Source organism: Sarcophilus harrisii, chromosome 3, assembly GCF_902635505.1.
Source record: "Sarcophilus harrisii chromosome 3, mSarHar1.11, whole genome shotgun sequence".
Taxonomy (NCBI): Eukaryota; Metazoa; Chordata; class Mammalia; order Dasyuromorphia; family Dasyuridae; genus Sarcophilus; species Sarcophilus harrisii.
Window position 1 is genome coordinate 444,109,801 of NC_045428.1, and position 72,089 is coordinate 444,181,889.

A 72,089-nucleotide genomic window follows, 5' to 3' on the forward strand; every position below is an offset into this window, starting at 1 on the left:
GTAGATAGAGCTCTCTTCTTGTGTCACTTCTTTGAGGTCAATTTTGGCTATTTTAATTTTGTAGTCTTCAATTTTTTTTATTATAGCCTTTTTATTTACAAAATATATGCATGGTTAATTTTTCAGCATTGATAGTTGCAAAACCTTTTGTTCCAATTTTTCCTTCCTTTCCCCCATCCTCTCCCCCAGATGGCAGGTAGACCAATACATGTTAAATATGTTAAAGTATATGTTAAATAGAATATATGTATACATGTCCATATAGTTATTTTGCTTACAAAAAGAATCGGACTTTGAAATAGTGTACAATTAACCTGTGAAGGAAATCAAAAATGCAGGTGGACAAAAATAGAGGGATTGGGGATTCTATGTGGTGGTTCACACTCATTTCCCCCAGTTCTTTCACTGGGTGTAGTTGGTTCAATTCATTACTATTCTATTGGAACTTATTTGTTTTATCTCATTGTTGAAGAGGGCCACGTCCATCAGAATTGATCATCATATAGTGTTTTTGTTGAAGTATATAATGATCTCCTGGTCCTGCTCATTTCACTCAACATCAGTTCATGTAAGTCTCTCCAGGCCTTTCTGAAATCATCCTGTGCAGCCTTCAATTTACATTGTTTTGCTGATCATCTTCTTTCCATTTAAATTGGTGTAGTCACTGTATTATTTTCTTTGTTTTGTTTACTTCACTTTGCATCATGATTTTCTGTAATCATCATGATCATTTTTATAACACAATAATATTCCATTTCATTCATGTATTACACCTAGTTTATAATTCCCCAATCCATGGGCATAAATTTTGTTTCTAGATTGTTGTTTCTACAAAAAGCATTGCTATAAATATTGTATTATGAATGGGACCTTTCTTTCTATCTCCTCTTTTTTACCTCCTTGAGAAGTATGTCCAGTAGAGAAATATTGAAAGAATGTGAATGTTTTAATCACTTTCTTCACAAAATTGCAAAATACATTCTAGAATGTCTGACCAATTCAGTTTTACAAAGTACCTATGCCTATCTGTCCACACTCATCAAACTAACTATGCACACCCCAAAGATTTTTATTTTTGTCAATTGACTGGGTGTAAGATAAAACCCACAGGTTGTTTTCATTTGCATGCCTCATTATTATTTGTAATATTCTTCCAAATTTTTGTTAATATTTGCAATTCTTGTGAGAATTTTTTTATATCATTTGGCTACTTACATACTGAATCATAGATTTTGGTCTTATTTATGTATCTTGGAAATTACATCCTATCAGAGGCATTTGTACAAAGAATATTTCTCCTTCAATCACTTCTTTTCCTATCCTAGTCATATTCATTTTCTTTATACATAGACTTTTCAATTTAAGTAATCAGTATTGTCTTTTTTATCTTTTATAATTGCATCTATACTTTCCTCACTCTATTTTTTTTTTTTTGGTTAAGAATTCACAGCCTAATGAAGACAGAGAGGCTTGGAGAGACTTACATGAACTGATGCTAAGTGAAATGAGCAAAGCCAGGAGATCATTATATACTTCAACAATGATACTGTATAAGGATGTATTCTGACAGAAGTGGATTTCTTCAACAAAGAGAAGATCTAACTCAGTTTCAATTGATCAATGATAGACAGAAGCAGCTACACCCAAAGAAAGAACACTGGGAAATGAATGTAAACTGTTTGCATTTTTGTTTTTCTTCCTGGGTTATTTTTACCTTCTGAATCCAATTCTTCCTGTGCAACAAGAGAACTGTTCGGTTCTGCACACATATATTGTATCTAGGATACACTGTGACATATTTAACATGTATAGGACTGCTTGCCATCTGAGGGAGGGGATGGAGGGAGGGAGGAAAAAAGTCAGAACAGAAGTGAATGATAGGGATAATGTTGTAAAGAAATTTTTTTCAAAAAAAAAGGAATTCACTCCCTAGCCAGAACTATGAAAGATTTGCTTCTCTTCTATTTTTTTTAGAATTTTAAAATCAGTGTTTTTTACTATGATTAGTTTTGCTTAATCTATTTTGATGAAGCCCTATCTCACTGGCTCTCCTCTTCCCTTCACAACTCAATCTTACTTGTTAAAACATTCCCTAGTATAACCTGGGCTTCTCTGAGCATGCCCAGTTCGCCTAAGATCAAGGTATCCTTTGTTTGGAGCATTGTTCAGTTTCCTAACATAAAGTCCTGTGTTTCCTACCATGTAGATAGAGGTAGCCTCCTTTGATTGGCTCCTTGCATCTTTATAACTGGCTTAATCCTGCCAAATATGAGGTACTATTTGGGTAGCTAGATGGTGTTATGGATAGAGCATGGGATCAGGAAGAACTAATTCAAATCTGACTTCAGACTAGTTGTATAACTCTGGACAAATCATTTAACTGTGTTTGCCTCAATTTCTTCATTTGGAAAATGATCTGGAGAAGGAAATGGCAAACTATTCCAGTATCTGGCAAGAAAATCCCAAATAGAATCAGGCACAGTCAGACACAACTGAACCAGAAGATTGAATTAACACTGAGCCAATCACTTTTTCAGCTGCTTTTATCCTCCATTCTTTCTGCTATTCTTTTCATTATTTTTATCTTCTGGGTCCAGAGAATGAAAATCATAGTTCATCCACATAATAGGCAGCTTTATCTGAAGTTATAAGAAGGAAAAGACTTCCCTTGTTTCCTCTCTTTTATCCCTGCTACAAGAAATGATTTTGAGGGAGGAGGAAGAAATTGTTTCTCTTCTATTTTGGTTGTCCCCCTCAGTTTCAGTTTCAGAGGCCAGCAGTGGTCCCCACTGACCAGGAAGTAGAACCATTTGGACCATGAAGCACACTGGTAGAGCCAACCAGCCCAACAGGGAATTTCTGAGAAGTTTAGGGTTCCTAGGACTCAATCCTAGGAGAGGGGAGGGGTTGGGAATGGATTTAGGACTTGGACCTTGGACTGTACTCTATGAGAATAAAGCTAAATTATTAATTTACTCCCTTTTGCCTTCCCAAGGATTGAGTTTATCCAAAGGGAAAGGAGATTCTGCCTCTCTTGCACTGGGGAAATAAGTTTATGTTTATGATTACACTTTCTGAAGTAAATATTTCTTTGTAAAAACTAATTTATTAGTGGCAAATGTAATCATTAGTCATTAAGAAGGGGGCATAATTTGGGGACTTTTTACTTTAGGGTACAATATTGAGGGATGATGGAACAAATAGCAAAGAGCCTAGAAACTCTCAAACATCCTTAAGTGTACAGAGAATACTGAGGAAGAAAGGGAAATGTCATATAGTTGGTGTTTAGGCAAGTGGCCTGAGTTATACTAATTTGAAGGTTTAGTTATTGGTATATTTTCCTTTCATCTGTTCAATTATGTGTTTCTTCGCTCTTTTTAAATAGGTTCTTAGATGAGCAAGGTTAAGTCCGAAGGAAACCATTAAATATTTTAGAGCAGGACTGTGATATAATGAAAGCATCTTAAAAAAAAAAAAATTAAGCACTGAAATTGATACAATGAGTACTATGAAACATTTCTACCATGCTGTAGTATATAGAGAACTTTGATCAAAATAAACTTTTTTAAAGAGGATTCTCTTCTTTCAAGATCTTATGACACAGTTCTATGCAAATACAACATTAACAGAGTCATTTAAAAGGCCAAGAGGTCAATGACACATCTGCAAAGTTGAAGAAAAAACCCATAGGAAGTAGCATCTGCTTCTACATAAGTCAGAGTGTATAAAGGTGATATGTGATTGGGAACTGTAGATGAAAGTATCAGAATGCTCATAAATATTCACATCCCAGGGGGAAAAAAGTGTGATAGCAATTAGATAAACTATTTTAAGTAACAGTGTTCACACTCGTAGAAAGTGGATGAAAGTTTATAGAATTCACAACACTATAGAACTGGAAAAGGCAGCCAACTATAATGGAGAGTGAGCCCTGGATTTCAGTTAGAAGATTTTGTTTTCAGTCCTGCTGTCACCAATCACTTCTAATATGACTTTGCCTAGTTCCTTGCCTTTTCTGAATCTCAGTTACTCTTACTTTGTGAGCGGTAACATATGAAACAGTTAAGTAAAATTAATACTAGTTTCCTCATCTGAAAGGGGGTGTAACAATTGACATCCCTAAAGCCCTCCACCTTTTTATTTTTTTTATTTAATTAATCAATCAATATTTATTAGGCACTTACTACTTGTCAAGCACTGTGCTAAACAAATGATTTTTTTAAGACAAATTCTGCCCTCAAGGAATATACTTTTACTGAGAAGATAATACACAAAAGAAAGTTGAAAAGCTAGCTAAAGGCGAAAGAGGACACCTGAAGGTAAACAGACCTGGGGCATGATGGTTTTGGAGCTGAAGCTAAACTGAGAAAGTGTTGGAAAATGAATAGTTAATTAGCAAATTCAGTCTTCTATAGTGAAAGACTTTGGAAGGAGTTTACTGCTCTACCTCCCAGCCCTTTAATCTAAGGAAAGAGGCAACAAAGGGTACTAAGTAAGCATAGAATATCAAAATCTAACTCTTATCTACATAGTAATGTGATTTCAGGTGATGAGGTTATCCAAGGAACAACAATTTTCAGGAACTAGAATCCAAGCAGAACAGTTAATGGAAAATGAAATTACTTGGACACTTAATAGAAATCTTATACTCTTCTCACCCTACTCCAGCCTCATCATTCAGGAAAAACAAGGGAAAACAAATTTCTATAACAAGCCTACAAAGTCAAGTAAAACAAATTTCCCCAATGGCAGGTCGGTATCTCTGTCTGTCCCCTAAATTCATCACATTTTTAACATGGCCAGCATGTTTCATCACTGATCCTCTGGAACCATAATTGATCATTATATTGATCAAAGCTTTTACAGCTTTCAAAGTGATTTTTCTTTAAAATGTTATTGATATTTTATAAGTTGTTCTTCTGGTTCGGCTCATTTCTTTCTTCATCAGGATGTTAAAGTCCTCCAAATTGTTCATTTCTATAATAATATAAATCGTTCCTCTGGCTCTGTTCATTTCTCTCTGCATCTTCTTTCCAAAAGTCTTTTCAAGTCTCTTCAAAACCATCTCTTTTCTCATTTCTTATAGCACAATGATACTTACTCCAACATTCCTCAATTTATGTGTATCTACTGATGTACAGAGAGATTTAAATTGCAACACTTTTTTACCAGGATTGTGAAATAAATGAAATAATGTGTATAAATGTACTTTGTAAACTCATATGCATATGATAAACCCGAGAGGCAATTGTGACATAATGGATAGAGATATGACTTAAAAGGTGAGAAAATGTCATCCACTCAATAAACATTCCTTAAATGCCTACTGTGTGCCACATATTGTGCTAAGAGCCAGCCGATCAGGGTTGAAACCCTATCTCTGACATTTACTGACTGTGACTCTCAGAAAGATTACACAAAAAGGGCTCTGGGAAACTAAGATTATAACTTATAAAGTGTTAATATATACTAGCATATACTGCCTTCTCCTTGCAGGAAAAAAAAAACACAATCCTAAGGAGAAAAATATGTTTGAGTTTTTAAAAGGATAATTTAATCTAGTCATCTCAATGGTATACTAGATAGAAAGTCAATCTGCCTTTACCACGTACTAGTTGTGTGAACTAGACAAGTTATTTAATTTCTCTGTATTCTAACCAACAATAAAAGACTATGAATTGTTTGCAAAGGTACCTTTGTGCATTGGGAGAAGTTTTCTTACCTGGGAGTTCCCAATACCAATAAAATCACAGATCTAACCCTGTATATTTGTATATTCCTGTATATCTGCTAGCTTTTGATTATAAGAAAATAAAATCAAGTGGCTCATTAAGAGACTGAATCTGTGATGTCCTATTGATTATATTCTTACCAATGCCAATTAATAACTGGTCTCTTATGCATAGTATCACCATTCTGCTCATATCTTCCTGTGCCCAATATCTTTATATACATAACAATAGCAGCAACAAAGTTACTGGCATGCACGCCATTTCTCAAGCTTCAGAACACCCAGTAAATCAAGAATTTTCATAAGCCTATTATTTCCCTCTTTTTAAAATACTTGAAGAAGAATTCTATCAGTGCCCTAAGGGTCTCTAGAAGCATAGCATAGCAAAAAGAACCTTGGATTGGAATTTAGATGGCTTGAATGAATCCTAAATCTGCCTATGCTATTAGGTTTAATTGGCTATTTCTATATTTAGGATTTAGGAAGGATTTACATAGTATTCTAAATTATCTGACTACTTTATACACATGAGGAATATTGGAGCTCCAAAACAACCTCTAGACATAGCTATACTGCAACTGTTAACCATGTTTTATAAATAAATAAACTATGGCACACTGAAGAAAATGACTTGATCTCATCACAAGATTATTGTGTCTCAGAGAGATTTGAAATTCAATTGGTTGAAATTCAAAATATCTTTGCATTAGCTAACCTCACATGCCTATAATATACTCCTTCTTACTAACGTTTTTAGCAGCCCTTCAAAATGTCACTTCTGCATGAAGCTTTTCTTGATCTTTGCCATTCTCCACTCACAGGACATCCAAACACAAATGACCTATCTATTTTCTCTTATTTGGATGCATGTTGTCTCCTGAGCCTAGACTGAAAGTTGCTGGAGGGTAGAGACTGTTTCCCTCTTGTCACTAAATGCAGTTTCTGGCTCCTAGCAACAACTCAATTAGTGCTTACTGATGGATTTATTGATTTCTGAGGCCAAGTACAGTATTCATTGTGCTGTACCACTCTGGCTCTCTCCATTCCAATTACTTTATCTTTGAAAGCATTGGAATATATCCCTAAGATTATTTCAATCTCTTTTCTGATTTTTTAAATAACTGCACCAAGAGCAGAGATTCCCAAATTTAATTATTTACATTTCTTACACCAGCTACCCCCATTCTAATCAGTAGACTAAGCTTTTAGTCAGCAAAAAGGCTGTGCCACTTATAAATTCCTGCTGGGATATGAACCAAAGGGACTTGATTCTGTCGGCAGATATGACATTTCTGCTCTTCAAAATCTTCTCCACTTCCCTGGGGAAGAAAACTACTGGACCAAAGACTCTGGAGAAGCTAAAAGTGATTCCCAATCTGATGACTATTCAGTGACCTGAAGGGAATGAATCTGATTATCTCTCAAAGGAAAATCATCCATTATTCTACACAAATCAGGCTCAGCAAATGTTCCTGTCATCATAAGAGTTGTGAGACTAATTAATTAGACTGAATCTCCTTTTCATTCCAATGTTACAATAACTCTGTGATCTAAAGGAAACAGGATCTAAAAATCAAAACCCTGGAATGGGTCTATGGGTCCTCAGATCCAACCTTTTGATTTCAGGCCAGATTGCAACTATTGCATTCTAGGATGATGCCAATTGGCTTTTAACGATCCCAAGAGGAAACTGACAGCTTCATTTAGTAACCTGCCTCCAATAGTCATCTGGTGGAAAGTTCTTTTTCACATCCAAGTTAAACCAGAACTTAAAGTTGTTTCCTCTTGTTCTGGGACTGCCCATGCATTTCAACTAATTTTAATGGAAAAAGAAAAGATACCTCTACTGAAATTTGCCATAAATAGGAGCTTTCGGACCACAGACCCAGTGTTCTAATTCCAACTATGATCATCTTACTTAGAACTTAAAACTCACTGGATCTCACTGGAACTCAGATTCAAAACCTCTTTTCTGGTTCTCTGGAATGAGAAGATCGTTGTCTAAAATTGTCATTTTTTGGTCTAAGATGAGCTTTTTAGCAGAAGAGGCAAAGAGTTTTTCAAATTATTTTTACAGTTACAGGCAGCAATCAAATTATCAAAAACAGACTTAAAATGATCTGTACCTGAAAACGGTCAATAGCAAGTTACTTTTCTCTCTTCCACCCAACTAAGGTCCCTCCCTCACAAAGTATCTCTGCCTTAATATTTCTTAACTCCCTTTATTCAGCTTTAAAGGCATCACAAAGGTATCAGGCTCTCCTACTTTTGTGTGACTTTCCCTACTCAGGTAAATGTCTACCTTATAGAGTATGACTCTTTCAACTAGGAGCAAATGAAATAATATATTTAAAGTATTTTACAAACCTTGAATTAATAATATACATATATTACATATATACATATACATCTGCACATATACATACATATATGACAGCCATTATTAAGTTCATTTCAGGAAATCTATTTGTCATATCTATACACAGTACCCAAATCCTCTTTGACCACCTCCTCTTCTCTTTCTTTTTTCTAAATCTGGTTCTCTTTATGCCTCCCATCTTATTTGAATCTTTCTGCTTTTGATTCTCACCCTCTCTCTCTCCTCTCTGTCTCCCTTACCCTCATTTCTCTTTCCTCTTTCTCTCTGCCTCTGACTGTCTCTGTCTCTCTTTGTCTCTGTCTGTGTCTTTCTCTATTTCTGTCTGTCTGACTCTCTCTTTATCTCTGTTTTTCTCTCTCTCCCTCTTCCTTTCCTTTTCCCTTTGGAATACTAATAATACATAGATATTAAAGGAAGTGAAATTTTATAACAATAAAGAAATGGTATCACAATGTCTAAAGTCTTTGAAAATACCCAGTCTCTGCAGAAGTATTTATGAGCCATTTTAATTTCCACTAATAAATTTGCATTTCCTCAAGCATCAATATGCAAGATTACAAATAAACTTCCTATTAATGTTTTTCTGTTTCATTTAATTATTATTAAATATTTGCTGTTTGTGCATTTGTTGTTTTTTCATTGCAGATGAAATACACCACTAGTTAAATGGTCTTTTGTGAGTTACTTTGGTAATGCTGTTATCTGCCCTGTTTAGATATGGCCACTTCCTCCAAGCACATGTTGCCCAAGGGAACAGAGTAACTTCCAGTTGCTGATCACTTAAGGGAAGCAGGAAGACAAAATCAGCTTCACAAGCTTGGACATAAAAACTGACAGACATCCACAGAAAACTGATGTTGCGAAGTGACTTAGATTATGTTTAACTCCAACCTAACATCTTTTCCCATTTCTAGGCCTTTCTGTCTAATTGAATCTAGGTCTTTACACATTCTTTCCAACCTATTAATTCTGAAAACTACTGGAACTTCTGGTTTCCATATTCTTTAAACATTATATCTCCAAAAATTGACCCTCAACAGAATGTAAATTCTTTGAGGGCAGATACTGAGTTGTTGTTAGGTTTTGTTTTTAATTCTTTTTTATTCCTCTTGCCTAGCCAAGTACCTTGCTAAGCTACTTGCTTAAATGAGATACTTGCTTAAACTAAGGTACTTGCTAAGAAGGCATTAGTAAACACTTGTTGAATTTCACTCCTAGCTACTTTTCCTGCAGGTCTCTCTTAATCAGTCTTCCATGCATACCTAATTCAGAAGCTTTAGTCCACATCATGGAACATCCTCAATTCAAGGACCTAGTCAGATTCAATGCTGGACCCTGTTTCCCTGGCTCTAAGCACAGCAAGAAGTGACAGTACACCAGCACTGTTCACTATAATAAATATCTTCCTATAGCAAAATGTGTTATGAGTTCCAAACAATTCACCTGCAAAGCACTGGAAACCTACCTCGTTTATGTTAGAGTAATTGCCTGAATCATCTCCAAGCTTGACTATAGAGAAGTCCTTTCACTACCTAATCTATTTAGTGTGGAAAAAAGTAATTTACTTCCTAGTACCAGTTTCTAGAGATTTTGAAGAAATTGATTTTTTCATCAGAAGTTATAGGTTTGGTGTTTTGTATTTTCTCCTTCAATTGAAATTTGTTTAACTACTTATCTTTCAGATTTTGTTGTTTTCTAATGAATGAGAATACAAAATACACAATCCTGAAGCTGTTGTTACTTCTTGTTCTAGAACACTTCACAGGGTATTTGCTCAGACCTCTTTTGTCCAAGATGCCCCTCAATGGAACACTCCAACTAACGAATTGGCAAAAGATGGACTGCAAGAGCAGTCCCATTGTGACTAGATGTTTCTGAAAGGTTACCATGGGATAGGAAGAAGCAATGGGGTAATTTGCAGTGGGGGGAAAAAGTGTTGGAAGTACAGAGTGATCAATAGAAAGCTATCTCATTAGAAGATGCTAAACTACGAGTTCTTAAAGGTACTTAAAGGCTGGGAACCAAAGGCATACAGAGAAAATGCTCTGGTGAGTGCCTACCTCCCAGTTTGGGCTACTTGAGTCTGGAGTATGCTGAATCCTTCTTTCTATTTAATACTCACTGCCCCTCCTATCTCCAATTTATGACTGTTGCCCTCTGGGAAGCCTTGATTAAGAAATTAGTATCATTTCCTAATGATGGTAGTAATTTAAAACCAAATATTAGGACTAATGATGAGAAGAAATCTAACCTAGATCAAGAGAATGGGGTGATAAACAGGGAGATGAGAAAAGGAGTGACTGAGAAGAGACTGGGAAAAGAAATGTTCTTAAAGGAAAATTTATATTTTCACACTTCTTTTGCTAAGTTAGCAGGCTGTAGGAGGACCGTATTGCCACTTCTAGTCTCTTCCCATAGACAGACTCAAATGCTAAACGATTCATTTGTAATGAAGTGTAATTCCCAGTTCAATGTGAGTTGATAAATAACAACACTTCAGCATAAGGTTATCTTGCTTCTTTGTCAGAAATCTGAATCACATTTGCTGATTCCCCAAATAAAAATAGTTCAAAAGGCTTCTATTGGGCTTGATTTTCTAATTAGGCTGGGAGTCTTGGAGAAAGCTGTGAATTTGAAATCTCAGGACCTAGTTTAGAGTACCAGCTCAGTGATTTACTAGTTCTATGATATTAATTAATTCTCTTACTATTTCTTGGCTTGGAATTTCCTCATATGAAAATTGAAGAAATCAGGCTGCTTGATCTTTAAGCTCCCTTCCAGCTCTATATTTCTGATGCTATCCCTAAATCTTGAATAGTTTAAAGTTTATGGTTTGAAGTTATCTTGACATTTTGTCCAACCCTCTCTGAACTAGTGCTAGTTTGTTTGGGTATCTTCTAAAATATTTTGCTCTAAGTGTAATTCTAAATCATCATCATCATTGACAACAACAACATATCATCAGCATCATCAAACAGCTGAGTCACATCAATCATATTCATAGAATTCATAGAAACCAGATTTAATTCATTAAAACCAAGAATTACCCAGGGGTTATTCATAAGGAACCCAGATTTATTAATTATTGTAACTTATTGAAAGATATAATAGAAAATGTAATATGTTAGTGCAGGTTGCAAAAATTTAAAACCTACACAATACATACAATATCTTCAACAATGAGTTAATTAAAGGCAATTCCAATAGAGGTGTGATGGGAAGTGCCATCTGCATCTAGAGTGAGAACTATGGAGACTGAATATGGTTCAAAGAACAGTACTTTCATCTTTTTTGTTGTTGTTTGTATGCTTGCTTTTTTTTTTCTTTCTTGTGTTTTTTTTGTTTTGATTTGATTTTTCTCGTGGGGAATGATGAATGTGTAAATGGGTTTAGAAGAATTGCACATGTTTAACCTTAAAAAAAAAGATATGATCTAGTAGCTAGAATTAATATACCAGAAGATTGTTATCTTTCATAAATGAACAAGTGATAAATCTCCCTATTACATATAGAAATTCCAAAATATCCTTGAAAATCAAACAAGCACACTGGAAGAAGAATATTATCAAAGACACAACTATTGATCACAATCACTGGGATACAACATTAATCCATAATGATTTTAAAATGAACTCTTTAACAGATATCATCTTGTCAAATAATGCCATACTTAATAGTATGCAAAACTATATGGACTTCATATATGAAAACAGCAAATTACTTTTGCTCTCTCTCATTGGCTAACTTTAGTCAAGATGTTTTAATCCTCTCAGTCTCAGTTTTCTCAAATATAGGCATGCCTCAGAGATATTGAGGATTCAGTTCCAAACTACTGCAATAAAGTGAATATCATAGTAAAGTGAGTCACACAAATTTTTGCTTTCCCAGTACATATAAAAGTTACATTTACACTATTAGTCTATTAAGTGTGCAATAATATTATGTTGTTTTAAAAAAAAACCTAATTTATATACCTTAATGTAAAAATGTTACTAAAAAAATACTAACCATCATTTGAGCCTTTCACCAAGAGGTAATCTTTTTGCTAGTGGAAGGTTTTGTTTCAATCTTAGTGGGTGCTGACTATTATGATTGGTGGTTGCTAAAGGTTGGGATGGCTGTTTTTTTCTTAAAGTAAGACAACAATGAAGTTTGCCACATTGACTGACAATTTCTTTCATTAAAGAATGAATGACATGCAATGCAGTGTAATAGAATTTTACCCAGAACTTCTTTCAAAATTGACTTCAGCCCTCTCAAACCCTGCCACTACTTTGTCAACAAATTTTTTTCAATATTGTTGTGTTTCAGGAAATAGAGAGGACCAAGGAAAGGCAGGGGGGAAAGACTGCCAGGATTCAGGACAGAAATGTGGCACACATTTATCAATAAAGTTTGTCATCTTATATAAGTGGGCTCTTGGTGTACCAAAATAATTACAATAGTAATTATCAAAGCTCACTGATCACAAATCAACATAAGAGATGTAATAATAATCATAAAATTTGAAATATTGTGAGAATTGTTAAAATGGGATACAGAGATTCAATGTGCTATTGAAAAAATGGGGCTAATAGACTTGTAAGGTTGCCACACACCTTCAATTTGCAAATTTGAAAAATGCAACATGTCTAAAATGCAATAAATAAAGGTATGCCTATATAGATCACCTTCTAATAGAGAACACTCATTTCATGATATTCTTAGATGTAACTTTTAGAAGTTATAGTTTTCATAAATACATAATATATTGTTATAGATGTTTAAATTGATACAGGCTGACTCTTCACTAACTTTATATGATGTGGCTGATAAATTTTATCATTTAATTCATATGTTAATATAATGAAAAGACAGGGAGGTATAATATGTGAACATGGAATTTAGAAGAACTGAATCCAAATCTTACTCTACATAAGGAGATAGTCTTATATAATAGAATGTGGGATCTGGGTTCAGGAAGACCTAAAGTCAAATGCCATTTTTAGAAACTTATGAGCTCTATGACCCTTGACAAATCATTTTACTTTCCTCAGCCTCAATTTCTTCAACTGTAAAATTATGATAATAGTACCATCTACCTCTCTAGTTATTGAAAAGATCAAGTAGATCAATATACTTTTTAAATCTTAAAGTGCTACACATAAGTCAGCTCTTATTATTAATTGTGTGATTTCAGGCATATCACTTAATTTCTTTAAGCCTCAGAAAACCCTAAAGATCATTAGTCATATATGCAAAGTGGTCTATATATGTTGAAGGAGATCCCCACACACACACTTATGAAATTATTGAAGATTCACATCCTGCCCCAGACACCTACTCCCAAATGGGACAAAAAAGTTTTCAAAATACAGAGAGGCAATAGAAGAAATCATTTAAGTGTAAGCTTCTTGAAGGCATGGGCTATCTTTTTTTTTTTTTCATGTTTATAGTCCCAGCATTTAGCATAATACCCAGCACATAATAGATGTTTAATATTCATTAACTGTTATTGAAAACCATTAAGGGAGACTTGGTGAGGGGGTATATGCTTGTAGTTCCTGATACTGGGGAAGTGAGGCTTTTAGATTGCTTGAGTTTGGGAGTTCTAAGCTCTAGTGAGTCTAAAGAAGTTCAGATATGCATATCAAATCCAGCACCAATATGGTAGGCTTTAACTCCCCATCCCCACCAATCCAGGTTAGAAACAGAACAAGATCAAGCTTCTAGCCAATCAGCAATAAGGTCAGACCTAGTAATCACTGTACTTTCAGTCACTTAAACTGAAACAAGAATACTTTCATTAAAGTTATAGAAGATGATCTTATATTTCAATAATTTTATTCAATTAGAAAAATCAGTCATTTTATCCTTCCTCATTTTCTTCTAATATCATGAGGACTGCACCATGGTACTCAGGCTAATTACCTTAGTTACATATTATGGAGAGAAAAAGGACTGGTCATTTGATGAGAATGAGGAGATAAAGATCATCAAATGACCAGTCCTTCTTCTCTCCATAATACATAATTTTTTGATGATCTCTTTTACTACTATTCTCTTTTGGTTATATTCTCCATTAGTTATATATTGAAACCCATTCATGCTCATCATATACCTTTCCATTGCTTTCTCTATAATACTTCACTAAAGTCATTAGTGAGTCTGGAATCATTAAAGGAGTTAGGAAATTTTTTAGGTTTTGCTTTTTTTTTTTTTTACTATGAACTTGATCATGAACAAATACATATTTCAACATACAAAAAAAGAAAGCTGTGAAGACCTGTGAACTTACACTATCTATATTTTGCTTGTTAACATTCATATGCATCTAACTAGCTAGCTAGTTTTAAAAATTTCTCAATGATAACCCATCCCACTTAAATAAATTATCCTCCTATTCAACATTGGACTTAACTTGTCCAACTATATTATCTGTCTGAGACCTGCAAACATTGACAAACTCTTTTATTTTATTTGTGTTGTTAAATCTTCATGTTTCCTGAAAAGTGCTGTGGCATAATGACAAGGGGAATTGATCTTACATCACAGAAGATGCAAGTTCAAATCCTGCCCCAGTACATAGTCCCTTCACCTCTAAGTGATCCCAGGTCCCCTCTCTAAGACTAGATGCTGCAGAGTGGGTGCTGATTTCCTTTGATAAAAAGTTGTTTTTTTATCAGCAGCTCTTAAGACCAATAAATTCAAAGGTCTGATTAAAAACAACAATAACTTTAATAACATTATCTCTCCATAACCTTGTAATGGTTTCAGAAGTTGCTATGTATAAAAATTGTCCAAATTTTGGGTATGACTTTCTTTGCATATATATAGTGCAGTTTTCACATGCCAAGATGCCATAATGCCTCTATAATAGAAGAATTTCTGGCTCTCTAAATTCTTCCAGATCATGAACTCCACCAGAAAAACATCAGAAAGCCCAAGGTCACCAATATGCATGTCACAGTGAGGCACTGGAAAAGATAGCTTGGGTTTCATTAACTTAGATCAATTCATCAAGGACTTGAATAAGTCTACTTAGTTTCAACTCCACAGAACATGATACCTCCCGTAAGTTGATTATTTTAAATCTTATAATCATAATGTTTAATTCAGCCTTGGATACTCAACAAGTTCCCAACTCCTCCCCACCCCTCTCTTTCTCTCTTGTCTCATCTCCTCTCCTCTCCTCTACTCTCAGGAGGGCTGAAATTCCTCCTAAAGCCTGCCTTTATAGAGGATTGAGACTTGAACTTTTTATCTCATTCTTCACTTTCCATCTGCAGCTGGGGGTTCAATACCACAGAACATAATGCCTCTGTAGCAAGTATTCCCTACTGGCCCTCTCAACATTCTCTTCCCAATTTCCTTTTTGTGGGTTTTCTTTTGCCATTTGATTTTAGACACCATAAAACTATTTTCTTTTTCTTATTTGCATCCTTAGAGCTTAGCACAGTGCCTGGCACATCACAGATGCTTAATAAATGTTTGTTGTGTTATACTGCATATAGACAATCTCCCATCTATAATTTGTAGTCTTTGAAAGTTGTCTGAGGCTCAGAATTGTGTTTTGACCAAAGATACACTTTATGATGATAATAAGAGTTGACTTTTATATAGCACTTTGAAGATTTGCAAATTTATATATTAACTTGCTTGCATCTTGCAATAACCAGTGAGGTAAGTGGCACTATAATACCTAATTTACAGTTAAGTAACTAAAGCTTAAGAAAATGAAATGTGTTCAGGTCAAGATTCACAGAACTCTTAAGTTTCTAAGGTAGGATACGGTCTCATGTCTTCCCTATTATAGATCCTATATTGGATCTACTACACCAAGTAATCTCCCAAAAGGTATAAGTATCTGAAACAGGATTTCACTTCAGCTCTTCCTTATTCCATACCCATTCACTATGCCCCACTGTTTTCCATTGAATTAATATATGAATTAAATAATAAAATTGATTAGCCATTTCAAATAAGGTGATTCACAAATAAAGTGAAAAATGGCAGCCAGTATCAGCTTAAACTTTTATATCCATATACCTGATTTTGATACACATATTTATACAAACTATAACTTCTAAAAGTAACAGTCTAAGAAAATTACAAAATGGATTTTTTCTTTTTAAAAGTGCTTTATGCTTAATATAATTTCACCTATGAGTAAACTAAGACCCAGAGGAGTAAATATAACTAGACCAAGGTCATCCAATGAGCTAGAGACAATGCAATTTGTTGCTTTTCCTACAAAATACCATATTATCTTGCATACCGAATACCAGGCTCTCTCAATAAATTGTTTTCCCCAGCAACAAAAATGAAAAATCAGTAGGATCCTCTCTTTCTCAAAAGTCACTGTCTCTAAGAATATTTGCTGATATATATTGATAGTTTCCTCACCATCAGTTTCTGTGCACCAGTGAAATCTCAAGTAAGACGCCCTACTAGAGGGAGGAGTGCTCTAGCTTCCTTCTATTCAGTAACCAAGGTGGTGAGACTAAAGCTTGACTCTAATTCTGTCACACACACCCCAAAGCTCCAACAGCTCCCATTACCTCTAGGATCAAATACAATTGCCTCTTTTTGTGTGGTTGGCATTGAAAACTCATTAAAACGTGGTCCCTTTCTCCCTTTTCAGTCTTTTTTCCCCATTATTTTCCACTATATACTCTACAATCTAGCTGTTCTGCCTTACAATTCCTCAAATATAACATTCCATTTCCTATCTTTGTGCCTTTCTCCTGACTATTTCCTATGAATGGAATGATTGCCTTCCTCATCCATCCCTTAGTTTACCTGGCTTCTTTCAAGACAGCTTAAATTCTATCTGCCTCTGAAAGTTTTCCTGGGCTCTCAAATCTTCATGCCTTTCACTTTGATTGCCTTCATATATTTTATATACATATGCATTTATATGCAAAGTATACATATATATATACACATACAAACGTGATATATGTGAAGAATATCATAATGTAATCTATGTTACAGATAAATAGAGTAGCTAAGTGATACAGTGGATAAATTACTAGGCCGGGAGTCAGGAAGACTCATCTTTCTGAGTTCAAATCCAGCCTCAGATATTCACCAGCTCTGTGACCCTAAGTAAGTTATTTAATTCTATTTACCTCAGTTTCCTCAACTGGAAAATGAGCTGGAGAGGAAAGGGCAAACTACTCCAGTATCTTTGCCAAAAAAATTCCCCAAATGAGATCACAAACATAGGACATGACTGCAACAACTGAATAACAAGTGTGTATAGATAGATAGATAGATAGATAAAATGTATTGTGTGTATACCTGGCTATCTGTCTATTGAGAGAGAGAGAGAGAGAGAGAGAGAGAGAGAGAGAGAGAGATGGATAGATCAGATAGATTTATAGATATACAGTGTTTGCCTTGTGTTCATCTCTCCTATTGGAATGTAAACTGAGAACAGAGACTCACTGCTTTTTGTTAGGCTTTCTGTTGTATGTAAGCACTTTGCCCAGTGGCTGGCGCAGAGTAAGCACTAAATAACTTCTTGTTGACTGACTAACTAACTTTGGAGTTAGTAGAAAAGTGACATATGGAAATAAAAAGAAAAAATGGTGAACAAATAATTATACGAATGATATTTGTTCTCGAACTCTCACAACTACATAGCTAAGCCCCCTGTTTTTAAAAGAAGTCTAAATGAATTTTTAAACCTACTCTAGGTATATTCAATACATCTTTCCTGGTAAGGAAGGCGGCATCTATCCTAGCATTATTTCTATTGAACAATGCAATCCACATTACAACAATGCCTTTAATTATACTATCTCTTTAAAAATATGTGGCAAAAGACAGAAACTTTGTGTAGCAGATCATATTTCACTTGATCAAGATGAGTACTATATCTGATTTTCTATTATTCACTTTAAGATTAATTTTTATTAAGATAAGCAGTTAACATAACTATCCTCATCTACTTGGTCAGCATGTTTGTTCTGTCATAAAATATTTTGGTCTGCAAAATTCTTGCCATCAACTAATGTTTAACAACATTATCAAAACATGCTTTTCTAGCCAAAAGGGCCTACTTGCCATCCCACATATACAACATTCTATTGCCTGCCATATGTGTGGAATATTATTTCTTTTCCCATCCACCTCTTGGAATTTCTATAGTTCAAGCTCAGCTCAACTGGTGCTTCCTACACATCTCAAGTGCTTTCTCAAGTCCTACAATTCTTAACAAACCCCCCTCAATCACGTTGCATTTGTTTTGTATGTATAACCCTGAATAACCTGACTGCTACTGCCTGAAGGCCAAGTAGGTTACACTTTACTCATCCCCCAAAGTTTGGTAGTACTTTTAAGGCAATTTAGAGGCCTGTAGGCCCTCTTCCATAGAGCTATAGCCCCCATTGATAGTGTTCCCTCCAATTTAGAGGTTTTCTCCAATGCCTCAGTTCAAGTTAGTCACTAATAAATTACCTTTTGCAAATACATGATCTTACTTTCCAGAATGTGAGGCTTAATCCTGTCACCATACCACATAGTCTCTGGGAAGGCAAAAGAAATTGTGTTCACTCACCTCTGTTCTTTTACAGCATAGTAATATTTTCAAATCCAAATTTCTACTGGGGGACTTTTCTTCCCAGATGGCTAACTACACAATCCATCCTACAAACTTTGTTAGAAGGTCATCATTGCTTGAACTCCTACTTGGGTGGGGATCCACTGGTACTCAAAATTGAGGAAAAATAAGACAAACAGAAACAAAAGAGACCCAGTCAAGAGAAATCTTGGAGCCAAGGAATAAGAGAAGGCCAGGGAAGGAAGCAGGAAAACAGGGTACTTCCATATTAGGTGACCTGGCATGCAGGCTATCCTCCAATTAATCAAACAAACACTTATTAAGCACCTACTATATGCCAGACACTACTAAGCACCGGGGTTAATACAAAAAGAGGCAAAAGACAATCCCTGTCCCTGAGAAGCTCACAATCTAATTGGCTGTAAGCATCCTTATATATGATTCTGTATTTCCTTATCTGTGTGCATATTGTTTGACTCCCTACCCCAATACAAACAGTAGTATATAATCTCCTTGAAGACAGGGAGTGTTTCACTTTTGTCTTTCTATTTTGCAGTATCTAGTACAGTGCCAGGCACATAGTAAGTAAAAGCTTGATGTATTTAATTAATACAAATTTCTATACGCCCTCTTCATGGGAAACAAATATGTAAAGCAAAAGTAGCAGAAACAACTGTCAGACCTATTAGCAAGCATGTCTCAGGGTTTATATTGTTCTGGACTATAACGACTGATTTATCAATGTTAAATTCAAGGATATATAGAGTATCATTGATGTTTAATCCATATTTAAGATTATACATATATATGTATATATATATACACCCAAATATGTGTGTATATAGACATACACACATATACATACATATTTATTTATATATACATATATATTTCAAAGTGAAAAGCCTTTAAAATCTTTGAACTTGAAGACAGTCACAGATCTGAACTTTCTATAAATAGCTCCCATTTCCCCCCAGTTTTTCTCTTCTTGATTTCAGAGCTTGGCATCCCCCACTCTGAGGACAATGCCATATTGTGTATATTGTCTGAATTGAAGACAGGGCCATTTCAAAAGATGGTGAGCTTGGTTTCATGGGAGAATTACATAAATGCATCATCTATGTGCATCAATGCTACCATCTAGCATCAAAAGGGGATCCACACCAACAGTCTCAGGACAGGCACCACTCAGAACACATCTGGAGTCTGGCTTACTAAGTGCATTGTAGGACAAAGCCTTGACTCCCAGAGATCACAAAACCACAAATGACATTGTGATTGAAAGGCCAAGGCCAGAGAAATGGAATCAAAGTACAGAGTATACAGGCTGCTCTGCCATAATCAAGCTTCCAAACTTTCCAACTAATAAAAGCTCCTTTGTCCAGCCACACTCCCTAATTCCTATAGAATTACGTGTTTGGTGACCAAAAATGGATTTTTTTTGTTTCCTCAGAAATTGCAAATGTACAAATCTCACTCTTTCTCCTTGGTAGGTAAATGAAAAAGCATGAATATTTACACACATATCCAATAACACATGAAAGAAGGCGAACTCATATTAGTGCTCTTAAAAAATCATACTTTACAAATGTTAGTCAATCAAGAAGCATTTATTAAGTACTTACGATATGCTAGACACTGTACTAAGTGCTGTAAACAAAAGAGAAACAAAAATATGGCCCCTGCTTCAAGGAACTTTGGATCTAAAAAAATTCCTTCAACTTGTCATTGGGTCAATGACAGGAATAGCCATTATTATTCCTATAAAGAGGAAATTTCTGTTTCCTCTTCACATCACAGGGTTTATTGTCAGCAAGGCTGGGATGTGACCATTTTTTCTATCTCCTAGTCTCCTAGGCCACGCTGCTTCTGCAGATCTTAGAGTTGCCATGGTCATCATGTCCATGTGACCATCTGAAGACAAGAGTCCCTTAGGAAGGCCTGATTGCATGAGTATTATAAATAGAGAAGAAAAAAAGTATGACACAGAATTGTGTGTAAAAATAGATTTTTCAAAAATCTAAGTGGATTCCTACATTTTCATTTTCAAAGAGAGTCATGTGGAATCAACTCATGTGCCCATACCTCTCCTACTTCCTCTAAACATTCCTTTACTCATTCCTTTAATTTTCTTGTATTGGTTTATCTATGGACTTGTTATACCCTCTAATAGAATGCAAATTCCACAAAGCAGAGACAATTTCATTTATGTCCCAGCACTTAGCACAAAGGGCCTTGAACATTATAGATGCTTAACAAATGTTTATCAGATCAAATTTTCCTTATTCTTCATCTAACCATCATTATATGCTGTCAGTTTCCTTTAACTGCACTGGGACACTTTCTTAATGAAACATTGTCTTGTGTTAAACCACTATTACAAGGTCATTTCAATATTAATACCTTCAGAGTCTTGACTAGTACCTTGCTTTCCAAAGGTGGTACTTAGCATATATTCACTGAATTAATTAATTTAATTTTTGAAGGTTGGGAAAGTATCAAAGTGGCTTACTGCATCCAAAGATATACTGATAAATGTTTAACCAGTAGGTCTTCAGGAAATAAATACACATACATACATATATAAACACACAACATAAAAAAAATACTTTTAAGTTAAATGCACAGTATTAATATTTTGTCTATTGCTTCTCAATTCTAGACAATCAAAAAAATCACCCAACCTTTGATAGTTTGCTGATTTGCAAGATATAAACAATCACAATGAAATTTTAATATCTGGAATTGGTTAAAGTTGGTTCCAATGTACTTGGGCCTCCCAGATCAAAACCTTTTGTTTGTTGTTCAGTCATATGCAACTCTTCCTGACCCCATTTGGTGGTGGTGGTGTTTGTCAAAAATACTGGAGTGGTTTGCCATTTCCTTCTCCATCTTATTGTACAAATGAGGAAACTGAGGCAAATCGTGCTAAATGACTTGCTTTAGAGTCATATAGCTAGTGAGTGTCTGAGACTATATTTGAACTCAAGAATATGAGTCTTTCTGACACTATCCACTGTACTACCTAGCTGCCCAACAGAAAAATATTTATCTATAGACCAATGAGATCATTAATTGGGTCAGAAAAGAAAATCTTCCTATAATGAAAAAGTACCTTCTGTAAGGAATCCAATAGGAGTCCTGGATATACCTTTATTTGGGACTTTGTTTTCCCTTATTTTCATGAGCTTCTCTGAAGAACAAAGAAGCTAGAAAATATAGATATATCTCCTGAGCTCACATGTAAAAGGGTAGGAAAGAGGACAGGGAAACTTTTTCTTCCATTAAGCCCCATTCTGACCAGAAAGAAATCACCTCTAAGCTCCTGTCTCAAGTGACATTTCTCTTGACATGGGGTTGCATTTCTTCACCTGTCTAAACTAAGTAAAGAGGATCCAATATCCACTTCTCACTGATCTTTTCAGCAGATACTCAAAGGATAAAGAAAGGATAATTTATTATTCTTCTGGATAATCCTGTAGAGTGGATTGTGAACTGTCTCTGCTAGCTTCCAAACAGGGAGGCTTTCTTCTGAGGAAGGAACTGCTCAGATCAGTTTGGCACTACTCAAAATAACCAGGACAGGGACTTGGCTTTGACTCCAAGACACATTCTTTACCACTCCCACCCTCACACCCCCATCTATAACTCACACACAAAAAATCACTTTAGATAGGGAAAAACTGGTGAAAGTTGCACTACTATATCTACCCAAGAGTACTGACGGTCACAGACTTCCTACTCAAATAGCGTTTTCAAGGAAATTCTGATATTTCACTTCAATTCAAAAAAGCATTTTTAAAATTTTTATTCTTAATTTATCAAAACACCATAAAAATTCTATGTGTAAAGTAAAAGAGAAAAATACTATATATAATTATGTACAGCTTACTTTTCCCCCAAAGTATATAATAAATTCATAATGTTACTTTGAAAATTGCCCTGTATCAAGAAGTATTTATAAAAATTTTAACTATGTAAATATTGCTGCTGCCTTTAAGGAGCTGACATTCTATTAGGGGGAATATATCATAGACAAAGATGTGCAAAAACAAAACTTATACAAAATACAAAGAGAAAGGGGAATTTCCTAACAATCAGAATGGGACATGAAGAAAATCCTAGTGTAGAAAGTAGCAAGTAAGATTATCTTTGAAAAATGTTATGGATTTCAAAACACAGAAGTGAGGAGGGAGAGCATTGTAGCATGGCAAACACTTAGTGCAAAGTAATGAAGATAGGAAATGAGAGACAAAATATTGAAGCAGAAGGGAGAGGAGGAAGGAGAGGAGGGAAAGGAGGAGAAAAAGGAAAGAGGTGGAGGAGGAAGAGGAAGAGGAGAAGAAGGAGGAGGAGGAAGCAGAGAGGAAGGAAGGGAAGGAAGGAAGTTGAAGGAGGGAGGAAGGAAGAAAGGAAGAAGAATGAGGGAGGGAAGGAAGGAAGGAAGGAAGGAAGGAAGGAAGGAAGGAAGGAAGGAAGGAAGGAACCAATACACTTTACCCACTTGGTACCAGATAAGAGTATATACAAGCAACTTGGAATTATTTCACTATATGCCTGTCTAATTTTTTATCTAAGGACTTTATAGTAATTAATGACAGCTGGATCTCTCTATGTCTAATAATTGCTTAGTATTAAAATGCAGTTTCATTACTAGCCCTAAAATACAAACCATTGTTTGTTGGCTTCTTACTTTGGTGACTTCTTACTTTTTAAACAACTAATATATATGTATATATATATATATGGAAATGTATATGCATATATTATATACCTGCATTATTATTTTGTTGATTATAGATTTACAAAAATTACAATAAACATAATTTACCCAACAGAGAGACAGAGTGGGGTAAGTAAGGAAGAGTCAGTCCTTGAACCAAGATTTGAATGCAAATTCAAATTCAGCTTTGAAAAGTTTGCCTGTGAAAGAGACCTGTATGTGCCAAAATGTTTGTGGCAGCTCTGTTTGTAGTGGCTAGAAACTGGAAAATGAATGGATGCCCATCAATTGGAGAATGGTTGGGTAAATTTTGGTATATGAATGTTATGGAATATTATTGTTCTGTAAGAAATGACCAACAGGATGAATACAGAGAGGCATGGAGAGACTTACATGAACTGATGCTAAGTGAAATGAGCAGAACCAGGAGATCATTATACATTTCAACAACGATACTATATGAGGATGTATTCTGATGGAAGTGGATTTCTATTACAGAAGATCTAACTCAGTTTCAATTGATCAATGATGGACAGAAGCAGCTACACCCAAAGAAAGAACTCTGGGAAATGAATGTAAACTGTTTGCATTTTTGTTTTTCTTCCCAGGCTATTTTTACCTTCTGAATCCAATTCTTCCTGTGCAACAAGAGAACTGTTCGGTTCTGCACACATATATTGTATCTAAGTTATACTATAACATATTTAACATATGTAAGGCTGCCTGCCAAGTAGGGGAAGGGGTAGAAGGAGGGAAGGGAAAAGTTGGAACAGAAGTGAGTGCAAGGAATAATGTTGTAAAAAAATTACCCATGCATATGTACTATCAATAAAAAGTTATAATTATAAAAAAAAAGAAAAGAAAAGTTTGCCTGTGTGATTCTGGTAACTCCTAAGTCATTTAAATTATCAGTACTCTGGGCAGTTCTCTAAGACTGCAAATTGAAAGAAGACACTCATTTGCTTTGTAGAGGGAATTTCTTTATCCAGGGAATTCCTTACAGCAATAAAATCATAGATCCAGTTCCCAAAATGTATACAATTTGCACATTATAAATACATAAATAAATGTATTATGCAAATTAGTGCATATGAATAAACCTAATGTTAGTGGTTTGGATCAGGTTCCTTCAGCCAAAAAGGAATAGAGGTGATGTATAAATGAAGACAGTTAGAAAAATTGAATACCCATGACTCCAAAGGAATTCTATCAATTCTACAAAGGTGTGAACCTTTTCTGACCTATTCATGATTGATGCATTCAAAGGTATCTAATGTCTTATTTCCTTAGGATTGGAATTTTTGCAAAAGATTCCTGCTACCTTTGTCTTCCTCAGTATAAAATCCATAAACTATCAAGGGATCTGGTTATTATTGCCTAGCTAGAACTTCTATATGATATCTTGTACATATATAATAGTTTCATTTTCCTAGGTAAGACAAAGACAAAGACTAAAGTGGGTGGCTTTACAGTCAGGTGCAGACATGCACCTGTCTTCTTGAATCCTCTTAAGAGTACATTCACCAACTTTGTTTTGCATACTATCAATAAAATCCTATAGTCAGATCAATTTAAATCATTTGCACATATTTCAAGACACCATAATTTCCACCAAAAACCTATGAGATGCTCAAAAAGCATGAAGTAATAACAAAAATGGGGGTGAGAGTTTGAAGGGAGAGGTAGGGAGGAATAGATCAGAGAAATATATAAAAGTTCCAAAGATAATCTTTCTCTCCTATTTGGTATGCAAAGCTTTCTGAAAGTCATTCCTTACCCCAAGATTACTGTATTTTTTTATTCAGTGATACCTAGGAAAATGAATACTATATATCATGACAGCACAAACTGGTGCTGATATTCAGGCCTAGAGCTTAGAAGATTAGGTTAAGCTTAAAAGGACCAGGCTATAGATAAATTAGAAATCTAAATCCTAGTTGTAGTATTATACTTTGGCTAGCTACTGATAGTCCCTGATGGATAATCCCTTCCTAGGCTACAGTTAGTGTGGCTTCAGAGGATTGAGGATCATTATAAATATACTAGAGTTTTCTTTTAATCTATGCAAACAGCATCTGTCCTTATGTAAGGGTGAGATCAATTGAGTCACAATCAATCAAATAACTCCACTTAAAGAATAAGATACTCCAGCTGTAATAACTTTATCAGAGGAGAACATCTCTATTCAATCAATCCAGCAAAGCCATTAAACTAATGCACATCCTGTCACACTATTGCATCTTCAATAGAATAGCAAGCTATCAGTATTTGAGTATCTAGAAGGTTAGCAGAAAGAGGTATTCTAGAAAAGAGCCTGATTGGAAGTTGATTGATGATTGGGGAGGGACGAAATAGATCTTTTTAGTCCCTATCACTGAACCAGAAAAAGCTTTTGTGAACTTCCAAAGTGGAAGGATTTGGACTTCTTTTTGACATGCAACAACATACTTAGAATAGGTGAAAGTTGATGTATAGATCAGGAGCTGGAAACAAACTAGATATACTAAGGAAAGACAACTTCTAATGGGTTAAAAATACATCAAAATTATATTATACCCAAAGGCAGTATTTCATTAATACTCTCTGAAGGGGGGAAAAGGACTAGGAAGTATGTGTTATCTCTTGCTACACATGCTCTCTAAGTTTTAGCCCACTTTCCACTGAACTCTGTAAACACTGAGAAGAGAATAATTCTCTTGCTTCTGAGATTTTTTATGCCAACTGTCCTTACCATATATCTTAGGAAATAATTACTTCTAAAAGATAATTATATCTGACTGATGCCAATCGATAATAATGTGATAAATCAAATAATGAGGTTGCATGAGATTTAGTACTAGAAACAAATTACCCAATCCTTATTGCCACCTTTAGAAACCTGAGGGAGATGTACCCAACTATATTCTGAAGACTTGGCCTATTAAACATAGTGTAGGTTGGGAGCTCATACACTCTACTTACATCCTTCCAAAAAAAAGTAATATAATTAATCAAACCCCTATAGAAATATGCTATCTGAGGGAAAAATATATTTTTGAAACATAGATTGCCTATGTAAATGAATATTACCATGTGTGTCATAGTGAGAGTCTTCCTTTCTATCCTTAGAATGTAAAAGTAAATAGTACAAGATTCCTATCTTCTTGATCCCTGACTTTGATCTTACTCCTTAGTTTTCACCTTTCTATTCTCCTCCAATACCATGAGTTGCACTATGGAATGTAAACGCATTTCAAAATCATAGAATCTCAGAACTGTGAAGGACCTTGAAAAGATGGGAAACACTCAATAAAAGAAACCAGATTTTACCTGAACAGGATTTTGCCATCTCTTATGTGTTACACTTCCAAGGTCATGAGCTCTGAAATTCCATCACAATCTACTATTCCACCTTTCTTTCTGTTTTGCATCCCCTACCCCTCTTCTTTGAACTTACTATGACCTCCAAGCCCTCCACCAAAGAGAATGATTTTCTAGTGCTATATCTCATAAGCCCCTAGCAATGTGCTTTACCACATTGATTATCAGCTGACATCAATTAGTCAGTGAGACTTAATTAGCTCTTTCCCAGATCATTACCCCTACACTAGTTACACTCTATTGCATTTCCCATCTTGACCCCTTAGTGAACCAGTTTAACTCTACACTGTCCTCTTCTTTCTAATCCCTTGTCTCCTTAGCCTATCACCAGTCTTGCCCTACCAAGGCTCACTCTTGGATTATTTCCACCATCTATTGTCTTTCTACTCATATACTACTGAATGAAGTTGGGGAAAATTAAAAAACCACACTGACTGGAACCACTACACATTTACATTACATAACCATAATTGGCCTTCACCAAAGTAAGGCAATCCTTTTACAACTCCCAGAAGATTCACTATCTTACTTAGCATGGCAGCTTTTCCAAACCTTAACAGCCCTCCTCAAACTTTCCCCTATCCTCTCTTAGAACCTTGCCTTTTTAACTGAAAAAAAATATTGAAACCATTTATAGAAATCTTTCTTTTTTCTCCTCATCTTCATCTTGCATCATTCAAATACTGATCACTACTAATTCCTTCACTTCTGTCTCATATAAAGAAGTAGCATTCATCTTCACCAAGCCAAACCCCTCTACATATAAATTTGATCCCATTACATCCATCCCATCTCTCACATGTGGCTTCAGGTAACTACAGTATGCACAGCAAACACATCTTGATAAAACCATAAGTTGAGGGCTACCAATAGGCTTCAAACCTGTCAGTGAGTTAGGGTGATGTCTATCCCAAGTATGTAAAATCTTCCATTGGCAGAATAAGCAGATGAGAACAATTTGTTTTAACATCCAAGTAGGCTGATGAAGCAAGAGCTATAAAGCAAAAGGGTCATCTTTATACAGATGTTTCAAATTATCTAGTCCTAACTTCTGGACTTCCAGCCCCATCTCCAACTTTCTATTGGACATCTCTAATTGAATACATATATGTGTGTGTGTGTGTGTATCTCAAACCTAACATTTTTGAACAGTAATTTTATTTTAGTAACATCTCTTTTATGCTCCCTTTTCTCCTCTAGTAGGTCCTCATCATCCTCATCATCTCATGCTTGAACTATTGTCATAACATGTTGGTTGGTCTCTCTACCACAAGTCTCTCCCCATGTAGCCCATCCTTCACTCAGCTGTCAAACTGATTTTTCTAAAACACAGATCTGACCATATTATTCTTGCCCCCATTCCATAACCCCCAGTTACTTTTTATTACCTCCAGGATGAAATATGAAACCTTGTTTGGTGTTTAATGATCTTTATAATTTAGCGGCTTCCTGGTTTTCCACTCTTCCTAGTCTTATCAGCATCTTCTGATCTACTAACACTGGTATCCTTGTCCAATCTAGTGCTTAAACATACAAGCTCGTTGATTTGCCTTAATTTGAAGGCCTTCCATGATAGGGAATCCACTGTTTCCCAGAGCAGTGCATTCCACTTTTGTGTAGTTCTAATTGACTGAACTTTTTTTTTACAACATTCTTAAATCTATCTCTCATCAACTTCTAGACATTTCTCTCAATTCTATCCTCTGGGTTTGAGCAAAATAAATCTAAACACCTCACTATTCTAAATACTTGAAGATAGCTATCATGATCCTCCCAAATTTTCTCTTTTCACAGCTTCGCATCCACAGTTCTTTCAAGCAATCACCCTATGACACAGTCTCTAATCCTCTTATCATATCAGTTGCCCTCAACTTGATATACACTAGCATAATAAATGTACTTCCTAAAATGTAACATGCAAAATTGGGTACAAGTTTCCAAATGTTATATAACCAGGATAGATTCTAGCTTCTAGCTATTATGTCCCGGGTTTCTAAATACCATCCTTCAATAATTGCAAAGAAACTGAGGTACTACCTCACACCTATCAAATGGGTTAATATGACAGAAAAAGAAAAGATCACAAGTTTATAGAGTTAGGACTGAAAAGGATGTTAAAGTTAAACCTCATTTTACAGATAAAGCAACTGATGATCAGAGAAGTTAAATAACTTGTTGAGATCACAGAGCTATTAAGAGACAATATTTGAACTCAAGTATTCTTGGCTTTAAGTTAAATACTTTATCCACTATTCCATATAGAAAATGAACTCATCAAATTCTGCCAAATCCAATATATCTCTGGCTGACTTATCTGTGCCACTTCAAGACACAGGGTATTAAAAGATGTGGTGAAGTCTTATAGACTTTGGATTGACTGCTACACATTGTAGCCAAGATTTACACAGAAATCTTATGCCCAAAATTAATAAAGCATATGCCATCAAAAGAAAGGCAAAACTCAATGACACTTAAAGGAGCAACCAGCAAATTATCAACCTAACCTCTTAAGGAATAAGTCTGCACCAGAAACAGAGAAGAAGCTGGGGAAGAAGTTAGGTAAAGTGCTATTTTCATAGGCCCTTGCACTGTTTCTCATCCTTTTTGTTTTTGTTAGTATCTGGACCCTGCTGATGGGAGCATGGCTTCAAATGAGAGAGAGACACACACAGAGAGAGTCCAAGGCTAAGGGTAAAATTAGAATAGGGATCAGACTCATGAGAGTTTCCTTGTGTAATAATGGTTAAAGTTAAGAAATCTAGGATTTTTCCTTTGAAAGAGAGAAACTTTCCTAAAGAGAAACTACAATTTGAATGTTTGCTTCCCAGAAAAATGCTGTCTTTTGAGGAGAAATGGGAGCTCAGGGAGTGTGAAGAAAAGGAAGCATGATTTTACAATAACACTAAAGAGAAGCTGACAGCAAACAGGAATACTTTGGGGAAATGAGGCACATTTTTAAACAATCTAAAATCAATATTCTGTCTTATGAGTAAATTGTAAAACTATGTCTAACCAGGGTAGCTCTTAAGGGGATCTCCTACTCTTCCCCAGTTTCTTGCCAATAGGCCGGCTTTTTCACATTAACAAGATCCTTTTCCTTTGAGAGGCAGTCTGTCTGCTTCTGCTGCCAATGCCTAATCTGAAGGCAGGAGCCTCAAGGATCATCCTAATCCTCTCCACAACACTGAGTAACTGCTTATTGTCACAAACAAATGAATAAGATTTGAAGTATGAATCAGACAGGAGGAGCAGATGAATTCCTAAGTCCATCAATATCTTATTTTCAAGGAAAGACATATATGCATATAAATACACATTCAAATACATGTATGCATATATGTATACATATACATGTTTGTATATACATTGTGCAATGTGTGTATATAATATGAATACTGTCTATATTCATAATAAGATTATATACATATAAATGTTTATATAAAATATGTGTATATGCATGTATCCTTATCTATGTGTTTCTCTTTAATTTGCATATATATTATATGTGTGTTAATGCTGACAGAACAAGGAAAAGGTTATGTACTAATAATGAAAGAACTAATAAATTAATACAAACTCATTTACTAAGCACTTAATATGTTCCAGGCACCATGCTAAGTGCTAGGGATATAAATACAAGTGAGCAAGACAGACCTTGTCCTCAAGGAAGAGAAAAGAAGGAACAGATGCAAAAAATATTGCTTGATTAGAATCAACAAGACTCGCTACTAAATTGGATATAAAAGTTGAGGAAGAAGGAAGTGCCAAAGACAACACTGAGGTTTTGAACATGGACAATGGATGATAGTCTATGGACAGAAAAAGTAAAATGTAGGAGTAGGAGGATTATTAGAAGCTTATGCAGAGGAGTAGCCCTGGAGTCAGGGGACCTGGATGCAAAGGTGCTTCCACTTCTGGTGCTTACAAACTGAATGGCTTTGAGGAAATATTTTTACTTCCCTGGGTCTTAGTTTCTTCCTCTGTATGATGATCAGTTTAGACAAGAGGAACCTTCAGTGAGGAGCTGATGTTATTGTCTTTAAATGTTGAATTTTCAATGAGCTTAACATTCTAAAAATCATGAATATTTAATTAAAATCCAATGAGGACTCTTGGTCTTAGAGGTCCCTTTTCTATGAATCTATAAATATTCAGTTTTTTTTAATTGACTTTTAGGTACTGGGGGAAAGCAATTGATATTTAAGTGGAGATGTATTATGACCGTTAGAAATAGGAGCTGGGGCTAACTGTATTTTTCCCAAGGCTCAGAACCATTCTATTTCCTGCTCCCACTGAAAAATTAGCACTGTCTCCTTAAATGGAGATCTGAGAGCACTTGGAAAGATATTTTGCTAGAAGTGCTTGAATGATCCTCTTACAAATATGCTGATCCACAAATGGTGGAGTAGAGAATAATTCGAGTCTAAAAAAATCCTTAGGGCAGTGCACTGAACTTTAGAAATAGAGGGAGAAAAGGGTAGAGAAAAATTTCTAGGAAACCACACCACCTAACCCAGAGAAGTGTGTAAATACAGTATGAATGAGAGATGATGCTGAGGCAAAGACAGAAAAGAGGAGAGGAAGAGAAAAGGAAAAGACAGGATAAGAAAGCATGGAAAAGGAAAGGAAGATATGGACCAAGATCACAGTAATTTATCTGAACTACAGCCAGACTTTAGTATTTAATGCTCCTATAATGTATACTTGATGAACACTTAAAAGTCTAGGAAAGCCACTATAATGTCCTTAATTCTCCCCAATCTTCTTTCTCAAATTGTACAATATTGCTTTACCCCAGCCTTCTGTCTACATTGTGAAGCATGTGTCAAATAGCAGATCAGTTTTGCAAAACTGCTTCACTCTAGGAGGGCATTCAGGATTTCCAAATATCTGTATCACATATTTTCTGAGTATTTAATTTACCTTTTCTTTTTCCTTTAAATTCAAGGATATCTAATGTGAAAGTAGCTCCCTCCCCAAAAAAATGGACTTCACTACATTACTGAAACATAAAGATTTAGAGTTCAACCTGAGAAGTTATGGTCTACAGAGAAGTCATAACTCAACCACATTATGGGCCTGTATTAAGCCATAAATTTAGCAAGCTATCGTTAGGTTGTAATGAAAGCCCACATATCACATTTTCAGAAACAATTCAATGGGTGCAAAAAGCAGGTGAGTTGACTGCCGGGCATCACTCTGGAGATTTTGTTTCTTGAGAATTTTAATTCCCACCTTTCATGCACCATCCACCTGGGGAGTTTAGAGAATACATTGTAGCAAAATGACCAGGCCGGTGAAGAACTGTCAGTGAGGAACAGACGCTATTGTCTTTAAAGAGGTCACATTTTCAGTGAGTTGTGCATGCTGACAAATCATGAATACTGCATTATATATCCTAGCCCAATGTATTATTAATGTTACACAATGGAAGTAGTCATACAAGTCAATCACAGGCCTAGATTATACTTCTGTCTGAAAACTGAGGGTCAACTTCTGGCTCTGATTTGCCCATTTACTCAAAGAAAGCAAACTTAATTTAACTTGGGGGAATGAAATGAAAAACCTGTTTTCCTGGTCATTTTTTATCTCTTATTTACCAGCTTCCTTTAGAACCCAACATTTTGCTACCATAAAGATCTGAAAGGCAGACATTTGATAAAATATTTTGAAAGGTTTCTATCAAGTATGAGCACATGTTTCCATCTCAGACTTAAAATGCAAAGAGAAATTAATTAATTCAACTGAAATCCAGAAGATCAGCAAGTCAGTTATTTACCTATACGTAAGAACCTGTTTACAGAAGGCAAAAGAGAATCCAAAGTCTTGGGCAGTTGTTTCTGGACCACAGTCAGACTGCTCTGACAAAAATATTTCAAGAAAAGGATAAGTAGCTAAGAGTACCCCAACCTCTTAGTGGGTACTTAAAATGGCAGAAGAGCTGCATCAGTCTTGAATTTCATACAGCTCATAGTGACTTTAGGCAAACTTCCACAAATACTTGTGTGTGAGTCAGTAAGCAATTCAATACCACTTAGAATTCACTTCGATTCAATGCAATTTAGGAAGCATTTCTTGAATACCTACAACATACAAGTCCAACATAGTGACTATGTTGGACTGGAAAGATGAAAAAACAAACAAAAACAAAAACAAAAAGACTCTGCCCTTGAAGAGAGATATGACATAGGCACAAGCAAGGAGCCACAAAGGGTATACAAACCGATTTCAAGGAGAGCATATTATAACCTTAAAAGATTTGAAAAGGCTTCACATAGAAGGTGATGTCCAAGTAGAGCTTTGAAGAAATTAGCTCTTCTGAGGGGAATGTCAAGGGTAAGTGCATTCTGCATATAGAGAGCTATTTTACAAAGGTATAAGGGTGAAGGCAAATCCAAGTTGACTGAAAAAGTGAACTCCCCTCTACAAAACTGGCCTAAAGAGATAGAAAATGCATCTAAATGGACTAAATTCTAAAGGGGAAAATCCAGGAAAAATAAGAGTGAATCATTTGTCCAACCCAGGTCTATACAGAGAGATAACCTAGTCTAACTCCTTACCTTATTTTTTTTAGTTTTTTTTTATTTTCAAAATTCATGCAAAGATAGTTTTCAACATTCACCCATGCAAAACCATGTTTTCCAAGTTTTTCTCCCTTCCTTTTCCACTCCCTATCCTTTAGAGAGCAAGCAATCTCATATATGTTAAACATGTGTAATTCTTCTATACATATTTCCACATTTATCATGCTGCAAAAGAAAAATTAGATCAAAAAGGGAAAAAATGAGAAAGAAAGGAAAAAAAAACAAGCAAACAACAACAAGAAGATGAAGATACTATATTTTGATCTACATTCAGTCCCCACAGTTCTCTTTCTGGATGTAGATGGCTCACTTCATCACAAGTCCATTGAACTGGCTTGAATCATCTCACTGTTGAAAAGACCCAAGTCTATAAGAGTTGATCATCACATAATTTTGTTGTCACTGTGTATAGTGTTCTCTTGATTCTACTCAGTTCATTTAGTATCAGTTGACATAAGGCTCTCAAGACATTTCTGAAATCATCCTGATGATTGTTTCTTATAGAACAATGGTTTCCATAATATACGTATACCATAACTTATTCTGCCATTCCCCAATCGATGGTTATCTACTCAGTTCTAGTTGCTTGCAACTACAAAAAGGACTGATACAAACATTTTTGACATGTGGATCCTTTTCCCTTTTTTATTATCTCTTTGAGATATAGACTCATAGCATCTCCTTACATTATAGAATACATCAGGGAATGTCAAGTCATATCTAGTTGATCTTTAAGCTTGTTGCTTCTGGTATGTGTTCCTCTTCACAATTGAGCCAGGAACTCAGTGAGAAGGGGAATTAAGTTGGAATTGGTGGTTCTTTATTGCTGTGAGTACCAAGGGCTTTCTTCCTCTGCCCCAATACCTTGACTCCCAACTCAAAGGCTCATCCTCCATTCCTTATGGTAAATAAAAATTGGCTCCTTATTGCAAAAAGTTGAGGGAACACAGATGGATCCCCAATCAGAGAGGTTTTATATTCTCTGGAAAGATTGCAAGTAGACCATTATAAACTAAAGAAGTTGGGGGGGGAGGGGGCATGAAGGCTTATTCTCTTGTAAATAATGAAAACTGCACAAATGCAAAGATTTCATTAGGGAAAAGAGAGAAAATTGGAGAGAGGACAGAAAAAACAAGGTTATGAGTTTCTACTTGCAAACAAAGACTGCCATAATTCATATCCAGGCTTTCTTATTCAATTGTGTGGTTTCTTTCACTTTTTCCTTAGGCAAGCATGAATAGTAGAAACAGATTTTGCAAAATTCACTAAATTAGTCTTATCAGAGCACTAAGCACACAAAAAAAGTTTCATAAATTTTGTTGACAGTTGCAAACAGTGAATCAAGGAAGGAATTAGAACATGCTGGGAGAAATATCAGTAGAAACTAGAGCTTTATAAGGCCTTTTGCCTTTTTTTCCTTCCTGTCTTTGGGATACTCTATATATATATTCTTCTTCCTGCTTCCCTCCCAGAACCCTTCCATTTCCAAAAGTCATTTGTGTCAGTAAGGCATCTGATCTAAATATAACTCCTACCAAAGGATGTGCAAAGAAACCTCTAAGAAGTTTGGAATTAGAATAGTTCACAATTTGTCCCATAAACAGACTCCACAATCCTATCTCCTGTATATATATTCAATATGTTTGAAGGTCCTGGTATGAAGTAGCAGAAGAGCTACAAAAAGTGTGTATGAAGGAAATATTTGGGAAGCTAGCAAACCAGCCCACACAAACCATCTGTTTGCCTCCTTGATCCATTTTATTTGGCACATGTAGACAGATGATAGCAAATGGGGGGAACAAATGTACTTGAATATTCATTTAACAAATACTTATTGAGTACTTTGTATCTATGAGTCACTGGGCTAAGCATCGGGTTGATACAAATAAGTAAAAGATACAGTCATTGTTCTCCAGGAGTTTACAATAACCAAGTTGGAAGTAAGATGTAAAATGAATAAAGCATTTAAATAACAGAACAAGATTATATTTGATTAAGTAAAGCTGGCTTCCCCTCTCTCTAATCTTTTTTTCTTGGCAAGTCATATTCATTATTACCTCTAAACTAATGAATAGCAAATCGGTATTTTCAGGCTGGACCTCTTTCCCAGAACACCAGAACCACATTTTCACATGGAAATACTACTAGCAACTCAAACTCAACCTGTCTGAAACTGAACAAACTATATTTTCCCCTAACCCTGTTTCTCGATTTGATAGCATTCTTTCTTCCAGTGAATTCTCATTCATCCAATTTCTAATTTGAAAGGCTTTGGCTCCTTCCTTTCCCTTTGTTTTCATTCCTAATCAGTTACTAAGTCTTGTTCTTTTGATTTCTGTGACACTTCTTATATCTAGGTCCTCCTCTCTTTCTATAAGACAGGTCTCCATTGTAACTTACCTACACTATTGCAATAGTTGCAAACCTTCCCATCTTTACTTTCTCCTATTCCAATCCATTTTTTTATCTGTTCCCAACATAATTTTTCTTTTACATAGATTTAGATATCATTCCTCAGCTCAAAAATCTTCAATGGTTTCTCATTGTCATAACCTTCCATAATCCAGTTCCAAATGGTTTGCAGCTTTTGGAGCTACTATAGATTGAACATCAAAAGACGCAATAAGTGTTTTAAAGCTCAGAGAAAGAAGTCATTTGGGACTGAAATGATGGGAAAGACTTCAAAGAGATCATGGACTTTGAGTGTATCATTGAAGGATAATACAACTTGTATGTGTGAAGAAGAGGAGAAAGATCATTTTTTGAAAAGATAGCATGAAAAATGGTACATAATTAGGAATGAGTTTAGTGTTCAGGAGAGATCAAGAAGACTGATGTGCCTCGAGCTACAGGTCAGTGTTTGAAAGCTATTTGAAATTGTGGAATTGAAACTCAGAGAACCAGAAGAGTTATCAAAGAGCAAGTAAGCCACATCTTCATTTTAGGGAGAAAGAAATTCAAATAACACAAGAACAAACAATTCAAATCAGAAATAAAAGAGAGAGGTGTTAAAGGGGACTAATATAGTTACACTAGAAACTCATCAACCAAGTTAAATTCTTTTGATTTTAATTTTCCCCAGCAAACAGCCTTTTTCTTGGTTATACATGTACATTCATTTCTTTTTACATATCTCCTTATGGATAATGTTGAGAGAGAAAATTAAAACAAAAGGGAAAAACCACAAGAGAAAAAAACAGAAGAAAAACAGTAAATATAGCATATGTTGGTATATATTCAATCTCTATTGTTCACTCTCTGGATGTGGATGTTGTTTTCCACCTGAAGTTTGTTAGGATTGCCTTGGATCACTGAACTATTGAGAGAACCAAGTCTGTTATAGTTGATCATCACATCATTGTTGTTGCTGTGTACAATGTTTCCTGGTTGTTTTGCTCAGCATCACTTCATGCAAACCTTTGCAGGTCTTTCTTAAGTCAGCTGAATCATCATTTTCTTTTCTTTTCCTTTCTTTTCTTTTCTTTCTTTTCTTTTTTTTTTTGTTTTGCCAAGTCATTTGGGGTTGTGACAATGTAACACAACATTGGGGTTGTGTTATCCCAGGATAACACAGCCAGGAAGTGTTAAGTATCTGAGGCCAGATTTGAACTCAGGTCCTCCTGACTTCAGGGCTGGTGCTCTCTCTACTACACCAATTAGATGCACCCATCATTTTTTCTAGAAGAATAATATTCCATTACTTTTATATACCATAACTTATTCAACCGTTCCCTAGTTGATGAACATCTACTCATTTCCAATTCTTTGTCACCACAAAAAGAACTACTAAGAACTTTTTTTTGCACATCTGAGTCCTTTTCCCTCTTTTTTGATTTTTTTAATAGTAGCACTACTGGATCAAAGGATATTCACAGTTTCATAGTCTTTGGGCATAGTTGCAAATTGCTCTTCAGAATGGTTGGATCAGCTCAGAACTCATCACCAATATATTAGTGTCCCACTTTTCCCACATCTCTTCCAACATTTATCTTTTCTTGTCGTCTTAGATAATCTGAGAGGTTTGAGATGGTGCCTCAGAGTGGTTTTAATTTGCATTTCTCTAATCATTAGTGATTTAGGGCATTTTTTCTTATGACTGTAAATTGTTTTAATTTCTTCACCTAAAAATTATCTGTTCATATCCTTTGACCATTTATCAAGTGGGGAATGAATCCTTATAAATTTGACTTGGTTCTTTATATATTTTAGAAATGAGACCTTTATCAGAAACACTGGCTGTTAAAAAAAAATTCTCATCTTTCTACTTCCCTTTTGATCTTGGTTGCACTGGTTTTGTTTGTGGAGAAGTCCCTTAATTTAATGTAGTCAAAGTTGTACATTTGCATTTCATAATGCTCTCTAGTTCTTCTTTGGCCATAAATTCCTTCCTTCTTCAAATATCTGATAGGTAAACTATTCCTTGCTCTCCTAATTTGCTAATATTTATGTATCCTTTATGCCAATATCATATACCTATTTTGACCTTATTTTGGTTTGGAGTTTGAGTTACAGGTCTATGCTGACTTTCTAACATATTATTTTCCAGTGTTCCCAGCAATTTTTGTGAAATAGCGAGTTATTATCCCAGAAACTACAGTTTGGGGGATTTACCAAAAATTAGATTGTGATAGCCATTGATTATTGGAACTAATTTGACTAGAATTGTCATTTTTATATATGAGCATTTGATATATGAGCATTTGATATTTTCCCAATTGTTTAGATATGACTTTATTTGTGTGAAAAGTGTTTTATAATTGTATTTATATAGTTCTTGGCTTTGTCTTGGCAGATAGATATCCAGATATTTAATTTTTCTAGTTATTTTAAAAGGAATTTCTCTTTCTTTCTCTTGGTGCTAGGCTTCATTATTAACATATAGAAATGCTGATGATTTATGCATGCTTTTTATATCCTGCAATTTTGCTATAGCTGCTAATTGTTTCTAATAGATTTTTGGATGATTCTCTAGGATTCTTCTTTATTATTATTATTACAGTTTTTTATTTACAAAACATATGCATGGGTAATTTTTCAACATTGACCCTTGCAAAACCTTCTGATTTAACTTTTCTCCTCCTTCCCCCCACTCCATCTACCTAGATGGTAGGTAGACTAATACATGTTAAATGTGTTAAAGTATATGTTAAATCCAATACACACACACACACACACACACACACACACACACACATTTATACAGTTATCTTGCTGCACAAGAAAAATCAGATCTAGAGAGAAAAAACCTGAGAAGGAAAACAAAAAAAGGTAAGCAAACAATAACAGAGAGAGTGGAAATGCTTTGTTGTGGTCCATACTCATTTCCCATAGTTCTCTCTCTGGGTATAGCTCATTCTCTTCATTACTGAACAATTGGAACTGATTTGAATCACTTCATTGCTGAAAAGAGCCACATCCATTAGAGCTTGTTATGGGACAGAACTTGAAACAAGGTGCTAAGTCACTAGAATGGATAGAGACAATGCTTATGTACTTAGTTCACACCTCTAAAGCTCACACCTTTAAGAGAGTTCACACATTAGTTCACACATTTAGAGAGCTTATATAAGCTAGGAGCCTCAACTAGAGACTTCAGGAGATTCACAAGTCAGGATTCAGTGGAGGAAATTCACAAGTCACAGCTCCCACAAGCCCACCTTTTTGGAGGAGGAGTCAGATCCATTCAATATTCCACCATTGTGCTGGCTGGAGGTTTTGGATTCAGAGAGAGCTGGAGGCTGAAGCTGGCAGAGGCAAAGGACTAGCAACAAGAGCTCTCAGAACCAAGGAAAGCTAACCGGGCTATTTTGGAAGAGACAATAAAGGATTGGACTTTAACAGCTGGCTACATTTGAGATTATTATTGAACTGAACTGAAACTAAGGTTGCCTCCAGAACCTCCCCAAGAAACCTGCTCCCAGAGAACAGTATACTTGAGAAAAGACAACATTGCAAGAGCTGATCATTATATAATTTTGTTGTTGCCATTTATAATGATCTCCTGGTCCTGATCATTTCACTCAGCATCAGTTCATGCAAGTCTCCCCAGGCCTTTCTGAAATAATCCTACTGGTCAATTCTTACAGAATAATAATATTCCATTACATTCCTATACAACAATTTATTCAGCCATTCTCCAATTGATGAGTATCCATTCAGTTTCCAGTTTCTAGCCACTACAAAGAGGGCTGCCACAAACATTTTTGCACATATGAGTCCCTTTCCCTTCTTTAAGATCTCTTTGGGATATAAGCCCAGTAGTAACACTACTGGATCAAAGGGTATACACAGTTTGATAACTTTTTGAGCATAGTTCCAAATCACTTTCCAGAATGGCTAGATATATTTACAATTCCACCAACAATGTATCAGTGTCCCAGTTTTCCCACATACTCTCCAACATTCAGCATGCGTTTCCTGTCATCCTAGCCAATCTGAGAGGTGTGTAGGAGTATCTCAGAGGTGTCTTAATTTTCATTTCTCTGATTAATAATGACTTGGAGCATCTTTTCATATGGCTAGAAATAGTTTTAATTTCTTCATCTGAAAATTGTCTGGTCATATCCTTTGACCATTTATCAATTGGAGAATGGCTTGATTTCTTAAGAAGTAGAGTCAATTCTCTATATATTCTGGAAATGAGGCCTTCATCAGAACTTTTGACTGTAAAAATATTTTCCCAGTTTATTGCTTCCCTTCTAATCTAGTCTACATTACTTTTGTTTGTACAAAAGCTTTTCAATTTGATATAATCAAAATTTTCTATTTTGTGATCAATAATGATCTCTAGTTCTTCTTTGGTCACAAATTCCTTCCTCCTCCACAAGTCTGAGAGGTAAACTATCCTATGTTCTTCTAATGTATTTATAATCTCATTCTTTATACCTAGATCATGAACCCATTTTGATCTTAAATTGATGTATGGTGTTAAGTGTGGGTCAATATCTAGTTTCTGCCATACTAATTTCCAATTTTACCAGCAGTTTTTGTCAAACAGTGAATTCTTATCCCAAAAGCTGAGGTCTCTGGATTTGTCAAACACTAGACTGCTATAGTTATTGACTATTTTGTCCTTTGAACCTAATCTATTCCACTGATCAATTAATCTATTCCTTAGCCAATACCAAATGGTTTTGGTAACTTCTGCTCTGTAATATAATTTTAGATCTGGTACAGCTAAGCCACATTCATTTGACTTTTTTTTCATTAATTCTCTTGAAAGTCTTGACCATTTATTCTTCCAGATGAATTTGGTTGTTGTTTTTCTAGGTCATTAAAATAGTTTTTTGGAAGTCTGATTGGTAGAGCACTGAATAAATAGATTACTTTAAGTAGTATTGTCATCTTTATTATATTTGCATGAGCTATCCAAGCGTACTTAATATTTTTCCAGTTGGTTATCTCTGACTTTATTTGTGGGGAAAGTGTTTTGTAGTTTTGCTCATATAGTTCCTGACTTTCCTTTGGCAGATAGATTCCCAAATATTTTATACTATCAACAGTTACTTTAAATGTATTTCTCTTTGTAACTCTAACTGTTGGATTTTGTTAGTGATATATAACAATGATGATGACTTATGTGGGTTTATTTTGTATCCTGCAACTTTGGTAAAGATGTGGATTATTTCTAATAGCTTTTTAGTAGAATCTCTGAGATTCTCTAAGTATACCATCATATCATCTACAAAGAGTGATAATTTGGTTTCCTCGTTACCTACTCTAATTCCTTTAATCTCTTTCTCAACTCTTATTGCCAAAGCTGGCATTTCTAATACAATATTGAATAGTAATGATGATAGTGGGCAACTTCCGATATTATTGTTTTACTCCTGATCTTACTGGGGATGATTCCAGTTTATCCTCATTACATATGATGTTTACTGGTGGTTTTAAATAGAAGCTACTGATTATTTTAAGGAAAAGTCCATTTATTCCTATACTCTCAAGTATTTTTAATAGGAATGGATGTTGGATTTTATCAAATGCTTTTTCTGCATCTATTGGAAGGATCATATGGTTTTTGTTAATTTGGTTATTAATATGGCCAATTATACTGATAGTTTTCCTAATATTGAACCAGCCCTGTATTCCTGGTATAAATCCTATTTGATCATAATGTATTATCCTGGGGATGATTTTCTGTAGTCTTTTTGCTAATATCTTATTTAAGATTTTAGCATTAATATTCATTAGGGAGATTGGTCTATAATTTTCTTTCTCTGTTTTCAACCTACCTGGTTTAGGTGTCAGTACCATGTCTGTGTCATAAAAGGAATTTGGTAAAACTCCTTCATTCCCTATTTTATCGAATAATTTATATAGCATTGGGGCCAATTGTTCTTTAAATGTTTGGTAGAATTCACATGTAAATCCATCTGGTCCTGGGGAATTTTTCTTAGGGAGTTGATTAATAGCTTATTCTATTTCTTTTTCTAAAATGGAACTATTTAAGCAATTTACTTTCTCCTCTGTTAATCTGAAAAGCCTACATTTTTGAAGATAGTCATCCATTTCACTTAGGTTATCAAATTTATTGGCGTAAAGTTGGGCAAAGCAACTCCTAATTATTGCTCTAATTTCCTCTTCATTGTTGGAAAGTTCTCCCTTTTCATTTTTAAGACTAACAATTTGATCTTTCTCTTTCCTTTTTCTAATCAGATTTACCAAAGGTTTATCTATTTTGTGGGTTTTTTCATAAAACCAATTCTTGATTTTATTTATTAATTCAATAGGTTTTTTTTTACTTTCAATTTTATCAATTTCTCCTTTTAATTTTAGAATCTCAAGTTTAGTATTTGATTGGAGGTTTTTTAATTTGGTCTTTTTCTAGCTTTTTAAATTGCAAGCCCAATTCATTGATCTTCTCTTTCTCTATTTTATTCAAGTAAGTCTCTAAAGATATAAAATGTTCCCTTATTACCCCTTTGGTTGCATCCCACAAATTTTGGTATGTTGTCTCATTGTTGTCATTCTCTTGGGTGAAATTATTAATTGCATATATGATTTGCTGTTTCACACAATCATACTTTAGGATGAAATTATTTAGTCTCCAGTTACTTTTTGGTGTATTTACCCCTCACTTCTTGTTGAATGTGGCTTTTATTGCATTGTGATCTGAAAAGAATGCATTTACTATTTCTGCCTTTCTGCATTTAATTTTGAGGTCCCTATATCCCAATATATGGTCAATTTTTGTATAGGTTCCCTGAATTGCTGAGAAGAAAGTGTACTACTTTCTATCTTGTTTCAGTTTTCTTCAAAGATCATACCTAACTTTTCTAATATTCTATTTACCTCTTTAACTTCTTTTTTATTTGTTTTGTGGTTTGATTTATCTAATTCTGAGAGTGCAAGGTTGAGATCTCCCACTATTATAGTTTTGCTGTCTATTTCTTCTTGCAATGCTCTTAACTTCTCCTTTAGGAGGTTAGATTCTATACCACTTGGGGCATATATATTTAGTATTGATATTGCTTCATTGTCTATGCTACCCTTTAGCAAGATATAGTTTCCTTCCTTATCTCTTTTAATTAGATCAATTTTGCTTTTGCTTGATTTGAGATAAGGATGGCTTTGCCTGCTTTTTTGACTTCACCTGAAGCATAATAGAAGTTGCTCAAGATTTTTACCTTTACTTTGTATGCATCTCCCTGCTTTAAATGTGTTTCCTGTAAACAACATATTGTAAGATTCTGGCTTTTGATCCAGTCTGCTATCTACCTCTGCTTTATGCAAGAGTTCATCTCATTTACATTTATGATTAAAATGACTAATTCTGTATTTTCTGCCATCTTATTATCCCCAGATTATGCTTTTCTTTTCCTACCCCCTTTAACTCCTTCCCCAGTATTAAACTTATGGGCACCACTTGCCTCACACAGCTCTCCCTCTTTAGAATCCCTCCCACCCCCTTTGAGTTCCTTCCCCTTTCTTATACCTTTCCCTTATTACTCTTTTCCTTTTCCTCTCCCACTTTTTAATGAAGTGAGAGAAGTTTCTCTGTAAACCAAACATGTCAATTATTTTCTCTTTGAGCCAAATCTGATGAGAATAAGATTCACACAATGGTCCTCCCCCTCTCTAAATTCCCTCAGATATGATAGGTTTCCTTTGCCTCTTTCTAGGGAAAAAGAGTTTCCCTCTTTTTATGTCCCCTTTTCCCTTTTTCTGATTTTATCCCCTTTCTACTTCTACTTCCCTTTTTTATATTATATCAGTAAAATCATATTATACATGCACTCTTTATGTATGCCATAACAGAAATACAGTTCTCAAGAGTTCTTTTTAGCTTTTTCTGCTTCTCTTGAGTCCTATAGTTGAAGGTCAAATTTTTTGTTTAGCTCTGGTTTTTTTCATTAGAAGCAAATGGAATTCACCTGTTTCATTAAATGTCCATCTTCTTCCCTGGAAGAAAATGCTCAGCTTAGCTGGGTAGTTTATTCTTGGCTGCATTCCAAGTTCTTTTGCCTTTTGGAGTATTAGATCCCAGACCCTTTGATCCTTTAATGTGGAAGCAGTTAGATCCTTATTGTGGCTCCTTGGTATTTAAAATGTTTTTCTGGCTGCTTGTAATATTTTTCCTTAGTCTTATAGTTCTTAAATTTAGCTACAATATTCCTTGGAGTTTTTTGTTTTAGGGTCTTTTTCAGAATGTGTTTGATGAATTCTTTCGATTCTATTGAATTCTTCTGATTCTATTACATCTGAGCAGTTCTCTTTGATGATTTCCTGTAAAATAATGTCTAGGCTCTTTTTTTCATCATAATTTTCAGGAAGTCCAATAATCCTCACATTAATACCTCAGATCAATTCCCAGGTCTGTTGTTTTTCCAAGTAAATATTTAACGTTTTTTCTATTTTTTTTCATTTTTTTTTTTTTTGGTTTTGCTTGACTGATCTTTATATCTCCATGATCATTCATTCTGTTTGTTCAATTCTGATTTTTAATGAGTTATTTTCTTCATCAGCTTTTTTTACTTCTTTTTGTATATGTCCAATTAAGTTTTTAAATGAATTGTTTTGCTCTATGGAATATTTTTCCATTTAATTTTTTTGCTGTGTTATTTTCTTTTCCCAGTTAACAAATCCTACTTTCCTGAGAGTTCTTTACCTTTTCCAGTTCACAAATTCTGTTTCCCTAGGAGTTCTTTACCTTTTCCAATTCACATTTTAGAAAGTTGTTTTCTTTTTCCACTTTATCAAATGTTTCTTTTAGTGAATTATATACCTTTTCTATACTCTCTTGCAAAGCTTCTCTTTCCTTTCAGCATTTTTCTTCTATCTCTCTTTTAAGATCTTTTATAATTTCTTCTAGGAGAGCCTTGAGTGATGGGGATCAGGTTACATCTCCCTTTGGGGTTTTGTCTGGAGACTGTCTCCTCAGGGTTGAAAACCTGCTCTCTTTTTGTATAGAAGCTATCAATGGTTAGATTATGCTTGGCCTTTTTACTCATTTTTAAAAACCCTTTGGGTCTACCTTCAGGGCAAGGAGGTTAGCAGCTTCTTCTGCAGAACTGGGATAGATATATGGACAGTAGCTATCCTGCAAATGGGCTGCAAAGAGCGGCCAAGATACAGAAGTGCCCTGTGAAGAGCCCCACAGTAGAAGTGTCTCTGCTCTGGGAAGCGTTGCCACACTGAAAAATTCTACTACTCTGGGCAGAACCTTTCTCTATGCAGATTTGTGGCTGCCCCGGGCAAAGCCCCTCTGCTGTGCAGAAGTGTGACTGCCCCAGGCAAAAGCCTCACACTGCAGAATATGGCTACACAGTTATGCTGTGATCTGTGCTGAGTCACTTCTGGTTCTGGGTCGGGGTAGCCAGGTCCTGTTAAATGCTGGAAATTTCTGGAGTATACACTACCTTTGGCATTTGTGTAACTTCTCTGCTAATCAAATGCTTTGCAACTAATGCAGAGCATCCAACCTGTGGTAGAGTCCTCCCTGCAAATTTTCCGCCTGTGGAAACCTCCTCCTCCCTGATGTGCTCAGTGTTCTAGCTGTGTTCTGCCCCCCTGTCTGTGCTGGCCTGCTCCCACCGATCAGGACAAACCTTTTCTGGTGATCTTCCAGATTATCTTTGGCTGGTAATTTGTTGTACTTCCAATATTTATGGATTTTACCAGTCAAGCATTATTCCTGAGGCTGAATTTGGGAATTGGTAGTGAGGGTAGAGGAAGAGCTTAGAATGATGCATGTGTCTTCTCTGCCATCTTGGCTCCACCCCCACCCCCAAGAGAATGTTTTATAAGCATCTGGAAAGGGAAGCAATAATCAATGAGAACCAATACTAGTTTATTAAGAATAGGTGATGCTAAATGACTTGTCTTGGTAGGATTCCTAAAATATGATACAAAGCATATATACCTTGATTTGGGCAAATCATTTCATGGAGTTTCCAGCTCATAAGAAAGACACATGAGTCACATGATAGAATAGTTGAATGATTTTGAACTAGTTGATTGACAAGACTTCAAGAGTAGCCACTTAATGAGTCTATGATATGAAGGAAGGACAATAGCAATGTATCTCCAGGATCTAAATTTAGTTCTGAGTTGCTTGGTCTTTTATCAGTGATTTGCATAAAAATTTAGATGGTATTCTTGTTAAATTTGCTGATGACATGAAGCTGGAAGGGATAACTTATACTTTGGATTCACAAAAATATTGACTTGTCAGAACAGTGTCCTGAAGCTAATACTCAGTTGATAAACATTTGTTAGGATCTTATCATGTGCCAGGCATTATGCTAAGCCTTATAAATACAAAAATAGATAAAAGATAGTTCTTGGCCTCTGAGCTCACAATAAAATGGGTATCTAATAAGATGACTTTTACTAAACTTGTCTGCAAGATTTCTCAAATAAACTTTACAAATAAAAAATAAGAGATGTGAATAGTGAACAATTTGTGTGAAGAAGATTCATGAGTTTGGGTGGAACCACCAAATCAAGACAAAATAACAATTATGATATGCCAGCCAAAAAAGCCAATGCTATCCTAGACTCTCTTAGGAAAAGAAGAGTATACCAAGTGAGGAAGGTTATATATTGTACTCATCTCTGGTCATTCCATAATACATGTAGCATAATCTTCAATTTTGGGTACCACATTTTAGGGACATTAACAAGGAAGAGTTTATCAGCAGAGGGAAACCATGATAGTGAGTAAATGGGAGACCATGCCCAGAAAAAAGTTGAATTTAGGATATTTAGCTTGCAGAAGAGAAGAATTGGAATTGTAAGAGGAAGGAAGAGGAAAAAACTGTATCCAAATATGTAAAGTGTTTTCATATATATGATATTAGACTTCATCTTCAGTGTTCTAGAATGCAGAACCAAGAAGATCAAGAGAAATCACAATGGGAAAAACTTCCTTACAATTAATGATATTTTGCAGCCCCAAAAGATAGCATTTTTGTGATGGCTTGGGAGGCTATAATGCAGGAAAGTAGAAAACTGGAATTAGGGATCAGAAAAAAGAAATATATCTCTATCATGCTCCCTTTAGCAGATTAAAACTCACAGTTCATTCTTCTCAGAATTCAAGGTCAAGTTTAGAACACTGATGTTTTAGAATGTGTCTACAATCTGTGGGTTGTTGATTGAGGATGCAGGGCATATGGTCTATATTCATGGTTTCCAGAATCTTGATAAGAGCAGGGTAAAGGAGGTGCCAGATGGATGTCCAATCACATGAGCAATTGTTCGTCTATTGACCCAAACACCCCATTCTTTCGTGTGTATAATCCTAAAAAGTTCCACTGTATTTATATTCTGTTATGAGTTTTACTGTACAGTTATATCAAGAGTTTCATTAGGTTGCCCATAAATATCCACATGGCTTTGTCTAAATGTGGTTCACATAGAATCATCTCTGGAATCTAACTCGGCACTCTCCAAAAGAAATTGTGATTACTTTTTGAAAGGAATCAGGAAGTTGAGGCCATAAGACTGACAACTTTGCTCTCCTCTAAGAGTGGTTACAAAAGTAGATTTATAATTTTCCCTCCTCTAAGTATTGATTTTCAAGGAGAAGTGATTTGGAGGTACAAATTTTCTCTTATATTCCTCTTTCAATGATGTATAAATAGCAAAAAGAAACCAGAGAAGTTACACAAATTTGATTATACTAGGAAATATACAGAGTAAATGAGCTCTCCAGCTGGGAATGAGATATTTGAACTCAAGTAAAAGGCTTTGAGATCTCACCTGAGAGGAAATCTTCTAGTCTCTAAAGAAGCAAGGTATTGTGTAGTTAAAGAATCCTAGAGAATCAGCTAAAAACTAGTTGAAATAATTACCAATAGCAAATTTGAAGAATAGAAAAAAACCCACATAAATTATCCACATATATCATATATTATCAACAGAATCCAGCAGGGATAAATAGAAAGAGAAATTTCATTTAAAATAATTTATGCCAATAAGTTGGCAGAGTAAGCAGTAAATCTTCATAATTCTCCCACATTTACCTCCAACCAACCACAAAACAATGCCTCAAAGCAAATCCTGGAACAGGAGAACCAGCAAAAAAGATAAGAAAAGCAAGAAACTTGGAAGATCAACAAGAAAGATCTGTCTCACTTGAGCAAAAGGAGAATGTAATCTGGCTAGGAAGCATCCCAACAAACTTGCTGTAGATCTTGAGCCCCAGTCCAGTGTGGTGGAACAGACAAAGAACATTACCAACACCCTTCACATGCCTCAGCATAGTCAAGGGAATGGACAGACTACAGACCTGAGAAGAGTCATCTGCTTCAGCATAGCCTCAGGCAAAGAAGCAACTTCCAGGTGCTAGATTTCACCTTCTTCAGGTGAGAAATTCAGAAACAACTCATCAGTCTCGGTGCATACCAGATACCACAACCAGGGCTCCAGCTCAGCACCAGGTAAGCTGCCAGACCCCATATAGCCTTCAGGATCATTATCCATACTCTCCTCTAGTATCCCCTCCATGTAGCACTAGACACAAAGGTCTATGGGACTCAGTGCAACATTAATACAGTAATTAATAAAACAGGAGTTTGCAGCCCTTGGCAAAAGAAACCTGAGGAATTACTCCTTCCACCCCAGAAGCAGAGATCAAATTTAAAATAAAGGGAAAAGGTTTTTTAAACTGAACAAAAAAAAGAGGAATCTGACCATAGAAAGTTACTGTGGTTACAGGAAAGATCAAGACACAAACTCAGAAGACAAAAAACAATGTCAAAACACCTATGGACAAAATCCCAAAGAAAAATAAAAAGTGGACTCAAGCCCAGAAAGGTGGAAGAATTCAAAAAGGGAGCTTAAAAACCATATAAGAGAGGGAGACAAAAAATTGGGGAAAGAAATGCAACTGATGAAAGAGACTTAAGGAAGAAAAAGAGTCAACAGTTATGGGGGGGGGGAGAGAAAACAACTGCTTAAAAAATAGAACTGGCCCAATGGAAAAGAAAATTAAAAATACACTGAAGGGAAAAAAACTACTTAAAGAGTATAATTGACCAAATGGAAAAGAAAATATAAAAGCTAATTGAGAAAAACAATGTCTTAAAAGTTAGAACTGGGCAAATGGAATTTAATGATTTTATGAGGCAACAAGATTCAATCAAGCAAATATAAAAAAAATGGAAGAAAATGTAAAATTACTCATTAGAAAAACAAATGACCTGGAAAATATAACAGGAGAGACAATATCAGCATCATTGGACTACCAGAAAACCATAATCAAAAGGAGGATCTGGACAAGATCTTTCAAGAAATTTTCAAGGAAAACTTTCTTGATATCTTGGAACTAGAAAGCAAAATTGAAAAAAAAAATGCACCAATCACTACAGGAAAGAGATCACAAAATAAAAACTCCAAGAAATTATAGCCAAATTTCAAAACTATCAGTTCAAAGGAAAAAATACTACAAGTGGCCAGAAAGAGACAATTCAAATATTAGGGAGCCACAATTAAATTTACACAGATCTTCATACCTGCAGTATTAAAAGATCAGAGGAATGGTTGTTGTCCTTCATTCTCAAAGAGAACCAAAATAACATCACTATGGTCGAGTCGAATTACAATGTACCCAACTCTGACTGAAAAGACCAATAAGAGTTTAGAACACTCTGCCACAGGATAACAAATAGTGCCTATGAACATTTGGGGTAGTTTCTCTAATTTTATGCAACTTCTTTTTCTTCTGGACTAATTCAATTCTGCTTTGCTCATACAGCACAGCACCTTCTCTGGTGAGGTCATGGGACATGATATTCTGGAAGGCAATGGAGCTAGAATCAAAATCAGGCTTTACTTACCTAGAAAAATTAAGCATAATACATTGAGGAGGGAAATGGTCATTCAATTATATATAAGGATTTCAAGTTTTCATAAGAATATCAGAATTAAGCCAAAACTTTGATCTCCAATTTTAAGAATTTCTAAATAAAAAAAAAAACATAAAACAAACCCGTTAATATTAATATAAATGAAAATTGAATTTTAAAAAAATTTTAAAACTTACAAAAAATAATTTATTTAAGGGAATTGAAAATTTAAAATTTAAGGAATAAAAGGGTAAGAAAAGAATTGTCAAAAAAAAAGATAAAATGTAAAATTTTATGAAGGAAAAAAAAAAAAGAAATTAGTAAAACCAAACCCAAAAATATCATTATATTTTAAAAAAGTAAAAATGAAAAAAAAAAACAAAATTATTGTAGGGAATAATTTTTTAATTAAAAAACAAAAATTAAAAAGAAAAAAAGGGAAATAAAAATATGTAATAATCTTAGAAGAGAAGTAAAGTTATTTAGAAAAGGAAAGACTTTAATAAAGAAAAATATTACAAAATTTTTTTTTTAAAATTTAAATAGAAATTATATTTGGGGAATTTCACTTCTTCCTCTCTTTTCCATTTTCCCTACCCCTACCCCCCAACAGGAACCAAGATTTAAAAATTAATATATAAAAAATAAATAAGTATTTTAAAAAAGATTTTTGAAAAAAAAGATTAAAATTTAAATTAGCTTTAAGGTAAAATCAGGTATGTATGGGTTGGGAATTCAATTAATTTTTAGTTCTCCCAATTTTTCCTTTTACCCATTCGTTCATTGGAAATATTTTTTTCCGTTAATGGGGTATCAGAAAATTAATTTTTTTAAAAAATGATCTTTTGCCTTTTAACAATTCAGTAAGTTAGGTTTTGAAATCATTGTTGGTTTTTAAAACAATTTTCCTTAATTACCCCAATTTTATCCCATTAATTTTGGGATCCCCTTTCCAGTTTCTAGCCATCAAAAGGGGCTCCCAAAATTGTGAATAAGGTCCCTTTCCTTCTTTATTTCCTTGTAAGTCCATGGAAACTTTACAAAGGGTAATTTTTGTAATTTTTACATATTCCAAAATTCTCCAAATTTATTTTCCCTCCCCAACAATGCATCAATTCCCGTTTCCCAATCCCTAACAATATAATTTTCCCCATCTAGCCAATTAAGGTTTTCCCTTTTAGATTTCTTTAAATTTGATCCTGGGATAGGGAAAATTTTTATAATTGAAAAGTTTTTTTTTTTGAATGTTTTTTTTTACTTTTTTCCCTTTAGAATCATTTTTTAAAAGTTTTTTTCCAATTTTAATGAAAATTTTTGCAAAATATTTTTTTTTTTGCTTTTAATTTTTTGTTTATTTTTTTAAAAATTTTTTAATTTTTTTTTTTATGAATTTGTTTTTTTTAAAAATTTTTTCCCTTTTTTGGGATTATTTTTTTTCATTTTTTTTTTTTTTTTGAAATTTTTGTTTTTCTTTTTGTTTTGGTGTTTTTAATTTGTTTTCCAATTTTTAAAAATTTTTTGGTTTGGGTTTTTTTTTTTAAATTATTTTTTAGTTTGTTTTTGTTTAAATTTTTTTTATTAATAATTTTCCCCTTAAAAATTTTTTTCAGTTTTTTAAAAGATTTTATTTAAAATTTTTGTTTTTTTAATTTTTGAAATTTTTGTTTTTTTTTTTCCCCTTTTTTTTTTGGGGGGTTTGGGTTGGGGTTTTTTGCGTTTGTTTGGGTTTTTGTTTTTTTTTCCCGATTTTTTTTTTAAGGGGTTTTTGGGTTTTTTTTGGTAAAATTTTTTTGGAGTTTTTTGGGTGGGTTTATTAAATGGAATTTTTTTTTTGCGGAGGTTTGGGGGGGGGTTTTATTTGGTGGTTTTTAGGGTAAAGGGGTTTTGTTTTTGGCTTTTTTTTTTTTGGGTTTTTGGGTTTAGGGGGGGGTTTGGGTTTTTTGGGGGTTTTGTTTTTTTTTTTTTTTTTGGGGGTTTTGGGGTTTTTGGGGTTTGGTAGAGGGGGTTTTTTTTTTTTTGTTTTGGTTTTGGGCCCGGCGGGGAAAGGTTTTTTGGGGTTGTTTTTTTGGGGAAAATTTTTTGGGGTTTTTTTGGGGTGTTGGAGGGGGATTTATTTCTTTTTGGGTGGAATTTTGGTGGTTTTGCTTTTTTGGGGTTTTGGGTTTTTTTTCGTGTGGGGAAATGGGATTTGTTTTCGGGAATTTTTTTTTTTGGGTTTTGGGGTATATTTGGTTTTTGTAGGAATGGTTTTTTTTTTTTTTTTTTTGCTGGGGGTTGGTTTGTTTGGGGGAAGGGGAGGGATTTTTTTTTTTTAAAATTTATTTGGTTTGGGGTTGTTTAAAGGGTAAATTGTAAATTTTTCTGGGGATTTTTTTGGGGTTTTTTTTTTTTTTTTTTTTTTGTTTTTGGGGGCCTTTTTTGTTGTTTGGGGTTTATTTTTTTGGGTGGGGTTTTGTTTTTAGGGTATTTTTTGGGTTTTGGGGGAAGAAATTTTTTTTTTTGGGTTTTTTTTTTGTTTTTGTTTTTTTTTTTTTTTTTTTTTTTTTAAATGTTTTGTTTTTTTTTTGAAAAATTTTGTTTTAATTGTTTCTGTTTTTTTTGTTTTTTTTTTTATTTTAAATGTTTTGGGTGGGGTTTTTTACTTGGTTTTTTGTTTTTTTTTGTGTTTTTAATTTTTTTGTTTGTGGTGTTTTGGGATATAAAATTTTTTGGCTTTAAGGTTTCTTGTAGCTTTTTGTATGAGTTTTCTTGTTTTTTTAGTTGTTAATTGTTTTTTTGTTCCTAATGTTTTTAAGATGGATTGTTTGTTTTTTTTTTTTGGGTTTGTTTTTTTTTTTGTTGAATGTTTTGGATTATGATTTGAAAAAGAAAGTTGGCTTTTTTGGGTTTACTTGAGGTTTTTTGTTTCTTTTAAATGGTTACTTTTTTTAGGTTTTATGAATGTGAGAAGGTTTTTTTCGTTTCTTTTATTTTTCTGATTTTTACTTTTTTTGTTTTTGCTTTTTTTATTTTTCTTGTTTTGTTTTTGTGGTTTGATTGATTGAGAGTGGGATTCTTTGTTGAAGTTTTTTTGTTTGTTTTTCAATTTTAATTTTTGGGGATGCATGGGGGTTTAATGTTTGTTTTGGTTTGTTTGTTTTTTTGTAGGGGTTTTTTTTTTTTAGATTGTGTTTTTTTTGAGAGGTGATGGCATTGTGGAGGGCTTGGAAGTTTTAGATGTTTATTTTTTGGCTTTTTTTTTTTTTTTGTGTTTTTGAAAAAATTTTGTAGGGTTTTTGATTTGTTTGTTTTTTTTTTTTTGGGGGATTTATTTTTCTGGTGGTTAGTTTTTGGGTTTTTGCTTTTTAAATTTTTTGGGGTTTTTTTTTTTTTTGTTTTAAATTTTTCTTGGAATTTTATGTTTTTATTTTTTAATTTTTTTTCTTTTTAATTTTTTTTTTTTTTTTTTTTTTTTTTATAAAGGTTTTTTTTAAATGTTTTGTTTTTTTTTGAGTTATTATGAGAGGGTATTTCAATGTTTCTTTTTAAATTTAGAAGGTTTTTTGTTTTTGTGGGATGGGTTTTTTTATTCTTTCTTTCTTTTTTTTTGTTAAATTCTTTTTCTTTTTTTTTATGTTTATTTGTAAAATTTTATATTGGTTTTTTTTATTTCCCAAATAGAAATATACTTTGGTTTTTTTTTTTTTTTGATTTGGGGTTTGAGAAAATTTTTGTTGTTTTGTTTTTTTTTTAAAATAAATGGAATTTTTGTTTTATTAAATGTTCATTTTTCTTGGAAGAAAATGTTTAAAGTTTTTTTTTGGTATTTGTTTTTTGTTTTTTGTTTGATTTTGTTTTTATTTTTTAATGTGGGGGAAATGATTTTGGGTATTTTGGGGTTTGGTTTTTGTTTTTTTTTTGGGTTGTTTTTTTTAATTGATTTTTGAAATTTTGGGGCTATTTTTGGGTTTTTTTTGGGTTTTGAAGGTGTTTTGATGGATTTTTTCAATGTTTTTTTATTTCTGACTTTGGGGTGTTTTTTGATATTTTTGTAAAAATATTTGGTTTTTTTCATTTTTTTTGGAAAGTTCCAATAATTTTTGGATTTTTTTCAGATTTTTTTTCAAGTTGTTTTTTTTGGTAGATACGGTTTTTTCAGTTTGTTGTTTTTTTGTTTTTGTTTTGATTGATTTTTTCGTTTTAATGAGTTGGGTTTTTTGTTTGTTTTTAATTTTTTAAAGAATTTTTTTTTTGTTTTTTTTTTTTTCTGTATATGTCAATTGAGTTTTTAAATTTTTTTTTGTTTTTGTGGTTTTTTTTTTTTTTTTTTTTAGTGAATTATTTTTTTTTTTAAATTGGGATTCTATTTTTGGGAGTTTTTGTTTTTTCAATTCCAAATTTTCTGAGATTTTTTTTTTTTTTCAATTCTTTTTTTTGATTTTTGGGTTTTTTTTTTTCAATTTTTTTGGAAGTTGTTTTTTGTGGTTTTTCTTTTCTTTATTTTAATTTTTTTGAGATTTTTTCTTTTCGGGTATTATGTAAAGGGGAAGGTTTAAATTTTTGGGTTTGTTTGTGTTTTTTAGTTTTTCTAGGTTTTTTCCAGTTTTTTTCTGCAGGTGTTATTGTTTTTTTTTTTTTATGTTTTTAAAGTTTTAGGATGTTCGGAAGGGGGCCAGCCCTTTCTGCAGAAGAGGAGATGTTGGGTTTGCCCAAGGTAGGGAGTGTCAAGAGTTTTTTCCTTCCCCAACAGGAGGTTGATTCAGACTGGCTGACTTTAAGTGCCCAGTTGGGCTGTAAAGAAAGGATTGCCCCTTTAAGCAAGACTAAGGAGTGAAAGTGTCACTGCCCCAGGCCAGAGCCTCTCATGGGGTTGTGGGTATTAGCAGCTGATCACAAACCCACCGATTTTACCGGAAGTCTGCCCGCAGGCAGTCTCTGCCCCAACGTCTCTGCCTGAGGCAAATCGGCCCAGCCAAAGCTCTATGGCCCCAAGCAGCCTCCTGCGCAGAAGGTAACCTGGTTGGCCCTCCTGCCATGAGGTTCGAACTCCCCAAGGAAAGCCCCTTATGTGGGTTGGGGCTGGGAGTTTGTGAGATCTTGGCTCACTTTCGGTTTGAGGCTCTTCTCGGAAATTAATTTCTTTCCCAGTCTACGCTGATCTCCTCCCTGGCCCTGGAACAAACCTTTTTTGGCAAGACTGCATATTTTCTTCAGCTGGTGAGTTGTTATACTTTTTATCTTTATGAATTGTAGCAGTCAAGACTATTTTTGAGGCTCAATATAATATTGATAAAGAGGGTAAGAGAAGAGCTTAGAAAGTCACGTGTGCCTTCTCTGCCATCTTGGCTCCGACAAAATTCAAAATAGATAATTTTGATTACATTAAATTAAAAAAACTTTTGCATAACAAAACCAATGCTACCAAGATTAGAAGGAAAGTAAAAAGTTGGGAAACAATCTTTATAGTAAGCATCTCTGGTAAAGGACTCATTTCTCAAATATATAGAGAACTAAGTCAAAATTTTAAGAATATAAGCCATTCCCCAATTGATAAGTAGCCAAAGGATATATGAATGGGCAGATGAAGAAATTCAACTATCTATAGAGATATGAAGAAGTGCTCTTAATCACTTTTTTAAAAAAGAAAAATACAAATTAAAATAAGTCTGAGGTACCACCATCTATCAGAGTGATTAATATGATAAAAAAATAATAATAATAAATGTTATAGAGAATGTAGGAAAATTGAGACACTAATGCATTGTCATGAACTGATACAATCATTCAGGAAAACAATTTAGAACTATGCCCAATGGGCAACCAAATTATATGTGCCTTTATACCCCCGTAATACTATTTCTAAATCTGTTTTCCAAAAAAAATTGTTTTGTTTTGTTTTGTTTAAAGGGGAAAGGAGGTGTAAGAACAAAAACATTCATAGCATTCATAGCAGCTCGTCTTGTGGTAGCAAAGAATAGGAAAATGGAGGGATACACACTTATATAATGTATATTGTGGGCATTTTGGGGACCAAGGACAAAGAGACACAAAAAATTGTATAATTCAAGCCCCCAAAAGCTTATGTCCTAACAACAAGAGATGAAACAGAGAAGAGTTAACCCATTGGCACAGAAGGCATTTCTAAAACAAATTTATTAGTAGCCTTTTTCAGGAATGAAAATCTTTCAGAGACAGCTAGATAGCAAAATGAATAGGACACTGGACAGAGCATAGGAAATAGCTAAGTTCATATCCAGCACCACACATTTGCAAGCCATGCAACCCTATATAAGTTACTTAATTGCTGTTTGTGTCAATTTCTTCAAATGAAAAATGAGGATACTAATAGTACCTATCTCTCAGAGTTTCTGTGAGGATCAAATAAATTAATATTTATATAAGCACTTAGCACAGTACCTGACATATAATTGTTATTTAATAAATTCTTATTCTTTTTCTTTTCATTTTCCATTAAGATGTTATAAATATCTTCTTATGACCTAATAGTCATTTATTTTTCAGAGGAAATAGAAAACAATTCTCATCAAATCTAATTTTTGCCAGCTTATTTCATGAGAAATATGCAATGTATTAAGAAGCATTAATAATAAAATTTCATGTGTATACTTCATAGAATCACCCAATCTCATAGCTGGAAAAGTCCTCTGAGATCATCTCACATAGACTTGAACAAGAGTTTCTTCTAGAACATTTCCAACAGGTGAGATCATCCAGACTTTGCTTGAAGAACTCCTGTGGTGGGAACTCACTTGACCCTCCTGAGGAAGCCCATTCTACTCTGGTATAGTTCTATTTGATAGGAAATTTCTCCTAATGTGAAGACTAAAATTCTCTCTCTCTAACTTTCATCCACTGGTTCTAGTCCTTTCCTCTGGGGCTAAGCAAAGCAATCCTAAAACTTAGTCCACATGAAATCCTCTAAGTACTTGAAAACAGCTATCATATTCCTCTTGTCTTCTTTTCTTTAAGCTATATTCCCAAGTCTGAAAATCTTTCCTATTTTATATTAGTCACCTTCCCCTAGATACTTTTTGTCAGTACCCTTCCTAAAATGTGGCAAGTAGAGCTGAACATGGTATTGAAGATTGGGCTCCCTGTGTAACTATTTTCAGCCCTTTCTTTTCACTATATACTTCATATTTTTTCTACCTAAGACTAATTTTCTTCTGGCAACCCAATTATTGAACTTCTCCTCTGTGCCAAAAGCAGAAAAATGGGTAGGGATTCCAATACCTGGAAAAAATTCAGCAAGTAAAATTTAGGGTAGGTGAGCCTTAGGGGATATTGTCCAGTCTGTTGTGGAATTGTGGATTGCCTATCCCCTCCCCAACCTCCACTAGTCTGCAATCTGACTCCCAGGCCTCTCAAGGATTTGCTTTCCCCATCAACCCCTACAGAAACAATGGCCATCAGAGGTTTGTAAATCACAAGGATGACAGGCCCTGGATGTGGCATCTGAAAGGAAGTCCTGACTACTTCCTAATTACAATTCTGGTGCAAAGTCCTGTTCTAAAGAAATGGATGAATAAAGCAGGATCTCTGGTCTCATGGAATTTTACAGTCTAGTACAGCAGAGAGAGGGTAGTTAAGAAGGTATAGTGTCACTTAGAAAACAGTTTATGACTGTGCATACCCTTTGATCCAGCAGTGTTACTACTGGACTTATATCCCAAAGAGATCTTAAAGAAGGGAAAGAGACCTTTATGTGCAAGAATGTTTGTGGCAGCCGTCTTTGTAGTGGCCAGAAACTGGAAACTGAGTAGAGATGCCCATCAACTGGAGAATGGCTGAATAAATTGTGGTATATGAATATTAAGGAATATTACTGTTCTGTTAGAAATGACCAACAGGATGATTTCAGAAAGACCTGGAGAGACTTACATGAACTGATGCTGAGTGAAATGAGCAGGGCCAAGAGATCATTATATACTTCAACAACAATACTATATAATGATCAATTCTGATGGACCTGGCCATCTTAAGCAATGAGATGAACCAAATCAGTTCCAATGGAGCAGTAATGAACTGAACCAGATACACCCAGCAAAAGAACTCTGGGAGATGATTAAGAACCATCACATTGAATTCCCAATCCCTATATTTTTGCCTGCCTGCATTTTTGATTTCCTTCACAGGCTAATTGTACAATATTTCAGAGTCTGATTCTTTTTGTACAGCAAAATAACAGTTTGGTCATGTATACTTATTTTGTATTTAATTTATACTTTAATATATTTAACACATATTGATAATCCTGCCATATAGGAAGGGGGTGGGGTGAAGGAGGGGAAAAATTGGAACAAAAGGTTTGGCAATTGTCAATGCTGTAAAATTACCCATGCATATAACTTGTAAATAAAAAGCTATTTTAAAAAAAGAAAACAATTTGTGAACAATATAATAACACATTTGTGTAACATTTGTTTGCAAAAATCCTTCTCTATGAAGTCAGTAGTTGAATAATTATTTATCTTCATTTCACAAATGAGGACATTGAAGTTTTTCAAGGCTTTATGACTTGCCCATGGTCACTAGAATGTTACAGACCTGATTTCCCTGAACATTGTCTTGAGAAGTTAAGTGGCTTGACCATAGTAACAGGAAGAGAGGAGGAGAGATGGAAACTTCATCCGTCAATGGTCATTGCACCAAGATTTATTGAACACTTATAATGTGTAAGAAACATTCTGCTCATTTCCCACAAGAGCTAAGCATGTGCTTCTGGCAATCAGTATCAGTCTGATGACTAGATTCTATACAAAATGTACCCATTTATGACACATAGTTTACTTTTCCATTCTTTTCTCTAAATAGGTTTTATCTATAATGCCTTACCTGTACTTAATGTTTCTGCCACTTCCTCTTCAATACCGTTGTAATTTATGTTTCAAGGAGTTCTGGATCACTACTATACCTTAAAATAACTCAGAAATTCCTACAAGTCACACCTCAAAGTTCCAGTGGGCTGATAGATGTAGATATTTACTGAAAACATTTTGTCAGTATGACTTCTACCTGATATTCAAAGGAGTTGTTTTCCCTCCATTGATTCTTGGAATTCACGACTTCTCAGTGCTCTCTGACGCAGACTTCTGGAAAAACTTTCTCAATCTTGTATTACCATCAACATTCCTTCCTTCTGCCTATCAGCAAACTGGACTTTTCAGAATTTGCTTTCACTTTCCCACCTTCCCTTTACTAATCCTCCAGAACCAATTTTTCTCCCACTTTTCTCTTGGAGAGAATTCTTTAAATGAAAAATATGTGCATTTTATGGGGACATAGAAGGGGATTTGTAAGTTCTGTCAACTACTATTTCCCCAGTAAAAGAAAATACAGGGTCTTTGTTCAGTGAAGTGGTGATTCTCCACAAAGTATGTTTTATGCTATTTTCTAAAGAGATATTATTACTCATGTTGATGTTGTTAATAACAATACAATAGCATTTATATAATACTCTAAGGTTTACAAAGTATTGTTTCCTTTTATCCTCACAACAAACCTAAAAGGCAAATGCTATCATAATTAACATTCTACAGATGAGGAAACTAGGGCAGACAGAGATCAAGTGACATATCAAGGTTTATACAGTGTTCATTCTACTATGTACATAGCTAATCAATAATATATATTTTCTTAGAATAGCAATAGATTTAATTAAATTACTCTTTGAGTAAATTCTCTTCATTCATGAGTATATATAGATTCAGAAATTCTCTGGACATTGGATTATCAATTTAGGCAGGGAAAGGACCTAAAAGGTTATCAAGTTTATCCCCTTCGTTTTATAAGAAAACTGAGGCTCAGGGAATGTAAGCAACTTACATAGGATAGTAAATGGCATAAGGGCTTAAAAAGATTTTTATTCCAAATTCAGTATTATTCCCACTAAAACATATTGTATCTTCTTAATTAGAAAGCAGAATATTATGGATAATCTATATTTATATTTAAGAACTTAAAATGTTTATTACATAGAGAAATCTTTCTTTTTATGTATTGCTGTCTAATCCCATGTCCTTCATTTTATACTGGTGAAGTTGATTTTTTTTAAGTTCAAAAATAAAGCAATGAGATAGTTCACTAGACAGAGTGCTGAATCTAGAGTTAGAAAGACCCAGGTTCAAAGACAGCCACCAATACTCACTAGCTGGACAAATTACTTTATTAACCTCTATCTGCCTCAGCTTCCCCATCTATAAGATGGAGATAATAACACTTATCTCCTGGGATTCTTTTAAGAATCAAAAAAGATAATGTTTGGGAAGTTCTTTGGAAACATTAAATGTCTATATAAATATAAACAACATACAAGTTTAGATTAACTCATGTGAATTTTCTTCCCATTAGAACAATAACCATATATACTAGTCTGGAAAGATCAACAAAAATCCTAACTATATCCCAGTGTTTTGGTCATTATTCTTAGCTTTGTGTCAGCTGCAAATATTTGAAACTGATCTGAAAAAGATTATTAGAATGAAATTTTCAGTTCTTGCTATTCATTCTATGAATGACAAAATTTAACTTATTTAGGAAACAGTTTGCCACTGATTAAATACAAAATATTGATGATAGCCACCACTGATTATCAAATAGAAACAACTCCACAAAGTTATAGCTAAAGCAAGGGTAGATTCTTAAATTTTGTAACAACAGTTTTTAAAATTGCTCTCTTCTCAAAAACAACAGCAACAACATACAACAACTCCTCTATTGAGTGAAAATCCCTACTCCACTTTGATTTTATAGTGCAAGTATTCCCACATGGAAATCAAACTCTTAACATCTGATCAAAGCTAAAGATAAATTTTCCATTGTTCCTCCTGCTTTTCTCCTTGCCTGTCCTTTCTTTAGTTTTTGTTCATTTTATTTTGGTTTCATCATTTCCTGGTAAGTAGAGGGAGAAGAAATGGAAGCAGAGTCAGTTTTTACATTCTTGGGTTCAAGGGTCCCTGCAAACAGTGACTTCAGCCATTTGAAATTAAAAGACAATTGCTTTTTGGAAAATCTAAACATCATACTAAAAAGCAAAGACATCACCTCACCAACATATGTCCATGTAATCAAATCTATTATTTTTCCAGTAGTAACGTATGGTGAGAAAGGTGAGGTGCTACAGAATCAACACTTTTGAATTATGAAAAGGAGACTTTTGAGGTTTCCTTTGACAGCAAGGAGATCAAGTCAGTCAATACTTAAATTAACCAAAACTATTCATTGGAGTCAAATACTGAAGCTAAAGTTTAAATAGGCCACATATTGAGAAAACAGTACTCACTGGAAAAGACTCTAATAATGAGAAAGACAAAAAAAAATGGGGATGGCAGAGAATGAAATGGATAATGTCATAGAAATAGTGAACATAAACTTGGGCAACTTTGAAAGATACTGAAGGATAAAAGTTCTTAGTGTGCCAAAGTCCATGACATCACAAAGAGTTGGACATGACTGAACAATAGCATTAGGCATTGTATTGAATAATAGAGATATGTAGGCAGAAAATCAAGTGGTCCTTAGTATCATTTTATTGAGGAAAACAATATGCACATACATAAGCATGTTATATATGTGTGTATATTTATATGTATACGGATATAAGTATGGATATATGTACATTCATATACAAAATAAATACAAGATTATTTTGACGGAAAAGCAAATTGTAGATTAATTAATTCAGTATGAATATCTAGTAAATTCCTTGGATAGATTGTTAAACATGTTATTTATGAATGTTTAATGAAGGAAAAAGGCACTAACATAATGAGCTTATGTAGAACAAGTTAAAGACAATGGGGCAACTAAGTGACCCTGTGGATAAAGCACTGGGTCTAGAGTTAAGGAGACCTTATTTCAAATCTGTTTTCAAACAACTAATTGTATGGCTTTGGGTACTAAACCTCTGTTTGCCTAGGATCCAGCTAGAAGTAAGAAAGATTTGAGTTCTAATGAGGCCTCAGACATTTGCCAGTTGTGACTCTAGAGAAGTCATTTATTCTGTTTGCCTTCATTCACTGGAGAAGAAAATGGCAAACCACTCCAATATTTTTGACAAGAAAATCCCATGGAGAAGCAGCTAGGCGGTGCAGTAATAGACCACCAGCCCTGAAGTCAAGAGGACCTGAGTTCAAATCTCAGACACTTAACACTTCCTAGCTGTGTGACCCTGGGCAAGTTATTTAATTCTAATTGTCTCAGCAAAAAAAAAAAAATTAATAAATTTAATTTAACAAATTTAAAATTTAATTTTAAAAAATCCCATGGACACTAGCATCCATGGGGTCATGAAGGATTGGACAGTACTGAATAACTAAATGACAGGAAAAAGATAGTGAACATCTAGAAAATGAAATTATAATAACCAGTCTATATCACAGCAAACTAAACTCATTTCTTTTTTTTACAGCCTAACTAGTCAGATACATTACAGGGAATTACACTTCTAATTGCTCTAGGTTTTAATAGAGCACATGACAAAGTGTTTCATGATATTTTTATGGAAAAGATGGGGAGGTATGAGCAAGAAAATTATTAAATTGAGCAGGTTCAGAGATAATTGAGTGACTGAAGCAAAAACATCATCAGTTCTCTAATACCATCTTATAAAGGGATCACCAAAGGATTTATTGTCCCAAGGATTTGTGCTTGAGACTATACCATCTAACATAGTTATCAATGATTTAGATAAGAGCATAGATATCATGTTGATCAAATTGTGTATGACATAAAACTGGGGGAATATTTAATATGCCCAATGACAGAACCAAGAGACCAAAAAAATCACTTGATGGAGAAGAATGTTGATATGCTGATAAGAATGTCTGATAAAGTTTATTTGAATTGGGATAAATGTTAAATCTTTATTATTGGCTTAAAAATTAATTTCCTATTTAAAAGATGGAAAAGATTGGTTAGAAAGCAGCTAACCTGAAAAAGATACTATAGCATAACCATAATAACTACAAATGTTAAATATGTTAACAATTGATATGAAAGCAAAAAATATTATTGTAGGTTAAAATGCATTAAAAAGGATAGTGTTCAGTTAAATGACAGTTCTACTACATTTTACATGCCTCAAATATTAGTTTAGTTCTAAGTAGCATATATTGGGGTAAGGTTATTGAAAAGAAGATAAAGATATTCAAAATTACTAAATCACAGGGAAAACTATTGACAAATCTAAATATATTTAATCACAACCTTAAGGAAAGCCTAAAAGCTGTCTTTGATATTTGAAAAGTTGTCAAAAGAGCAAGGTATTGGACTGAATATGCATTTTTGTAGTGCAGGATCATGGTCATTATGATTCCATGACACCATGGAGAGTTACATGAAGGCAGGCTTTGATTCAGAAAAGGGAAAAAACTGGTGATGATCACTACAAGGAAGAAAGATACAATGAAAAGAGCACTATAATGGGATGGGAGGAAACAAGCATTTATTAAGCACCCACTACACATGAGGCATCATACTAAGTGGTTTACAAATATCATCTCATTTGAGGATCACAAAATCCCAGAATTATAAAATCTTATGTTGGAAGGAACATCAGAAGCCATCCAGTCTAAGCCACCCAGGAGTCAGAAAACCATTCCATTTATTGTATGATCAATTAAATCTCTCTCTGATTCATTGACCTCAGCTGAAAAAAGGAAAATAATAATCCTTATGTTATCTACTTCACGAATATGTGAAGCAAATGAGATTTTGTATACAAAGTATTTCATAAGCTATAAAGTACCACATAAATATATACTATTAGCATTAACAATTGAACTCCAGCCAAATGTTACTGGTTGGTTTCTGAGGTAGAGTGCTTCCTATCACTGAAGGTAACAGTCAACAGCACACAATGAGTATTTAATTAATGCTTAGTAACTGACTGGTCATTTTTCATCCTAGAGAACAGATGATAAAATCACTTTCCTTCCTCTCAATAGAGTAGTGAGAATTAGATAAGAGAATACAATAGCACACAATTCTGTGAGATACTGTCACTTTATCAGTTTGTTTTATATAACTATTTTTCTTTTTATGAAAGGAATATAGGGAGTATGATGGAAAATTAATGTGATTTAAAAAACAAAGGCATAAAAGAAATGAATGCTAATAAAAATAAACTTTAAAAACAGAAATCTTCACCAAAGTTATTTCTTAATTTTTGCTTGATACCCACTAAAAGAAAACACCAGATCAATTAAAGCTGATATCAAAATATAGGCCACATAATATAGGTATGTATCTATACATAAATTTTTTTGCTCAAGGGAAAAAGTGTTCCAGAATGATCCAGGATATCTCTTTCCTTCAGATTCTGTCTAACCTTATCATAAGCCAGAATCAGAAATTACACCAATGTCCTGGTCTATAATATTCCTTGGAAAAGATAAAATTATATACTTGGTCATTATGCTGATAAGAGATCAGCACAGTAGTATTCCATCACATTTATAAATTATATGTATTCATTCATTTCCCAATATATTGGCATCCTTAAGCTTGCCATACTTAGCTACTTTAAAAATAGCTATCAATATTTCTTCATCTCTAGAGTTTTGTTTTGCTTAGAATCAATCTTTCTTGAACAACCTTTCCTCTAATTTACCCTTTTCTCTTTCCCTGTTTTCCTTCTTATTTCCCTGATCAGTGAAATGCATTTCTATAATCAAAAATGTGTGTTTACATATTCTTTTTTTATCAGAGTACATGAATATGAGATTCAAGTGTCAGCTACTCCCTCCATCTCCTCCTAGTTTGTATAAATGGCTGCTTGTACAGTCTGATTTTGTGAAATAATTTTCCCTAATCTTCTTTTCCCTTCATCTCTCCAATATTCCTCTTCTTCCCTCTTACCATCATTTTCCAAAAACAATTAAGATATAACGAAGCTATTCCCAAGCCTTGCTAATTGGACTCTGTGACCCATGATAGGAATATATTTATTCTCTCTCCATATTTGAATGTAAGTAATGTATCCTTGTTTAATCTTTTATCATTGTTCATGTTCACCTTTTTATGTTTCTCTTCACTCCTATATTTGAATTTTTAAGTTTCTATGAAACTTTTTTTTCATTAGGAATGTTTGGAAGTACCCTATTTCATTAAAGAGCCTTTTTCCCCAAAAAACATTATACTCAGTTTTGCAGGATAGGTTATTCTTGACTGTAAGCTTATATCCTTTGTCTTCTAGAATAATTTATTCATAGTTCCCTCCTCCTATATATTGGTGAATACTATATCATGTGTGAGTCTATCCTGAGAACTTGAATTCTTTCTTTCTGGATGGTTCCCACACTTTTCTTTGACTGGGAAACTAGACTCTGTCTATGTTGTTTCAGGAAATTTTCATTTAGTGATTTCTCAAGAGAGGAATTGGCAGATACTCTCTATTTGCATTTTGCTTTTTACTTCTAAGGGATCTTGGTAGTTTTTCTTTAAGATTTCTTCTTTTGGAGATCATGATGTTCAGATAATCAGGTGATTCTTAATTTTTTTTTTATCCTCAATTGTCTTCCAGGTCAGTTTCCTTCTGGTTCTTTTTTTTCAGTCTTTTGACTTTATGTCTTATATTTTAACATTACTTGGTATATTATGAATTTATTACTTTCCGTCTTCCCTATTCTAATTTTCTTCTCAGGGAATTTATTACTTAAACAAGGTTGTATACCCTTTATGCCAAGCTTTTAATTCTTTTTTCTAATTCTTTCTTCAATGATTCTCATTTTTTTTTATTTCTCCTCAAGTACCCTCATTCTATTTATTAAAAAAAATTATATATAAATATTTTAAAACCTCTTAAATCAAGGGATAATCCAAATTGTGGACCTGAAAATTGTCATGCTTCCAGAGCACATGGAGCATGGCACAGTTTGATTACTGTCCCTTTGGTTGAGCTCCACCAGTTCCTGACCTGAGTTTAAGTCTACACAAGAGTGAACTGCTGCTGACTTCAGCCCTTATCAGACAGCTAGAAAGCTCTGTTGGTTCAAAGTGGCAGATGCAGGTTCCCTTTTAGTATAGGATTCCTATCTTGGTTATTCTTCTACAAATTGTACCTAAATGTTGGAAATAAAATCCTTCTCTAAGACCAGTAATTCAGTCACACCATAATTACTGCCATTTGCTTGCTTGCTTCTAAGTTGATTTTTCTATTTTCTCTATACACAGCCCAAAGCCTTCCTACTCCAAAACACTACCCCTTTGTGTTGGTTGAATCTATGACTCAGAACTGGATAGCAAAATACCAGTTCACATCTGTCCTCCTTGCAGTGTTTCAGAATAGGTCTGATGAAGAACTCCTATGGATCTGGGACCTCATCTTGTCTTGGTGTACAACCTTCCCCTGAACTCTCAGACAATTAGAGAATAGTGGAACAAATTACAGTCTTGGGTGTAAAGAAATATTAGTGCACCACAATTAATAAGGCAAGATTCAAAGAATCCTGGAGTGACCAAGAATAGACATCTGAAGCAGGAGACAAATTTATACCAAGACAAAAACATTATGAAGAAAAATAAACTCTCAAAGGCTTAAGAATTCTGACAAAAGCAATGTAGCCCATGTCTCAAGAGGATTGATAATTAAGCATATTACTAGCTTCCTGAAAGAGAGATGATGTGTACAGAAACAAACTTTGGATATAACAACTATGAGCATTAATTTTTGCTTGACTTTTTGTTTTAAGAATTTCTTTTTGTATTTTCTTTCTCTCAGTTAATAGAAATTAGAGTATTCAGAAGGGTTATCAATAGCAATAGAGAAAAAAATTTCATCATAATATCCTAAAAATGCACAGAAGAGAACAGAAGGAAGCACAGACAGACAGGACAGATTTGAAAGTTATATATAGAATTTGTTTTGTACAAACTCAATGTTTTTTAATTATTATTTTAAAAGTCAATCCATGAGAAATTAAGATTCATCACTTCATACAGAATCCTCTTTTCATGTTGTTCCAATGATCTTTTTGGTGTTTAAGTTGAGGATTTGGATTGAATTGGGTTGGATTATATAATTTACATATTCGCTGTTCCCAAGTATAGACTTTATATAGTAAGAAAAGAAAAAGGAAAAAGAAGAAGAAAAGAAGAAGAAGAAGAAGAAAAGAAGAAGAAGAAGAAGAAAAGAAGAAAAAGAAGAAGAAAAGAAGAAGAAGAAGAAAAGAAGAAGAGAAGAAGAAGAAGAAAAGAAGAAGAAGAAGAAGAAGAAAAGAAAAAAGAAAGAAACTCAGACACCTGCAAGTCAACCAGTATTTGCCAACCCATTAGTCTAGCTACAGCTCAGAGACAAAAATCCATGGTAAAGTCATCTACTCCACACAGACCAGACCACGTTTGTAATGGACATGCCAAAAGAGCCGTGAGATTGGTAGCCCTGATATGTATATGAATCAGGAAATCTCATCATATTTCTTTAAGATTTCCTTCAGTCCATAACTCCAAAACACACTGCATCTCAAACATATGAAAATCAAATCTGCAAAGTAGTTGGGTCTGTTTTGAATTTTTAAAATGTAATTGGAAAAATGAATTACACCAGTTTGAAATACATTCTTTCAGAATTTATTCCCATTTGTTCTAACATTTTAGAGTAGATATTGCATTTGGTGAACTAAAGGAGCATTGGTTTCATTCTTCCCGTGGGTATATATCATTTATAACCTTCATTTGTCAAATAAAAATGATTGGTAGAGCTTGCTTTGTTTTAGTGATTTGTAATATTTAAATTTCGGCAATTCAGTTACTTCTTTAACTGAAATTAGAATAGATGGAAACCATTTAAATTTAGTTTTACACATGCTAGAATGCACATTGTAGGTTGGGTTGATTAAATGAGTAATTCCAACATTTTGCTTTTATTTGTTATGTGTGTGTATGTGTGTGTGTCCTATTTATGAACTTTGGGGGACTCTTTTATATACATTCTAAAGCAATTTAAGAGCCAAAAGAACAAAAAGGAATAAAAATGTCTCTTTTGGCATTTCCACAGCTGTAAGTCATACACATTTATTCACATATTGGTGTGTGCATGTGTATATATTTTACATATATAATAAACATATATGTAAATTATTATAGAAACTATAGAACTCAAACATGATTTTAAGTACATTTAGCATAAGAAATTATTTTTTAAAACTATAACTCTCATTGAACCTTAAAAGGAAATAAAGGTGTCAATTTTTTTACAAGGCCATAAAATCTTAAATGCATCACTGGAGTACCTCAGTAATTCAATACATCAAGCTAATGATTTGAGAAGTGTGGGAGAACACATAGATTTCATAGGGTTTGAGACTGAAGAGGTCTTGGACATGAGTTAATCCAACCACTTCATTTTACAAATGCGGAAACTAAGACCAAATTGAAAGTGATTTGCCCAAAGTAATATGGTTAATATAAGAGGTAGTATTTCAACCCAGTTTTTTGGAGTCCAAATCTAGCATTCTACCTACTCTTTTCAGATTACAAGGCTCACCAAGGTTAAAAGACTTGTCCACTGTCACATAGAATAATATTTGGAGCACAAGGTTTTGCAAGGGTGAATGTTGAAAACTATCTTTGCATGTATTTTGAAAATGAAGTTATTATTTAAGAAAAAAAAGTCATGCTCCTAGCTTCTGGCCATTTCAGCTCCAGGATATAGCCTAGAAATTTTAGTAGGAAAGCCTGAGTCATTCTAATACAGACTCTAAATGTGATAAATAAATGGCAAGAGGTGTCTTTTAATCTTCCGTAGTCAATTCATTTTCAATTGAAAGAACCTAGTCTCTGCTAGACTCTGATCATTAAAAGCACATGTGGACACTATTGTGGTTCAGAAACAATCAGACGTTTTTTTATTTCCCAGTTCAAAGACCCAAACAGTAGCTTACATATTTTTTAGAACCAATTGTTGAAAAACATCTGGAGAGCTATACCTTTCTGCCTTTATAGACAAATTCTTTCTTTAAAGGAAAATCGGAAAATCTTATGAAGTCTCTTTCCTATGAATCCAAAACTTTCCACTACTGTGGTATAATTCCTTTGCCTGTATTACTCACTCTTTCCATATTATTAATCGACAGATATACATGGGTAATATAAAAATCTTTGCAAATACAAAATAGTTTCTCCTCAACTGCCATGTTCTTTAATCCCCACTCTGCAATTCTATGACGACTCAGCACCACACTCACAGTAGAATGGCACAGAGCATAAATAAAGTCTCCTGGAAGCAATGTGGGTCTATCCATAAGCCATGTGCACTGAAAATTCCTTGCATAAAAAAAGTGAAAAGAATGTCATGCCAGACATATTTACTCTATTATGGAAAAGTGTTTCCCAGAAAGATGGCAAGTCTACAATGACCTACATTTTTATATCCACTTGAGTGCTATAAATTGTAAGACATGTTACCTATGGCTCTTATACCAACAGATGGAATCTTCCATAAGTTTGCTGTTGATTTCCCAAATCTCACCCATAGACAAATGAAACATTTTGGAAGCAACAAAGAAACATGGTATATGACTCCAATCTAACATAGAAATTATATTAAAGATTTTTTGAATGTTAACAGGTAGGAAAGAAATTAGAGATCATCCAAGACAAGGAAACTAAGGGGAACTAGCTTATATCACATGTCGAGACAGGGGCAAAGCCAGAACCAAAACTGTTTCTTGACTCATCTTATAGTACCACCAATGAATCCAAAGATATTCTATATTGTATTCTTCTCATTTTAGCATATATATTATTTCATCTAAAATTTTCCAATTACATGTAAAAAAAATAAACATTCATTTTCTAAAATTTTGAATTCTAAATTTTTTGCCTCCCATCCTTCTCCATACCTTAAGAAGGTAGACAATATGTATTGACTATACATGTGAAAGTAAGCAAAATTTGTTTCCATATTAGCTATGTTGCAAATGAAAATACACACACACAGAGAAAAAATTTTTAAATTAAAGTTGTCTCTCTGGAGGTCAATAGCATTTTGCATCATGGGTATGTATTGATCAGAGTAATTAGTTATTATTATCACTATACTGCTGTTACTGTGTACAGTATGCTCCTAGTGCTGCTTACTTCACTTTCTATTAATTCATACAAGTCTTCTTAGGTATTTCTGCAACCATTCTGTTTACCATTTAGAGAACAATGTCATTCTATCACAATCACATACAACAACTTGTTCAACCATTCCACAATAAATGAGCATCCCCTAGATTTCTAATTCATTTCTAATTCTTCATCACCACAATAAGGACCGCTATAAATACTTTTGTATAAATAAGTCCTTTTCCTTTTTCATTGTTCTCCTTGGGAAGCAGGCTTAATAGTGCTTTCTTGAGTTAAATGGTATGCACAGTTTTATAGTTCCTTTGGGTATACTTCCAATTTGTTCTCCAGAGTGGCTCAACCAGGTTACAACTCTCCTAACAGCACATTAGTGTCCCAATTTTTCCACATCCTCTTCAGAATTTATCATTTTCCTTTTCTGTCATGTTAATCAGTCTGATAGGTATGAAGTAAAATCTCAGAGTTGATTTAACTTGTATTTTTCTAATCAGTAGTGATTTAGAGCATTTTTTCATATGACTATTGATAGCTTTGATTTCTTTTTCTGAAAAATGCTTTTTTATATCCTTTGACCACTTATCAATTGGGGGAATGGTTCCTTTATGTCTAAATTATATATCTCTTTTGACCTTTTCTTTGTATCTAATGTGAGATGTTGGTCTTTGTCAAACTTTTTTGTACTTTTCCCAGAAATTTTTGTCAAATAATGAGTTCTTATGCCCCAAAATTGGATATTTGGGTTTGTCAAATACTAAATTACTGTGAATTTTGTACCTAATTGATTTCACTTATCTGTCATTTTATCCCAGTTGTTGCTTAGTTGTTTCAGTATATCTGACTTTTTGTAATCTCATTTCAGGCTTTTTTGGCAAAAATACTGTATTGATTCACCATTTTCTTTTCAGCTCATTTTATATACGAAGAAACTGAGGTAAGAAGGATGAAGTTACTTGTCCAGGATCACACAGCTAATAAGAGTGTCAGAATGGAACTCTGATCTTTCTGACTCCAGGACTAATGCTATAACCATTATGGAACCTAGCCAGTATCTACTTGTTTTGATCATTACAGTTTTGTAATATAGTGTGAGTTGTGGTACTGCTAGATCACCTACCTTCACTTTTTTCATTATTCCCTTGATATTCTTGGTTTTTCAAGATTAATTTTGTTATTTTTCCAACTCTATAAAATAATTTTGGTACTTTGATTAGTATGGCCCTCGAGACATAAATTAATTTTTCATTTGTATCATATTGACTTGGCCTATACATTTTCTTTTCAACTCATTTTATACATGAAGGAACTGAGGTAAAAAGGGTGAAGTTACTTGTCCAGGATCACACAGCTAGTAAGAGTGTCAGAATGGATCTCTGATCTTTCTGACTCCAGGACTAATACTATAATCATTGTGGCACCTAGCCAGTACCTACTTGTTTTGATCATTACAGTTTGGTAATATAGTATGAGTTATGATACTGCTAGATAGCCTACCTTCACTTTTTTTCATTATTCCTTTGATATTCTTGGTTCTTTCAGATTAATTTTGTTATTTTTCCAACTCTATAAAATAATTTTGGTACTTTTGATGATTACAATGTTGTAATATAATGTGAGTTATGGTACTGCTAGATCATCTACCTTCACTTTTTTTCATCATTCCCTTGATATTCTTGGTTCTTCAAGATTAATTTTGTTATTTTTCCAACTCTATAAAATAATTTTGGTACTTTGATTAGTATGGCCCTTGAGAAATAAATTAACTTGTCATTTGTATCACATTGACTTGGGCTAAGTCAATTTACATGAGTAAATGATATCTTTTTCAGTTGTTTAGATCTATCTATTTTTCTGTAGAAAGTATTTGTAATTGTATTGCTATATCCCTGGGTTTGTCTTGACAGATAGATTCCCAAATATTTATATTGTCTGCAGTCATTTTAAATGAAATTTCTCTTTCTATATCTTGCTGAGTTTTGTTAGTAATAAATACAAATACTGATGGATTATGTGGGTTTATTTCATATTCTACAACTTTGCTAAAGTTGTTAATTGTCTCAAGTAGTTTTTTACTTGCTTCTCTAGAATTCTCTAAGTATACCATATTATCTACAAAGAGTGATGACTTGGTGTCTTCATTATCTATTTATATTCCTTCAGGTTTTTTATTATTGCTATATTTGGCATTTCAGTACAATACTGAATAATAATGGTGATAGTGTACATCCTTGTTTCACCTTTGAGCTTATTGGAAAGTCTTCATAACAGATAATGCTTGCTCTTAGTTTTAGATATTATTTATCATTTTATGAAAGGCTCCATTGATTCCTATCCTTTTTAGTAATTTCAATAAAAATAGATATTTTATTTTGTAAAAAAAAAAGTTTTGTAAAAGAA